At 47.7% G+C, this 72,089-nt stretch overlaps 2 pseudogenes across 2 annotated transcripts; one reads left to right on the top strand and one right to left on the bottom strand.

Moving 5' to 3' along the window:
* Positions 1-16,053: 16,053 nt before the first annotated feature.
* Positions 16,054-30,257, bottom strand: LOC310824018 (phosphatidylinositol 3,4,5-trisphosphate 3-phosphatase and dual-specificity protein phosphatase PTEN-like; annotated as a pseudogene). The gene is made up of 2 exons: positions 29,618-30,257; positions 16,054-16,079 (listed from the first exon to the last, which is right to left on the bottom strand). The product of its transcript is annotated as a phosphatidylinositol 3,4,5-trisphosphate 3-phosphatase and dual-specificity protein phosphatase PTEN-like (transcript).
* LOC310824313 (mitogen-activated protein kinase 8-like) lies at positions 20,697-48,116 on the top strand (annotated as a pseudogene). The gene is made up of 12 exons (XR_014555075.1): positions 20,697-20,823; positions 37,523-37,690; positions 38,144-38,273; positions 38,503-38,561; positions 38,815-38,953; positions 39,423-39,588; positions 44,543-44,614; positions 44,928-45,110; positions 45,229-45,353; positions 46,856-46,919; positions 47,615-47,704; positions 47,913-48,116. The product of XR_014555075.1 is annotated as a mitogen-activated protein kinase 8-like (transcript).
* Positions 48,117-72,089: the final 23,973 nt, after the last annotated feature.

Raw genomic sequence — 72,089 nt, 5'->3', positions numbered from 1 at the left:
GCTATTCAGCTCGTCCGGGAGAGAGCTAGCTACAGTAGCTGCGCAGCCCTTTGAAGTCTGAGATGGTGTATAGCCCTTGCCACATGCTGCGTGGGTTGTTGCTGCATAGTTGTGACTATCTTATTGCTGTATTCACGTTTGGCTACCTTGATCACTCTGCGGAGGTCGTAGTGGGCTTTCTTGTCGCTGGTGATGTCACCGGATTTGAAGGCTGTATCTCTCGTGGTGAGTGCAGCTCTGCTGCACCATTTATCCACGGTTTCTGATTTGGAAACAGCCGGACAGTCTTTGTGGGGACAACTTCCTGAATTCCATGTTGTATGAATCCCATGACTCCTTGCGCGTACCCATGTAGGTCGTCATTCATCTTGTGGTAGATTTCCCAGTCCACGTTGTCCAGGTAGTCTTGTAGGACAGCCTCTGTCTCCTTGGACCAAACCTGGATCGTTCTCACGGTGGGTGGAGCGAGTTTCAGCTTGTGTCTGTAGGCGGGCAGAAGCAGGATGGAGGAGTGGTCTGATCTGCCGAACGGAGGTCGAAGGAGGGGTTTGTAGGCATGATGGAAGGGGGTGTAGCAGTGATCAGTGCCATTCAACTTTGTAGATTTTTGTAAGTCTCCCCAGGCCTCAGGGTAGCATTCCTGAGCAGTTTTGTTCCTCTCCCTTTGCTCAGTTCGTAATGATAACCTGATCCACACAGTGTTAATTGATTCCTATGCAAATCAGAAAACCTATAAAAACCAATATCAATTCCAAAATCACATGAACTATTATCCTTGCATTAAGATGGACTTAATTCAACTTATTGAGTGATTTGTTGATGACATTTTTGCATTTGAGCACATTTTAACAGTGTCTTAGCAAAGTGTCTGAATACTTATGTAAATGAGCTATTTCTGTATTTCAATTTTAATACATTTGCAAACATTTCTAAAAACGTGTTTTTGCTTTGTCATTATGGTGTATTGTGTGTGGATTGATGGCAAAAAAATACATTTAATCCATTTTAAATTGAGTCTATAACACAACAAAATGTGGAAAAAGTGAAGGGGTCTGAATACTTTCCGAAGCCACTGTACATACAGTGCCCTCCATAAGTATTGAAAAGAGGAAGCATTTTGTCTTCTTTTGGCTCTATACTCCAACAGTTAATTACTATGAGGTTAAAGTAGAGACTCTCAACTTTAATTCAATGTTTTCTTTTTTCAGATTGGTTTCACCATTTAGAAATTACAATCCTTTTTATACATAGTCCCCCTACTTCAGGGCGCCAAAAGGAAAGGTATTGGAAAATGACTGTTTAGTCAGGTGTGTTTAGTCACATCATTTGTGCAGGCACAAGAGAGCTGTGTGTCTGTCAACAAGAAGAAATCAGAAAGAAACTATCATAAACATATCTAAATCTTTGGCTTGCCAACAACAGTTTGGAACATCCAAAAGAAAAACACTGGTGAGCACAGCAGTCGCAAAGGGGAAGACTTCGACAGTTCATGACCGAAGAATGCTCACCATAATTAAGAAAAAAACCAAAATGGCTGTCCCACAAATCATGAACACTAGGTGTGAATGTGTCAGAGACTACCATCTGCAGAAGACCCACCAGGAGAATTACAGAGGCTACATTTCAAGGTGTGGGTGCTGCCTAAAATGTTGTGACCCAGAGAAATGTTGCCTATCGCCTGTTAAACGAGCAATTCTGGTGACTTTTGATAGGAGAATAACAGTGGTCAGTGCGAGTCAAAAGCGTAGAATCCAACAGTGCTCACACAAAGCCTAGATGACACACACAGACTTCCACTTCATTCTGTAATCATTCTGTTTATTATCATTATTAAAGCCGGCTTGTGCTTATTCATGTTGGACTGCGCTAAAACATTTTCCCCTGTTTTTCTGCGCTGTGAGAGAATGCGTGATCTGCAATTCATGAGCTGCTATAATAAACTTGATTTTGCCAATCTATCTGATAAGGCAAACCATTCTCTTTTCAAACAGCCTGCAGAGTTTGGAAAAAGGTCTTGAAGATGAGACAAAGATTAACATGTACAGTTAGGTCTGGAAATATTTGGACAGTGACACAATTTTCATAATTTTGGTTCTGTATTGCCACCACAATTGTCACGCCTGAGGTTGCTGTTCTGGTGACTCTGGTGCCCTCCTCTGGCGGTCCGGTGCCAGTGCTGTCTCATCACTATTCATTCCGATCACCTGTGTTTTCCTGCCCTGTGTTGGGTACATATCGCCCTTTTGTTCCCCTGTGTCTTTGTCAGAGATTCTCCCTGTGCGATCGTAAGTGTATCCTGCCTGCCAGTCTGTTGTCTGTATTATCTAGTTGTTTACCCCGTTGCTTTGTACTTGGTGGCCTGTTATTATTATTTCTTTGTTCGCCGTTTACTCCACTTGTGAAGTGTGTACCTTAGTTCATGGAGACTGGTTTTCTCTACTTTTATTTTTACCCTTTTTTCAAGTATATGCCTTTGTATCCTGTGCAAATCCTCTCATGAAAGAGAATCTTTATTTTTGCTATATCTGTCATCCTGAGTTATCCATCCGCACTTGGGCACCCTACCAACACCACAACAGAATCTCTGACCATCATGGACCCAGCGGAGGTACTCCGAATGCGCAAAGGATTTCCGACCCAAGTGTGTGCTGGCCCAACACGAGCACGGGCTGCAACAGCTAACCAGCGCAGTTCGGTCCATGTCAGAGGCTCAGAAGACTACCACTGAACCAGTGATGACACCACCAGCTCCAGCTCCCCAGACCACAGCACAGGAGCCGTGCCTACCACCTCCTGAGCGTGGGAAGGGTCTATGTTCCCAAGGCCACGCATGCCTCCTCCCTCACTGGTCACCTGGGGGCCGCCAGGACTTCATTCGGAGGAGGTTATGGTGGCCCATGGCGGAGGGGGATACGCGCGCCTTCGTGGCGGCATGTGCTGTGTGCGTGCGCAGCAAGAGTTCCCGTCAGGCCCCAGCGGGACTCCTCCGGCCCCTCCCCATCTCCAAGCGCCCCTGGTCCCACATATCTTTGGATTTTATATCGGGTCTTCCCATCCTGGTAGTGGTGGACCAGTTTTCGAAAGCAGTCCATTTCATTCCCCTCCCCAAGCTGCCCTCGGCCCAGGAGACCGCGGACCTGATGGTGCAGCATGTCTTCAGGATGTGGTGTCAGATCGGGGTCCCCAGTTTGCCTCCAGGTTCTGGAAGGCGTTTGACGTGGAGGCGGGCAGCTGCATCGGAGCCCTCCTGGGGGTGATCGAATATAATCCGGAACTCCGCCTTGAAGCCCTCGTAGTTGGACGTCAAGGCAGAGTTGCTGCCCAGAGCAGCGACGTCCCACTTCAGCGCACGCCCGGTCAGAAGAGCGACGATGAAAGCCACCTTGTCCCCTCCGGATCGGAACCTGCTGGGCTGGTAAAGGAAGACGAGCTCGCATTGGGCCAAGAAGCCGCAGCATAGATCGAACTCGCCTCCGAAGGGACAAGGCGGCGCGAGGTGAGGTTCTCGGAAGCTGGGAGGAATTTGGGTACTGGGTCCGGGGGCTAAGCTCGCATCTGGAGACGGTGGTGCCGGTGCTGAGATTTGGGCTTGATTCGAGGTGTTGAGCCGTTCGTCTATGAGCCGGAAGGCAACGTCTAATTGGTCCGTGACCCGATTCAGGAGGGCGCCGTGGTGGTGAACAATGGCTAGTAGGGGATGGTCGAGGGCACCGGCCCCTGCCTCCTCCAGACCCGGGTTCCTAGAGCCGTCTGGTTCCGACATTTGGGGCCAGAACCTTCTGTTACACAGGAACGTCTGCGGAACCAAATGACGGCGCACAGAGAGGGTAGGGTTTAGCCCGAAGGCGTATTTATTATTATTATTAAAAATAATAATAATAATATAGGGAGAGGGGTGGTAGAGAGAAGGATAATCCGAGGGGGTCGTCGGGGTCTGGTCCGGGGTCGATAGCGGGAGGTCCAGTGTTTGGGAGAGGGGAAAGGCGCCGTGGGGAGTAGTCGGGGTTCGGTCCAGGGGTCGGTAGCAGGGAGGTCCAGTAGTGAAGAGGGGGTAGGGGCTAGGTCCGTGGATGGGTAGAGGAGGGGAATCCGAGGAAGACGAGGGTTCTGGAGGGACACAGGAGAACGAGGTGAGTCACAAGAGAAAAGACAAAACACAAGGAACAGCTAGGAACTCGGGAGGGCTAGAAGCGTCGTAGCGAAGATACAAAAAGATTACCGTGTGGTTACAGTACGTTCTGGCACTGGAGTGATGACGGGGCAGGGTTCTTATAGGTGGGTGATTGGGAATGGGTCGCAGGTGTGCTGATTGGGGATAGGTAACAGGTGCGCTGTCGACTGGGGGCTGGGCGCTCCAGCGATGATCGCCGTGGCCTTGAGGTGGTGCCAGAGGGTTGGTTAGGGGGAGGGACCGTAACAGATAAGATGAATATTATCATTTACCAGAGTGATTGCAAGAGGAAAGTTTGGAGAAAAAAGGATCTGCTCAAATTTCAGCATACCACCTCATCTGTGAAACATGGTGGAGGGGGTGTTAATGTTAGGGCATTGTCAAGTTATCTAGGTGTTACAATCAGTTCAGCTCTGCCCAAACTTGAAAACGGCTTGCTCAACACATGAAGGATGCAAAGGGACAATTCCTTTCTGGTGTTTTATTTTTCTTCCAGATGATTTTGATGGCATTGGTAATATGTTGAAACAGTTGAATTGTTGAATAGAGTAGATGAAATGAATTCAATGACACAGGATTAGGGACTAAGAAATAGGGAATAGGTTGATAACCTTAAAGATAAACAGAAAATAAACATGCATTACTTTACCTAATAAACAATGCATGACAAAGCAACAAAGCATGGCTTTGAATACAGTAAATGTTTAACCATCTCAATTCAATCTAGCACTTCAAGCAATTACTTCCACTGCTACATTATCTGCAGTCAGGAACTATTCAAAATAAAAGGAGTCACCACTCCAACTAGAATTAAACATGGAATTTGTGCTAAGCACTGAATGCAACATAATAAATCATTCCAAACATTTCATACCAGTTGCTTCTTTAGGGTTGAACAATGAGCTGTGTTTCTTGTTTGCAGGTTGAGGAATCCAAGCAAAAGGGTGGCAAAGCTAACTCCTAACATTTTATACCCATGCTTATCTGGCAGGTGCGCAGGTCAAAGCAGTCCCTCCAGCAACGCTGGCTAAATTGTTAGGTCCACCCATGCATTTGGGTTATTCTGCCCTCTTCGGGCCTGGAGTTCTTTCCAAGAAAAGCTGCCGTTCCTCATTTTTAGTGTGTTCTGTCTTTTGACGCAACAGGCATGTATAGCTGCCACTAGAACTGGCTTACTTGTCTTAATTGATGATGTAACTGCTGATGGCAGCAGCAGAATGTGTTCTGCAGTGTACGAAAACATATTGTCTACTCAAGTACAAACAAATGCCTCCAAATTCATTCATCGTACAGTAAGTTTTTCAGGGCCAAAAAGTTTAAAGTTCTTGATTGGCCAAGTCAATCTTCAGATTTATATCCAATTTAACATGCATTTCATTTCCTAATGATCAGATTTTAGGCAGAAATACCTCAAAACAAACAACTGAAGATGGCTGCAGTTCAGGCCTGGCAGAGCATCATCAGAGAAGACACCCAGCATTTGGAGTTATTGCATGCAAAGGATTGTCGACCAAATACTAAACATGAGTGCTTAATTTGGACATTTGATAAATCACTTTTGGGTACCCTTAAACAGGGGGACTATGCATAAAAAGTGTTGTAATTTCTGAATGTTGAAACCGATATGTACACAAATACCATCAAATAAAAGCTGATAATCTATACTTTATACCCCATAGTAATTGTTTGATTTCAGACTGTTGGGAGTGCAGAGCAAAAATAAGAAAAAATGATTCACTGTCCCATCACTTGCGCAGGGCACTGTGTCCTCAGAGGGTTATGTCCTTTTCTGCCTTTTCATTTTCTGCTGCATTATTCTGTAGTGGATACAGAACTTCACCAGAACTCTGTAACTTTCTGAACCACCTTCCACCATCGAAGTTTCTGTAGGACGTCCCTTAGAAGTGCACCTTGCAAAACAAGGCCAGTGGAGGTGAGGTGTGTTGGGACCAGCGGCGGAGATCACAGGGCAAGAGGCAGAGTTCACTCACTGCATTGTTAGAGGAATCCTCAGAGGGGGTGTCTTGTGATCACGTCACTCAGCCAGGCTGACCGAAGCTGTCTCTATCAAGTCTACTGTATATAGACCACAGTAATGTTACAGACCAGATTCAGAGCCCAGTCTCTCTCTCTCTACCCCCTCTGCATTCCTTGGCTCATTTGTCATCATGGCCTAATTATTTCAGCCTGCTTCTCTGACTCTCTCCAGACTGGTAACCTTCTTCTCTGCTGTTCCATTCTAGCCCAGGCCTGGCCTTTCCACATGGGCTCTCACTGGCTTTGTCACAACAAGCCTCAGCCAGGTCCTTATCAACTCTTTGACCCATTGTGTGTCTTTACTTAAACCAACTTAAACTGTATTTTTGTATCTGCCCAAGAGAGGAAAGTCGGAGAAACTTATTGTTTTTGTCTGACTCTGACCCCCCATTAGAATTCTCCTCTTTCACTAACATGCGTTTGTCTCATCATGCCTTTGTCGTCTCCGCGTTCTTGGCCCCTCCTTGACTAGAGAACGATTTCTTACTCTTTCAGATGTCAGACAGATTTTGTGTGAATTCCCTCAACTGATATCTGTACAGACAGACAGACACATAGTGTATCTGTCGGTAACATTCCCCCAGCAAGCTCTCTCTCCCCCTCCTTGGTGTTCAGTATGAAGGTGACGACACTGTCAGTCTCCAAGATTTCATACACCTCCCATGTCAACTCACGCCTGACACTTACCTGTGTCATCCTCACGTGTCATACTGTGAAGGGCTTTAACTCTACTCTAGATAGATGCTGCAAACACAAAGTTACAGTAACCTTATTGTTAGCAATGATCATGCAGTGGACCCAAGTGCGGAGAGATACTCAGACGACAGTGTAAAGTAAATCAAGGAGAGTTTTTAATGAGAGAACTGGGGCACGGCACACAAACAAACACTGGGGGGAAAAAGGGTAAAATAAAGGTGGAGAAAACCAAGCTCCGTTAACTAAGGTACGCGCTTAACAAGCGGAATAACTAGAACTAAAGAAATACGAAACTGGAACTAGGGCAATGGGGTAAACGACGAGGATTGCGGAACAGACGGGCAGACAGGGTACTCACAGACAAACAAGGAGAATCTCCGACAAAGACATGGGGAACACACAGGCTATATATAACAAACAGGAGACAGAATACACAGGTGAAACAAAGGCTGATAGATTGGGAGGCCACTGGCCCCGTACCGCCAGAGGAGGGCACCAGAGTCACCAGACAGCAACCTCAGGCGTGACAGTACCCCCCCCCCCCCCTCCGACGAACGGCACCAGCCGTTACTTGGATGCCCCAGGATGCAGGCGGCGGAAGTCAGTAATCAAGGTGGGGTCCAGTATACTCCGCCGGGGCACCCAAGTCCGTTCCTCTGGACCATATCCCTCCCAATCTACCAGGTACTGCAGACCCCTCCCCGCCCTTCTACAACCCAAAATCCGGTCCACGGTGTACGCCGGCTGTCCTCCGACGAGATGAGGTGGGGGAGCAGGGCGGGGAGGGGGGGACAGGGGGCAGGAGATAACGGGCTTGAGGAGGGAGACATGAAAGGTTGGGTGAACCCGCATGGAGGGGGGGAGTTGCAGCTTGTAGGAGACCGGGTTCACCCGCCTAATCACCCGAAAGGGACCCACGAAGCGGGGGGACAGCTTCCGGGACTCGACCCGGAGAGGAAGGTCCCGGGTCGAGAGCCACACCTTCTGGTTCGGGCGGAAGACCGGGGCCGGGCGACGCTTGCGATTGGCCTGAAGCTGGGACTTGGCCGAAGCCCTCTTGAGCGCCGCCCGCACCCGTCTCCAGGTCCTGCGACACCGACTGACTTGGGCCTGGACCGAAGGCACCTCTGCTTCCTCCTCTTGCTCAGTGAACAGGGGGGGGTTGGTAACCATACTGGCACTGGAAGGGGGACAGATCAGTGGAGGAGCAGAGGAGGGTGTTGTGGGCGTACTCAGCCCAGGCCAGTCGCCGGCTCCAGGTCGCAGAGTTCCCGGAGACGTAGCACCTCAGCACGCCCTCCAGGTTCTGGTTGATGCACTCTGTCTGCCCGTTAGATTGAGGGTGGAACCCGGACGAGAGGCTGACGGAGGCGCCGAGGCTGGTGGCGAACGCCTTCCAGAACCTGGAGGCAAACTGGGGACCTGGATCCAACACCACATCCTGGGGGAGACCGTGGATCCTGAAGACGTGCTGCACCATCAGGTCCGCGGTCTCCTGGGCCGAGGGCAGCTTGGGAAGGGGGATGAAGTGGGCCGCCTTGTAAAACCGGTCCACCACCACCAGGATAGATAGATAGATAGATAGATAGAAACTTTATTTATCCCAGGGGGAAATTCAGGTTCCAAGTAGCGTACAGACATAGGGGTATCACACATAACATACACATACAACATTAGCAGTATTGTATACAGGCGAGGTGCAGTTGTAAATGTCTTTGTAGTTAAGTAGTGCAGGATAGTGGTGAACCCGTCGGAGGGGGGAAGGCCCGATATAAAATCCAATGAGATGTGGGACCAGGGGCGCTTGGGAATGGGAAGGGGCCGGAGGAGACCCGCCGGGGCCAGACGGGGGCTCTTGCTGCGCGCGCACACCGCCACGAAGGCGCGCGTATCCCCCTCTGCCGTGGGCCACCAGAACCTCCTCCGGATGAATTCCAAGGTCCTGGCGGCCCCTGGGTGACCCGTGAGGGAGGATGCGTGCGCCCACAGGAGTAGCCGTGCGCGCGCAGCCTTGGGAACGTAGAGTCTCCCCGGCGGACCCCCCCCGGGGTCGGGCTCCCGCCTCAGGGCCGTCCTGACCACCCGCTCTATGCCCCAGGACACAGGGGCGAGGATGAGAGCCTCCGGAATGATGGGGTCGGAGGTCTCCACCAGGTCCACCGGGTCGAATTGACGGGAGAGAGTGTCAGGCTTGGTGTTCTTTGACCCTGGACGATAGGAAATGGTGAAGGTGAACCTGGTGAAGAACAGCGCCCACCTCGCCTGACGGGAGTTCAACCGCTTGGCCCCCCGGATGTACTCCAGATTCTTGTGATCCGTCCACACTTCAAACGGCTGGACGGCGCCCTCCAGCCAGCGCCTCCACTCCTCCAACGCCAGCTTAACCGCCAGCAGCTCACGGTTGCCCACGTCGTAGTTCCTCTCTGCTGGGGACAGCCGACGGGAGAAGAAGGCACAGGGATGGATCTTCCCGTCCTTAAGGCACCGCTGGGAGAGCATCGCCCCCAATGCCATGTCAGAGGCATCCACCTCCACCACGAAGGGCTGAGCAGGATCTGGATGCCCAAGGACCGGGGCGGAGGTGATGCGCCGCTTGAGTGTGGCAAAGACGTTCTCCGCCTCGGGGGACCAAGTGAATTGAGGGCGGCTGGACTGAGTGAGGGCGGTCAAGGGAGCGGCCAGGGCACTAAACCCGCGGATGAACCCCCTATAAAAATTGGCGAAACCCAGGAATCTCTGCAGCCGTTTTAGGGAGGAGGGCTGGGGCCAGTCCAACACTGCCTTGACCTTGGCAGGGTCCATACGCAGCTCCCCCCTGGAAACGATGAATCCCAGGAAGGAGACGGTCTCCTGATAAAAAACGCACTTCTCCGCCTTTACATAAAGCTGATGACGGAGAAGGCGTTGAAGAACCTGGCGAACATGCTGCCTATGTTGGGCCAGGTCCTTAGAAAAAATCTGAATGTCATCCAGGTAGATGAAGACAGATAGATCCAGAAGGTCACGAAGGACGTCGTTGACCAGCGCCTGGAAGACTGCCGGGGCGTTGGCGAACCCGAAGGGCATGACCCGGTACTCATAGTGGCCCCTCAGCGTGTTGAATGCCGTTTTCCACTCATGCCCCTCCCGGATCCTCACCAGGTTGTAGGCGTTGCGTAGATCCAGCTTGGCTGTCCCCTGTCCTTCTTGGCCATGAAGAAGAACCCTGCACCCGCCGGGGACGTAGAAGGTCGGATATGCCCCGCGGCGAGCGCTTCCTCGATGTACTCCTTCATGGCCAAGGTCTCTGGTCGGGACAGAGAGAACAAGCGACCCCTAGGAGGCATGGAACCTGGCAGGAGGTCGATAGCGCAGTCGTAGGACCTGTGGGGCGGCAGGCTCTTGGCCCGTAACTTACTAAAGACCTCCGCCATACTCCGGGGGAACACCGGTCAGGTCGGGAGCTGGGGAGGTAGGTGGCAGTGGGCGGGAAATGGGAGTAAGGGGACTGGATGGACATGCGTGGACGGTCGACCAGTGGCCCAGTTAATCTGGGGGTTGCTGGAAGCTAGCCAGGGGTGATCCAGGACAAGGGGGCAGTCAGGAACCTCAATGATGAAAAAATGAGTCTCCTCCCAAGGAGCCCCCTCGACCTGGAGGCGCACGGGGATAGTGCGCAGTGTTATCAGGCCAGCTCCCAGGGGCCGACCGTCCAGAGCCCGGACCGGAATGGCTGGATGAGCGGGACTCCCCATCCAGCCGCCAGGCTCGTGTCCATCAGGTTCCCCGCTGCTCCGGAGTCGACCAGGGCGAGGACCCTCTGCGGGTCGGAGCCCCACTGCACTGCGACCCAGAGAAAGGTCCGGGAATCTCCAGGAATGGAGGGTGGATCCCGCCCCGCCAGCACCCCCCCAGATACTAGCGGGACCCTCCCTATTTCTCGCTTATAGAGAGCAGTAAATTGCACCCGGAGAGGGCTAATCAAAATGCGAGGCTAAAGCCTGGAGATACAGAACTAGAATTAGAGGTTATCTGCTCAGATGAAAAATAAATAATACACTCGGAAAGGAAAATCATTACTTCCCTCAAAAGTCTTTGTCCTGCTAATGTGTGGCTGTGCCAGAACACTTGATGTTTAGTCAAGATTTGTGGGGAGATTGTGGAGTTGAGTGTAACAAATCCCACCCAGATCTAGACATGTTTTAATTTGATGTGCATGATTAGCAATCCTGAATGACAAGGATCTTTCTCTTCAATTAAGAGACATCAATCAAGGACTGGCTCAGTTCAAGCTTTAATTTGGCAATCACACTCTGCATTCACTCAAAGAAATGACAGCTCATTAAGATAATAACCAGTGTAAAAGTAACACTCTCACTGTGCTTGTTTAGAGCTTACAAGCCAGTGGGTACACACACGCATTCAGTAACACATGCAAATGTAACATACACACACACACACACACACACACACACACACAAACAGATGCATAGTGCCTGTCTTGATTAAGACAATACAGTGTTGTATTGTTGTGTTGGAGGGGGGGGGGGGGGGGGGTACAGGATTCAGCAATGTACAGAAGATGATATGAGTCTGGGTGTGTCTGCTTGCCTTATAAGGAGGTGACTGAGCCCTTTGACCTCTGCTCCCTGTCCCAGGTACTCCTTCCAGGACCAGGAGGACATGTTCATGGTGGTGAACCTGCTGCTGGGAGGAGACCTGTGCTACCACCTGCAGCAGAGTGTCCAGTTCAATGTGTCACGCCTGAGGGTTCTGTCTGGTGACTCTGGCGCCCCCCTCCGGCCACACGGGTCAGGGCCTCCCAATCTGCCGAGATCACCCTCATCCACTTCACCTGTGTGTTCTGTCCCCTGTTGCTATATAGCCTGTATGTTCCCTCTTGTCCCTGTCCGAGATTCTCTCCGTGTGCTCCCCGTTGTTTGTGAGTACCTGTCTGTTTGTCAGCTTCGTCAGTATCGCCTATCCCTGTATTCCCAGTCTAGATTATCTACCGCTTGTTAAGCGTGTACTTTTGTTACGGAGCTTGTTTTCTCCGCCTTTATTTTATCGTTGGTCCCAGTGTTTGTTTGTTCCCGTGTCCCTACCCGTTCTTATTAAAAATACCCGTTCAAGTACACTTCGCGTTGTGGTCTGAGTATCTCTCCGCTTTTGGGTCCACCACACTGCCTCTCACCCGTAACACAATGAGGACGCTGTCAAACTCTACCTGTGTGAAATGACCCTGGCACTGGACTATCTACAGAGCCAGCACATTATCCACAGGTACGAGTTACATTGGATTGACATCATCTACAGGTATGAGTTACATTACAGGTAGACATCATCAACAGGTACAGTACGAGTTACATTACAGATAGACATCCACAGGTATGAGCTACATTAGTTTAACAGGGTCCTAGACACGGGCGGACTCAGGGGGTATTTTAAGGGTAATTCCCGTTTATTAACACTTTTCATACGTTGGTTCTGGTCGACTTTTCCAGTCCTCCAAATCCCTCGTCGACCTCTCAGTCGATGCTCTCCAGCCTACTGAAAGCAGAGGCACACACATCTTAAACCATTCGTTAACGAGGCTTCATTCGCAACAGGTGTGCGACAAAGCCTCGCTTCCGCACCTTGGCCACGGTCCTGTAGCACCCTCTACAGGCCGAACGCTGCATGTCCCCCCACATACCCCCACCGCCCGACACAGGCCGGGGATACGACGGCCGACAGCCTACTCCCCCCCCCCCCCTGCACGGGAGAAAAAGTCTGCCACGACCATCTGCACCCCCGGTCTGTGCACGACCGAAAAGTTGAAGGGCTGCAACGCGAGATACCACCGGGTGATCCTCGCGTTCACATCCTTCATGCGGTGGAGCCACTGGAGGGGAGCATGGTCGGAATAGAGGGTGAAAGCGCGACCCAGCAGGCAGTAGCGGAGGGCGCCGACCGCCCACTTGATGGCGAGGCACTCCTTCTCCACGTGCTGTACCGGCCCTCCCTCTCCGACAGTTTGCGGCTCAGGTACAGCACCGGCCGGTCAGCCCCCTCCACCCGCTGGGTCAGCACTGCTCCCAGGCCTCTATCCGACGTGTCCGTCTGTAGGGAGAAAGGGAGGTTAAACTCAGGCGCATACAGGACCGTTTCTCCACAAAGAGCTCCCTTAAGGGCCTCGAACGACCCCTGGCAGTGGCCCAACCATTGGACCGGATCCCGGGGCACCCTTCCGGGTGAGGTCCGTCAAGGGACTGGCCAGCTCTGAAAACCCCGGCACGAACTGCCAGTAATAGCCAGCCAGCCCCAGGAACGCCCTCACCTCCTTCTTCGTCTTGGGCCGCGGACAGGCGGCGATGGCCGCAGTCTTTTCAACCTGCGGCTGCACCTCCCCTCGACCGAAGTGGTACCCCAGATACCGGATCTCCCTCTGCCCGATCACGCACTTTTTCGGGTTGGCCGTCAGCCCCGCCTGCCTCAGGGACCGCAGAACAGCAGCAACATGCTGCGCCCAGGTGTCACTGTAAATGACAATGTCATCCAGGTAGGCAGCAGCATAGGCAGAGTGCAGCCGCAGAATGCGGTCCATGAGGAGCTGGACAGTGGCTGGGGCTCCGAACAACCCGAAAGGGAGCACCGTGAACTGATACAACCCGAGCGTAGTGGAGAATGCAGTCTTCTCCCGGGATACCGGCGAGAGGGGAATCTGCCAGTATCCCTTCGTGCAATCCAATGTCGTAAAAAACTTGGCCATGCCAAGCCGGTCCAAGAGCTCGTCAACCCGGGGCATCGGGTAGGCATCGAATTTGGAGACCGCATTAACCGTTCTATAATCCACACAGAACCGTATAGACCCATCCGGCTTGTTGACAAGCACGATGGGGCTACACCAGTCACTGCGGGACTCCTCGACCACACCCAGCTCCAGCATGGCTTCCAATTCCTTGCACACAATGTCTCGTTTGTGTACCGGCAACCTATAGGGACGCGTGCGCACCGTTAAACCCGGCTGCGTTTCTATATGGTGGTCGATAAGCGTGGTCCGACCGGGCAGGGGAGAGAACACGCCAGCGAACCTAGCTTGCAAATCTGGCCTGGCTAGCAGAGAGATGGTTATCAATACCGACCGGAGTGCTAATTTTTGATTTTGGGACTTCTGGTCCGAACTCATCTCTCTCTGGAATTATTGTAGCCAGAGCAACAGTGACCACGTCGTTCCATTTTTTAAGGAGATTTACGTGATACACCTGCAAGCTATCCCCCCGGTCCGAGTGTACTACCTCATAATCCACGTCCCCCATGCGACGTGTGACCACAAACGGCCCTTGCCACTTCGCGCGTAATTTCGTGCTGGAGGTGGGTAACAGTACGAGCACCTTGTCTCCCGGTGCAAATTCTCGCAGGTTAGTTCCCTTGTCGTGGAGATGCTTTTGACGCTCCTGGGCTTGCTGCAAATGCTCGCGTGAGATAACCCCTAGGGCGTGGAGCTTTGTGCGCAAGTCCAGGACGTACTGAATCTAATTTTTACTGTCGCTAGACCCTTCCTCCCAATTTTCTTTAAGAAGGTCTAGGACACCCTGGAGCTTACGCCCGTTGAGTAATTCAAACGGGGAAAACCCGGTGGAAGCTTGGGGAACTTCCCGTACCGCAAACAGCAGGGGATCTAGCCATTTATGCCAATTCCGACTATCCTCGTGCACAAACTTCCGGATCATTGATTTCAAGGTCCGATTGAACCACTCACAAAGGCCATCCGTGGCCGGGTGGTAAACACTGGTTCGAATTACCTTGATGTTCAACAACCCGTACAGTTCCTTGAGGGTGCGTGACATAAAATTGGTGCCCTGGTCGGTGAGAATCTCTTTCGGGATTCCCACCCGGGAGATCACTTGAAACAATGCCTGCGCTAGACTCTGGCAGAAATATTGCGCAGCGGTATTGCCTCGGGGTTTTCGGTTGCGTAATCTATCAAGACCAACACAAATCGTACACTGATCAAATGGCCCGATAATATCCATGGCAATGCGGTCGAATGGGTTCTCGACCAATGGTAAGGGCCGCAACGGGGCCCGGGGAATGGCTGGGGGATTTACCAATTGACATTCGCGACATGAAGCGCACCACCTACGCACCTCTGCCCGAATTCCCGGCCAATAAAATCGAGCCATTATACGGTTCAGTGTCTTATTATAACCTAAATGGCCCGCCATGGGGTTGAAATGAGCCGCCTGGAAGACCATTTCCCGGCGGCTACGGGAAACCAACAACTGGGTTACTTCCTCCTGACTATGCGAGTCACGACTCACTTGGTATAACCTGTCGCTGATGATCGCAAAATAGGGGTGGGCACGCACTGTGTCTAGCCATACCAAAGTACCATCAATCGCTATCACTTGGTCATAGGCCGATCGTAGGGTCTCGTCACGAGACTGCTCGAGGGGGAAGTCACCTAGCAGCGGGTAGTTCGGCGGGGAAATCTCGGGTTAAGACCCCCCCGCCAGCTCCGGCTCCTCGGCAGTGTCGCGAGGCGCCGCCTCAGCACAGAGCACATTACCCGCCTCACACCTCCCTCTCTGTTGTGCACGCACCGCAGTAGCCCGCTTTACCGCTTGAGGAAACCCCTCCCAATCTACACCCAGAACAAGGGGATGCGTGACGCGCGGGCTAACCGCCGCCTGTACACTATGCTTTTTCCCCTCATAATGAATTTCGATAGCGACCACAGGGTATTCGTGAATGTCCCCATGCACACACTTCACCAACACCCTCGATGCCTTTAACAATGCCTCCGGTCGAACCAGGCGCTCCTGGATCATGGACTGCATGCAGCCCGAATCCAAGAACGCCTGGTGCGTATCGTGTTGTATCTTTACCGGAACACAATACGCCTCTCCTGGTCTGGGGGGAGGGCCCGGTATGTTGCCGATGCAGACGACCTGCCCCACCTCTATCACTGGGTTATTCGCCTGAACATGGCCCGGCCGTCTGCATCGCCAACACACCCCCCCTGCCGCTCGGGGTGCTTCCTGTGGGGCCAGGGCTGGTTCTCGACATGCCTGCCCCTGCCATCTCGTCCTCGGGGTGGGGCCCGGGGTTGGTCGCCGGGGCTCCCGCAGTGGGAGGGAGAGATGGTCCTCCGCCAAGGTCAGTCCTCCAAATCCCTCGTCGACCTCTCAGTCGATGCTCTCCAGCCCTCTTACTGAAAGCAGAGGCACACACATCTTAAACCATTCGTTAACGAGGCTTCATTCGCAACAGGTGTGCGACAAAGCCTCGCTTCCGCACCTTGGCCACGGTCCTGTAGCACCCTCTACAGGCCGAACGCTGCATGTCCCCCCACAATTAGATAGACATCATCCACAGTTTCATAATCCATTGTTTGGATGACTTATAAATACAATGATTTGTGCTTTGTGGGGTGGGACACTGCACTAAGATTAATACTAAAAGAAATGTATCTGTGTCCTCGTCACCTTGCAGTACGGTGAATGTATTATTTATTTTGGTGGATGGATACAGTATATTATGTTGTTGTTGTCAGTGTGTCTATTCTAAGTTGAATATTAATCTCAGGAGCAATAACGAATTTACCAAACCCTTTGGAAATATCAAATTTGCAATATTTTACTAAATCTACTGGTCAGCTAACATTTGACCTGCGGCTGTTGGCTGTTGACCTCAGAAATGGGCATCTCTGGCTCTGCACTCTCCTGGTTTGCATCCTACCTGGCCGATCGCTCTTACCAGGTGACCCCTCACCACTGGGGTCCCCCAGGGCTCTGTCCTAGGGCCCTTGCTGTTCTCCCTCCCTCTCTTGGCTCTGTAATTTCCTCACATGGTTTCTCCTACCACTGCTATGCATATGACACTCAACTCTATCTCTCTTTCCCCCCTTCTAACTCACACGTGTCTCTCCGTGTCTTGCAGACATTTCTGCTTGGATGTCAGCCCACCACCTCAAGCTCAACCTTAACAAGTCTGAGCTGCTCTTCCTCCCGGGGAAAGCCTGCCCTCTCCAAGAACTCTACTGTGACCTCCAGCACTCTCCAGATTTTTCCTCTACAACATCAGAAGGATACGTCTATTCCTCACCAGAGAAGCAGCACAACTTTTGGTCCAAACACTTGTGATCTTTCGCCTTGACTACTGCAACGCACTCTTGGCCGGTCTCCCCGCCTCCACCATCAGGCCTCTGCAGCTCATCCAGAATGCTGCCACCCGTCTGGTGTTCAATCTCCCCAAATTCTCCCATGTCACTCCCCTCCTCCGCACCCTTCACTGGCTCCTGGTAGCAGTTCGCATCAGATTCAAGACCCTGGTGCTCGTCTACCGGGCGGCAAAGGGAACAGCCCCTCCCTACTTGCAAGCAATGGTCAGCCCCCAAACCCCTGCCCGTTTACTCTGCTCTTCCACCTCGGCTGGCCGCCTGGCACCACCGCCTCTACGTGGATGCAGCAGCCGCACTACTCGGTCACGGCTTTTCACTGTCCTGGCGCCCCGCTGGTAAAACAAGCTTCCCACTGCTGTCATGACTGCAGTGTCACTACCTATCTTCCACCATAGATTGAAGACCCATCCATCTCAGTCTACATCTTAACTATCCCTCCGAAAGACCTCTTCATCCCCACTACCCCGCTGTGCAAGTTTCTCTCCTGTAAATACATTTTAAAAATAAATAAATTAAAAAAATCTTTCTTTCTTCTAGCATTGTGACTGCCAATAGCCCCTGGTCCTAGCATAAATTATTTTTTCTTATGATGACTGGATGGATAGATGATTCACTTACTTAGTCAAATGTATTTGTTGTTAGTCACTTTGGATAAAGGCGTCTACTAAATGCCATAAATGTAAATGTAATGTAAATGGCGCAAAGAATGCTCATGCTCCTGCTTTCCATCCGTTCCTGAATCACTGTCTCCTGCGCCTCCGGAGCTTCCTGCATCTACTGGGTTTTCTGTCTACTCACAGCCCTTGGTTTCTTCAGGCTCTGACACCGGACCTTTCCAGTGTTCCCCCCTGTTACCTCGATCTCAAGGAGGTATTTAATAAAAACCTGTGCTTCCTCTCTACCTCCTCATCGGTCACACGACTGCACTATTGATTTGCTCCCAGGGACAGAAATACATTCACTCTTCCCTTGCTGCTGGTATCATTCGCCCATCCTCTTCTCCTTCTGGGGCTGGTTTCTTCTTTGTGGATAAGAAGGATAAGACGCTTCATCCCTGCATTGACTATCGAGGCCTAAATGATATCACCATAAAGAACAGGTACCCCCCTGCCTCTTATCTCTTCCGCTTTTGAATTATTACAAGGGGCAAAGATCTTCACTAAGCTGGATCTATGCAATGCAGTGGTCATTATGAGTACCTAGTTATGCCGTTTGGACTCACTAATGCTCCAGCTGTTTTTCAGGTTTGAGTAAATGATGTTCTCCCGGACATGTTGAATTATTTTGTTTTTGTTTACCTGGATGATATCCTATTTTTTCCCCTGACAAGGAGATCCATGTCCAGCATGTCCACCAAGTTCTTCAGTGACTGCTCGATCACCTGCTCGAGAAATTCCAATGCCTCCACCGTTACTTTATTGGAGTTCATCATCTCAGAGGATAAGATTCAAATGGACCCGGCTAAGGTCGCTGAATGGCCCACTCCCATAAACTGAAAACTGGTGCAACGTTTTTTGGGTTTTGACAATTTTTACAGGCGGTTTATTCAGAATTTTAGCACTGTTGCCGCCCCGCTGCATGCCCTCACCTCCTCCTCTGTCAGATTTCAGTGGTCTCCCCAGGCGGAGCAGGCCTTCCGAAGGTGAAGGGAGTGCTTCACCTCGGCGCCCATCCTCACTCTTCCGGATCCCCGTCAGCAGTTTGTGGTGGAAGTGGATGCCTCGGATGTCGGTATTGGGGCGGTCCTCTCCCAGCGGTCCCAGAAGGATAACAAGCTCCATGTGTGTGCCTTCCTTTCCCAGAGACTTTCTCCCACCGAAAGGAATTATGACGAGGGAAACAGGGAGTTGTTGGCCATCAAGGTGGCTCTGGGGGACTGGCGTCACTGGTCGGAGGGAGCGGAGCATCCTTTCTTGGTATGGAGCGATCATAAAAACCTTGAGTACATCAGGTCCGCCAAACGTCCAGGCAGGCTCTATTTTTTAATATTGTCCTACCGGCCTGGTTAAAAAAATGGTAAGACTGATGCTCTGTCTCGCCTGTTTGACCCTGACTCTGCCCCAAGGGCTTCCACCAACATTCTGCCCTCTTGCTGTATGGTGGGGGCTGTTACATGGGGTATTGAGAAAGAGGTCAAACAGGCGAGTGTTGATGTCCCTGTTCCGGACGCCTGTCCTACGAACCGGTTGTTTGTCCCTATCTCCCAGCGTTCACAGGTGATCCACTGGGCTTACACCTCTCTCCTCTCTTGCCACCCTGGAATTCGACGGACTCTGTTTGTGATCAGGCAATGCTTCTGGTGGCCTTCCATGGAAAGGGAGGTGGGAGAGTACGTGGCTCATCGCCCCCTGGTCTGACATCTCTCTGGACTTTGTCACAGGGTTACCCCCCTCGGAAGGTAACACCACCATACTGATGGGTCCGCCTGGGACGTCAGGTGCCGTTCCTTGGGGGGGCGGGGGGGGGGGGTTTCGTCCATTGTCCATTAGTGTTGTTTGTCTTTGTTTGTGTTATTTATTTAATTCCTGTTTTACTCACGTTGTTTTTCATTTCTGTCACTTTGCTATCTGCCCTTGTGTATTTCCCACTTCATTGTCATTGTCTACCCCGCCCCGATTGATTTCACCTGTTCCTTACCATCATTTCCTGTGTATATAGTCTGTGTGTTCCTCTGTCTCGTTGCCAGTTCGTTTATTGTGCCTCCGTGTCAATACGTCCCAGCAATTACCATAGTGTCTAGTTTTTATGGTTTTTGATTTTGAGTGTTTTTGACTTTGCCTTTTTGCCTTCTCCCTGTTGGACTATCTGCCTGGATCTTGGAATTTGACTACCTGTGTACCGTACTCTGTTTTGCCTACCCTTTTTCTGGATATCCGCTACCTATTGACTGCTCACCTGTGTACCGAACCCTTTTGCGAGTAAAACTATTCTTTTGGATCAAGCCTGTGTCCTGAGTCGTGCAATTGAGTCCTCTGCCCTAGTACTCGTTATTATAGGTACAATCGTCTTTTAACTATGATACAGGTGATTGATCATGATAACTGCTAACTATTTTAATAATTACACCCCAAACCAATGAAAACGTTTATTGAAACATAAAAAGAACAACAACAGCGAATGTCGAAACGGTAAGCTATTTGTAGTGAGGGTCAATGGGGAAACTTGGAGAGGGGCGTGGCTTCAGATTTCCGGGATTTTAATGTTTCCGCCGTGAGTACCGATGTCATCTTCCCTGAGCTTACTAGGCCTACCTCTAGACTGCAACTGCTCTGCTTCCTGGCATAAAATGGGAGCTATCATTCTTCACGTTCATGCTTTCCAAATCATAGGTGCATGTATCGACCAAATGACTGTTGTTTGGCGAGATACGAGTGAATGACATGTAGGCCAACTGTTTGACAAGGAACTTGTACACCCACATGGGTGTGGGTGAGATGATAAGGCAACAAGGGGTAGGCCTATAAGATGAAAGATAAATTGAGAAGCTGGGTAGATGTTATAGACAGACAGACAGAGAGAGAGACGGACATGCATACAGAGGGAAAGATAGCTAGATAGAAATAGATACGTATCTTGTGACGTAGTGCGCATGTCTTCTGCAGTGCGAGTACGGCCTGTCAGTGGAGGGGAACGTTGTGATTTCGGTTGTTTTCAAGCCGAACAACGGAAGAGCAATTTTTGATTACAAGAATAATCAAATTCTTTGTTGTATCTTCCAGGAGGCCATATTTTTCATTGGACAGAGGAGACATAATTCGGTATTTTTTGGACCGAGGTAAGCGCAAACATTCAGCCTCTAGATTTGGTTATTGTTTAGCCGTGGGGGAGGGTCGTATGCGCGCAACACAGCCTCCATGCATTTATTATCAGTAGTGCTTATAACGTTACATTTGAGCCTAGTTGTAGCTTATCACGGCAATTCCACATGATATAAGGTTACAAGATAACAGTCCAAGATTGTAAAATGTGCATATAGCCTATACAGATAGCCACGGCGTGAAATATCGGCTATAATCCTGTGTTGTAATCAGAATCAGAATTCTTTTATTTGGCCATGTATATTTGCACATACAGGAAATTGACTTGGTGAGGTTGGAGCATGGACATAAAAAACAAATCGCAAATATTGACAAGAAATTTACAAAATAGCAAAATAATTAACAACAAAAAAAACGGTTCCTCTTGGTGGAAAGGATTTCACCGGGGGTCTTGGCATTAATATTCAACACGCCTCATATAGCTAATATTGGCCAGAGCCCTATAATAAACAATATTCTAAATATAAGTCTCTGATGTCAGCTATTTTGCTAGGGAATATATCTAATGGGTTAGCCAAATGTGTATGGCACATTTACACACAGATAGTGTGTGTGTATGTATGATCAATATAGCTAGCTAACATAACATATTTTATGATCTTTGTGTATATCCACTCATATAAATAGGCCATGTTCAATAGTCCAAACCTAAGCTACTGTTTATATCTTGCTTGGAAAGTGGAAATTATTATAATAGGCCATTTTACCTTACTCAGATTTTCCCCCACGTAAGGGATTTATTTATTTAAAATGTAAAGGTGTGTGAGTGAAGCCAGTGTTCATTCCACAAACCTTTATGTTCATGTAGACATACATGTGTAAAATGCCTTTAATGCGTGAACTGTATTTTCCACCACATAAATCGCCAGTTCCTAGGGTGGGGCTTTGTGTTGTTGACAGCCAGTGTTGAGGGATGTACTGTGTATCATTTGAAGAGTAAACACAGTATTCATCATCGATTAGATTGAAGTAGAGGCTGAAGTGGAGGGTCACCAGTGCTGTGAATTGCTGTGCTAGAGAGTTGGCCTATATTGCCAGCCTATAGTGCTAAGTGTATATAGGGAGCCACCTGTAAACAGGCCGGAGTCTGTTAGGCTACACAACCACACCTCCTCAACCCTCACCCTGAACACCGGCGTTCCACAAGGCTGTGTGCTGAGCCCCCTCCTTTACTCCCTCTTCACCTACGACTGCACACCTGTACATGGCTCAAACACCATTGTTAAGTTTGCAGACGACACAACGGTGATTGGTCTCATCAGCAACAACGATGAGTCGGCCTACAGGGAGGAGGTCCAGCACCTAACAGTGTGGTGCAACGACAACAACCTGGCTCTCAACACCAGGAAGACCAAAGAGCTCATTGTGGACTTCAGGAAGTCAAAAGCTGGCACACACACCCCCATCCTCATCAACGGGACTGAGGTGGAGCGAGTCACCAGCTTCAAGTTTCTGGGTGTCCACATCTCTGAGGATCTCTCCTGGAATCTCAACACCTCTACCCTGATCAAGAAGGCTCACCAGCGTCTCTTCTTCCTGAGGAGACTAAAGAAGGTCCATCTGTCTCCTCAGATCCTGGTGAACTTCTACCGCTGCACCATCGAGAGCATCCTCACCAACTGTGTCACAGTATGGTATGGCAACTGCTCGGCATCTGACCGGAAAGCACTGCAGAGGGTGGTGAAAACTGCCCAACGCATCACCGGTTCCTCACTCCCCTCCATTGAGGCTGTCCAGGGCAAACGATGCTTGCGTAAGGCACGCAGCATCGTCAAGGACATTTCTCACCCCAACCATAGACTGTTCACCCCACTCCCCTCCGGGAGGCGCTACAGGTCTCTCCTCACCCGAACCAGCAGGTTCAGAGGTAGCTTCTTCCCTGCGGCTGTCACCCTACTGAACTCGAACTCTGCACCTAGGTGACAACCTACCAACCCCTGCACCCCCCCCGCCGGACAATTGCACTACTCTTACAGTATTCCTATAAACTGCTCTTACTCCATACCACTGCTCCTCTGTACATATCTGTCTATACTGTTCATAATCTGTCTATACTGTTCATAATGCACATATCCCTATATTTTCTTTAATACTACTGTTAATACACTGCACATATCTGTACATACCTGTTTATACTGTATTCCATATTTATTCTGCTATTACCCTAATGTTACTGTTAATACATATATACTGCTAGACTGCATTGCCTATACAGCTCATATGCTGCTACACTGTTCATACTGCATCCTATTTATTCTGCTTATAATGCTACTGCTAATTCATATACTGCACTACTTATATTATACTGCACTACTATACTGCTCATATACTGCACTACCTGTATATACTGTTCACACTGCACTTTTCTGCTTTTTTGCACTTCTGGTTAGACGCTAACTGCATTTCGTTGTCTCTGTACTTGTACTCTGCACAATGACAATAAAGTTGAATCTAATCTAATCTAATTGAAGCACTGCAGTTATCACAGTCCTCCTTTGGTCTCTTTCACTGACTTTATGTGATTAACATTCACTGGACTGGATCGGTCGGTGCTGTGTGAACACACTTCAGTGGTCATCAAGTAGTAGGAATTCAAAGCCAGCCATGTACTGTAGCACTTTGTTTGAAGGGCTGCTTATAATCTACTTATTGTGTATGTATATCAGGTCTTATGATTTTACCTAACTAATAATCAACAGGCTACTACTGTATACATGTTATTAAACAGATCCTCAAATAAAGTGTTACTCAGAGCTGTTTCTAATGTCTCTGTATTCCAAATCCATTCATATGTTTGAATATGATCGACAGTTGAGCAGTGTTTATGTTTTGAGAGGGCCAGTTAACCTGCCTGACTTAAGGTCAGATGGTACACTTTGTTAAAATGTATTTTAATCCTGTGCCATTGATTGAACACTGAGCTGCCATGTGTTCCCATTGTGCTCGCAGACCTTCAAGGCCCTCCTTGCACCTACCAGTCCTCATAAATCCATCCACACATCGAGACATCCAGTCATCTTGGAATGATTGGATGGTCATTTATGATCACCTGATGGTCAATACAGGCACCCTCACAGTCATCACATTGAGTTCAGTTCAATTCAGTTAAGTGAATCTTTATTGTCACCGGAGGGCAATTTGAGTGCAACAAAACATCTTATGATGCATATAACATATAGTAGACACACACAACCACCGTCTCCCGGCAAAGTGGCCCAGTACAGGAGCCCTTTAGCCTAAAGGGTCTTACCCTAGTAGGAACTATAAATCTGCTTAGGCTAGTGGCGAATAGATTCACCCTTCTGTTAACTGTCTACTTCCTATAGTTTCCCCTGCTTCCTCTTTCAGCAATATTCCATAAGTGACCCACAATGGAACACAATGGAACACAGCATTAAAAGCCCCTATAGTTAACGACAGCTCTATTCTCATATGAGTGCCAGTTGGTGTGGTTGCAGGAATTTAATTCATCGATGAGGTCAATTCATCCAAAGGAGATATTGAAAAAGGAGGCTAGACTAACCATTAAGATCCTATGATGTAATATGCGCAATGAAATCTAACTTTTTACAATTAACAAGGACGATAATTCAACTTTAGGTGACAGTTTCATTTCTAACTAACCTTCTAACAAGAACATTTCTTATTTCTCTTTAAATACAGGTTTGTACTTTATTTAAACTTTAAGCGTTACGGCATGGCAATTTAAAATAAATAAAATATAAAAAACCTTACCCATGTCCCTACTCTATCTGACTTGATATAAATTTAGAGAGGCCCCATCCAGCATCAACATTTGCAATGGCCAAATACTCGGTTCCTCTATCAGCCCAGCTTGATGACTCAGACTCGCTTCCCCTTCCAAGTGAAGCGGTCACTCGGCTCGATGACTACGGAGTTGCACCATGCCCTCAGCCGAGGGACTTTGACGACTCATATTAAAATATGTTCAATACATTTCAACATTAATCAACCTTGAATCATTATGTTAGTTACACCTGATGTCATTTCATTAGTTACATTTGAATAGTTATATTTGATGTTATATCATTAGTTATTTCGTATATTTTATTGGTTATATTCGATTATATTTCAGAACATCATTACTCCACACAGACCCGCCTGGAAGAACCCAGGTGGCGTTGCAGGTCGAGAGAGGTCCATATTTTTCGACACCACACACATTCAATATACTTACATTAAATTAGTCGGAATATGCGGAAATCAAACCCTCAACTGTTGGTTGGCACCATGCACGGACAAACTCAGCCATCAGAAGTCCATGGCCTAATGATTGGCTTCCTTACTAATTTCTACAAAGGAATTGTGTGTTTATTTTGATGCTTTGAGGGAGATGTGTGTATGTAATGAGTCTGTGACACGTCAGAAAAACAGACAAGGGAGCTGAATCATTGTAGTAAATAAACTTAGATGAAGAAAGGAAGCTGCAGAGGTCCGGATGAGTCAGTTTAATCGTCTTTAATTAATCATAACTTCATCATTACATACCACGGCCAGATGTGGGGGGCTCCTGTCCAGTCCATAATGTCCCCCCCTATCTAGTCCAGCCGTTCAGTCTTTTATACAAAAACAGCCTGCTTTGTCTTCCAGATTTGGGCATGGAATTCCCAAGTCCATGTTACCCTAAACATTTTCAACCTATACGATGGTGATGTTTACAGTTTTCACCAAATAAGGGTGTGCCTTTTGGTGTGGTTCACATCTTTAACTAATTAAGACTACCCCCACCTCTATCTCTTCTTTGCCATCCCCCCAACCTACAGAGGTCAACTGCATGCTGCAACATTCCAAGGGCCTAACCCACTAGGCCTTCTTCTGGTCAGAGCAAAATATACTACATATTCCCCCCTTTGGGACTTATTAAAGTCCCAACACAGAGAAATTGTATAACTCGTACTCTAACCATACTGCATGCAGTTGTGTATAACATGGTTCAAAGGGATATAAAAATAACAAGTAAACCACAAAAATTATTGTGAACTTAAGCCGTGGAAATTATCAAATAACAGTTTCTAAACAATAGACAGTCTATTCAATGTCCTATTAAAAACCTACTCGTACATTAAGTCAAGCCTTGCTAATATGATTAAAATAAATTGCTACGGACATAAACATACATATGTATAGACTATTCTATGATACATACATAGTCCCATATACGTTCAACAAAGAATAATAAAGAGTGATAACAATACTTCAGAGTAATAAATGAATGACGAAAATACTTCTCTTCAGGTCTTCGTTGCTTGATTTACCTTTACCTGGGGGTCAGAGGTTACTAGCACATAACCCCCCATATGAGGACAGTCTTTACCACTGCCTCGTTTGTGTAACAGACAGAGAATAGAAAGATAGAGAAAGACAGAGATTTGCTGAACACGAAGCCTCTAACTTCGAACTTCACCTCATCCAAAATGAGGATTTGCCTTCGGATCGTTCAACTTAATCTTCAGAATCCCTTCCATCTTCCTCATCGCTGTCATCGTCATCCAGATACCCAGGTTTTGGATATAATTCAGGACTATAATAGTCATCAGGCATTCCTGAATCTTTACGGTCTTCTCTTCTTCCCTTCATAACTGCCATTTGAAGTGCCTGAGTATTCATTGCCTTGTCAATTCCTCGTGTGATTAGTCCTCTTATGATTGGAATGCAACAGCAGATTATGAGGGCTAAGACAATCACACAGCCTAGCATGATGGCTCCTATTCTGGCGAAATAGGCTCCCCATTGTCCCATCATGTTCTCCATCCAGGAGGTCCATTTGCTTCCAAATCCAGCATTCTCTTTAACTTCCTCCCTCAGGTGTTTGAGCTTCCTCATGGCTATAGAGAATTGTCCATCGGCTGCTGTGTTGTTAGGGATGAACGTGCAGCACTGTTCTCCAAACATGTGGCATACTCCTCCTTTTTCTGCCAATAGAAAATCCAGTGCTTGTCTGTTTTGCCAAGCCATTTCACTCGTTGCTGCAAGCTGCCTTCCTAGAGACCCTAAAGCATCATGCGTGTAGTTTATGAATCTTTGCTGGTTATAGTAGATGTAGTTTATCCAGTCAGTATTGACATTTATTCCAGCTGAAGGAAGAAAGAAAGATGTGAATCCCATTGCTACGGAATTTATAGCCTTGTATTCACTAGGTATACCTCTAGGAATTCCCAAACTGTCTAAGCGTCTGTCCTCCTTATATTCCCTCCGAGATCTCGTAGATTTAGATTGTTCTTGGACTTCCAAGTCCTTTGTTGGGATGACAATGATAGGCTGGATCGCCTGCACCCGAGCACATCTCCCATTCCATCCTATCTGCAGGGTGTTCAGTAGATGTTCTCCATCACAGAGCCAATATTGATCTGCTACAGCTTGAGTGGCATAGTGGTCTTCTGTCCTTCTTTATAGTGTTGTCATAGTATTCTCTGGATCCAAGGAACTGCAAGCACTCTGCTTCGCAGAGTGGGGCAAAGGCAATTGCTTGAAATGGCTTTATCCCCAATGTTGTTCCTGCAATATCAGAGCCCTTCACGCTCTTCAGCCAGTCTGCTTTTAGCTCCCCACAGTTTTTCCAATTGAATTTGGTATTCATGATTATTAACGAGCTTTCTTTTGCTTTGGAGCATATATAACAGTCTTTTTGCTATGATTCTCTCCAGTGTATTTCATCCATTGATACCAGAGGTTCCTTCTTGCTTGTATCATCAGTGGATCTCGAATGGAATTCTGTGCTATCCTTATTTTATTCTTATTTAATTACTCTCCATCTCTTCGACTTTCTTCATCGCCTCCAACTCCTTTCTCATCCATTCAAAATCCTTTTCTTTCTCCTTCTCACTCCTCTGCCCATTTCATCACCTCCATCCTCTCTTTCACTTGTTTCACGTCACATTCTTTCTCCTCCAGAACTTTCTCCTTCTCTCTCCTTTTTTCCATATCCTCCCTCGTTATCTGTTCATCAATTGTGAGGTTTTTCTCAATAGTGAGTTCTTGTGTTACATCTGACTCCATTGTGGTAGTTTCCATCATCTTCTGAGTTTTAATCTCCATCATCTGAGTTGATCCAATTTCATGTTCAACCATAAACATTGTAGGCTCATTCATGGTGGAAACAATTTCTTCTTGAACTAATGGGGTCACTATCTCAGCTTTGTCGACAGGCTCTGGCTCTGTCTTAGGACTCGTCAACTCTTCTTAATATTTTTCTGATCGTGTTTTATACGTTGTTAGCTCCATTGACATTTCCACTTCCGGTTAGCTTTGTTGTTGTCTCCAATTCCTCTATTTCCTCAGTAACTGTATCTGTGAGGAATTCTAGTACTGACTACCAAAGCGTTGTTTAATCCCTAACTTTTGAGTTGTTAAGTTTCACCGTCTTATCTACAAATTCTTTGCCATTGTCTGATGAAATTCGATCAGGAATTCCCCAGCGTGATATCACCTCACGGCATAAAAATTTAGCAACTGACTGGGCATCTTTTCTTTTGGTTGGGCATGCTTCTACCCATCTGCTAAATCTATCGACAACAAATCTATCGACAACAACAATATCTTTTGCCTCCTACAGGGCGAATCATATCCACGTAGTCGAGGACTAGTTCTTTCATTGGCCCACTTGGTGTTGGGATGTGTCCTGGAGGAGTTAATACCCCTCTTCTAATATTGTTTTTTAAACAGATTGTGCATCTACCTATGACATGGTCAATTTGTTCTAGTAGGTATGGTGCCCAAAATCCGTATTCTTTTGTAATTTTCCTTCTCACTTCCCCCCTCGCTACATGGGCAAGCCCATGAGCGTCATGTATCAACAGTCCTAGCTAGTTAGGAGGTGCAACTATCAAACCCTCATTGTTCCTCCAGAGGCCTGTAGCATCCTGACTCGCTCCTCTGACAAGCCACAAGTTCTTATCTAGTGTACTTGCTTCCTCTTGCAACATGTTCAAGTCTTTGGGAGTAATTGTCTCTTTTAACTCCACTTCGTGTGTCACCAAAAGAACTGCACCTGGTCTGTCTGCTCCAGTTGGCTGGGGGATGCTCAAAAATTGTTCCGTTCCCTCCTGATGTGGTATCTGAAGTTTTCAGGTGATGGGAATTCTCAAGTCTTGGTTCTGCCATCCTGGTAGATTGGTGATGGGCTGTTACCTTACCACATCTCAGTCGTGCTCCTGAGCGGAGTCAGTTAAAAGTGAATCAAAATATGTTTAGCTAAGTTTCGCAAAGTATCCTCCTTCTATGTCTCAAGATGAGCAACATATAGCTTACTTATAAAAGTTAGATTTAACTTTGAAACACTCACTATTGCAAAGTTCTGAATGGCAACACTTGTTACTCCTCAAATGATTCGTCAGAGCTATTGTAGCTAACTATCGTAAACTATTTCAGTGCTGCTAGCAATCGTCGCCTTTTCCAAGTTGGAACTTCATCGCCACAACAGTGTCCAGTGTGCTATGGATTGTCCAAAAATAAACTACACGTTCCTGGCAATATTGCAACTTCTTCTGAGAGGCTTTGTGTCCTTTTTCATCATCTTGTTCTGCTTGTGGAAGAACTCCACATTGATGTCTCCACAGACAGGCAGTGGCTGGGGGAACTCAAAGTACATATGCTTGTCCCCTCGCCTTGTGTGCACTGTGTTGGACGTATGGATCTTGATTTTTAGTTGATAAACCACAAACTGCGGATTCCAATACCAATTCCCTTTCTTGAAACTCTGAGGAATCGGGTCACTCCTGTTCTTAACAGTACTGTCCCTGCAGGTGCCTCCACTAAGCATGGGGAGCGTCTCAAACACCATTTTGTGGAAGAGCAGAGCGATGGGCTTGTATTCTAGCTGGTTCTTCAGAAAGTAGCTGTAGTAGTAGACATAGCGTCGCTGGCTTGGGATTGTGACTCCCTTCTTGTCTCTTGTCCGCACTTCCCCGTAGAAGTCGAGTGCTTCCTATGCCTCCAGGAACTTCCCTCGGTGGAGGAGATAAGTGCAGATCATGACACCGGTGAGGCCCTTCCCTGCCTTGCAGTGGATGGCCGCCACATGATGGTCATCCTCGCTTAGCCACTGGTCCAGGTCTTCACAGAATGGCTTGATTAGCTCCAGCTGAGGCTGGTTGTGGTCTTCAAAGGGGTACTGTGCAACTCTGCAGTTAAACTTTGCGGTGTCGTAATGTCGCTCAGTGCAAAGATTATATATCTTATAATGGTTTTTGTGTTTTGAATCCAGAAACCGTACTACATCGTCTATGTTGTTTCTGTAGACACTCTCAAGTCTTTCTGCAGGAAAGCCCATAGCAATTATATTCGGATAAATATAGGTCAAGTCCAAGTCAAACCCATCTTCCTGGTATCTCCTTTTGTTTCGGCTGACAATTTCCTTTATTATTGCAGCCATATCTGTGACAGGAGTCTTAAGAGAGAGTATTGTTGTCTTTGTACGAAACGCTGCCAATATGTTTCTCCCTCGCAATCCCGTTGGTGTCACCACTAGCTAATGCTAGCTAGCTCTCTTTGTGGTTGTCTGGGATCTCAGGGTCAGACGACTGGGTGATGGAGGTCATGATAGGTGTCGTCTTAACTTTATTGGAGTGTATAGCGTCTCTATGTCTTCAAAATATACTTAGTATAAAATCTGTGTAAAAGTTTTGTTTCTATCTAGCTATGTGTTTTTTCTTTGGCTGGTTTGCCTGTTACAGCTGAGAACTCAATCTACAGTTGAAATAAGATTGCAGGTTTAAGAGGACATTCAGTCTCTTCCTTTCTCGGTTGCAGACTTCTCTGTAGTTATAACTTTATTTTTTGGATCCTTCTTTGTCTGTTTAGACACTACCAGCTGACACCCCCCTTTCAGATTCTCTGGGCACCCCTAAAACCCCCGTTCCGGGCCCCTGTTCGGGTTCACCGGTCCCTGTGATTGTTGTTGCTGTGGCCATTGCATTCGTCCCTGGGATGTATTCATTGGAGTTGGGTATTGTCCCTTGTAGGCTTCTTCGCCGTAATCACGGGCTCTTTTCCAACATGTCCGGATCAGATGTCCTTTTTTCCCGCAATAGTGACACAGTCTTACTACTTGCTGGGGTTCTGGATTGTAACCTCCTTGTCCAGTATGTCCTTGACCCCCCTTTCTCCATTTCTGAGGTTGTGGGTATGGAGGCTGAGGAGCAGCCTGTATTACTGGTGTCAATTGAGGTTGTGTCTGTGGTTGAGGCAGGTTTTGCAGAACCACAGCCTGTGTTCTTTTCTTATTCTGTTTTCTCTTGCTCAACTGCACCTGATTAAGTTTTCTGAGCGTCTCTTGGTCTTGCTCTTTCAAAGTTTGTTCTTCTTTGCAATGTAACTCCACCTGATGGGCTACGTGGTCTATGTAGATGACAATCGTGGTTTTAGCTTCTCCTGTCTCGAGTATTTGTTTATCTTCATCTTCCATGAGGTATCTTCCTTCTGGGTTGAGGATTGGTAGTTGTGGATAGCTGCTGGTGGGCGTATCCCTTTCCTCATATGGTGGTGGAGCCACAGTTGGGGATTTGTGTGAGAAAGGAGTATTCGTCTCCTTCACTAATCTCCTGGTTTCCTCTTCCAGGCTCTTATCCACTGCTTTATCTCTTATTCCTTTTACCAATGGGTTGCTCTTTTCAACCTTTTGCACTGGAGTAGACGTCTTAGCTGAAGCCGCACCCATAATTGTTGTTCCTTCAACCGTTGACTTAGCTGAAGACACTTTTCCAGTAGGCACTTCCTTTGTTTACAGTTCAACTTCTTGGCTGAATGGTTGGTTACTTATTTTGTTGATTCTATATTAATGTCTTTAATCGACACATTCAGTCACCATACCAGTGTGAAACGTTCTTGCTCTGGCTATCTTCTTATCCAGAAGCTTACTCTCTAATCTCAACCCTAGTCTTCAGCATTTTGGCGGCGGGACAATTAAGCACTCCCTTGAGGGGACTCCACTGACCCAAGTAACTCAGGTTTGTGAAGGTGCGCCCGAGACAACTGCTCTAACCACCTCCGTGCCAAAAATAACAAATTAAAATAAAAAAGGTTCAGCAAAGACACCGAGATGCCTTTGTTGCTATGCCTGTCAGCAAGTCAGTTCCACACCCCACAATCATACACCTTTCAGACTCAGACGTCCCTCACAAGGATGTTTGTCCTGTTAATGCTAGCCAAATCAATCCTCCTGTAAATACTAAACAAACCACCAACCACGCTACAATTAGAATATTCAGTTTAAATTGTGATATGATTATATCGCAGTCATGCAAAAGCTTTATATCATTTCACAGGTGATGCACACATAGTATTGTTCAAGTCGAAGCACGCAAAAATTAGAAACAGATTAGATTGCCTGTGTTATACATGTTCCATCAATGTCAGCATGATTATTCTATGCACTATAATTCACTACCATTATCTGTTAATGGAAGTGACTGATCAATAAGAGAGAGAGAGAGAGAGGATCGCCTTATCTTAATTAAGCAACTAGCCAAACAATCACTCAATGGTTAATTATATTATTTTCACAATTAATAAATGTATTCATTGATTCATTACAAATCAATCACAAATAATCAATCACTAATTCAATTCAATTAACTAATCCTTGGTCACAATTAACAATGGTCAGTTATCTCCAATGGAGCAGCCAATTAACCAATGTAACCATATAATCAATTAACCATACAATCAAACAACTGATTGATCAATTAACCAATTACCCTAGTACCCAATTAACAAATCGACCACTCAATCAAATCAATCATCCAATTAAATCATCAATCAATCAACCAATCAATAATCAAATCAATCAAATCAGTAATTAATCAATAATCAATTAATCAAATCAGTAATCAACTAATAATCAATTAACCTTTTAACAGATCCCCAAATTAACCAACTAATCACCTAACCAATTAACCAAGAATCAATCGATCAATTAATCAGACAATCAAATGGTCAATCAACAAGTCTATATAGCGAACTTCAAACATCAACCAAATAATAACAGTCTTACTTTGACGTAGGCTATATGAGACGAGCTGTTCTGATGTCTCTCACAAATTGGTCTTTTTACTGCTATCTGGCGCTCTCTCTCTCAGGACCTCTGTCCCTCTCCTGTTTTGCTCGAAACAAAGCATTAATTTGATTAGTTCTCTTAAAATAATTAATCATTCAACACAAAACATACAGAAGATACTAGACTAAAATAAGATCAGAGATAAGAAAAATAAACTTCATAAAATGGAACGTTACTTTTTCCCAATGTTTGAACAGTTTCCAACATTTCAACGTGCACTTGAAATGTTGGGAACAGGCCCATAAAAACACATCGTATATTTCATTGACATGTACCGCCTGGCACCAAGAGCCACGTAAGCATGTCCATATAGGGCGTATAGTATCGGCTATACTCTACACTGTAGAGTCTACAGCATTAAGGCCGCACCCAACCGACCAATAAATTTACACTTATTTTTAACGAACAATGAATTTACACTTATTTTCAATGAACAATAAATTTACACTTTTTACAATATGCATATTCTATAGAGAAAGAACAGAGAGAAAGAGGGAATCTCAGAGAGGCACTATATGGTTTATGCTTCGTTTTCTGATCAGAAGCCGCTCAACCTCAAATCAGTCAGACGAACAAAAGGCCCTCGAGCGTTTGCGCGCTCGAAGTTCCCCGTCCGCTGAGACAAGAGGTCGAATTGCAACAGCCAGATCCCCGCACTCACGGAATAGAAATCCCCAATGAGAAAGAGAGAGAGAGAGAAAGAACAGAGAGGGAAGATCTTTTAGATGAGATATTTACAGCTTGCACTGTGCACACCCAATCATATTGTTCAATTCAAATTTCTCTCTCTCAAATTTAAGAACAAGGGTAAGATACTAATTTTATTTCGTACGTTCTCTGGAAGAAATTAGCTCAGATAGCCCAGAGCAGGGGACCCGCCCCTGTCAGGGATCTGTAACTTTTCAAGCAGGCATCCATTCTATTTTTAGAACAAGTGAGCAGAAAGGGAGCAGGGGAGACAGCAGTGTTAAAAGCTGTGCGCCTCCGCTCCAAGATGCAACTCAACCTGTTACCACAAAACTCAAATGTAGCCTGAAATCTAACTCTATTTATCTGCAGATACTTAAAAACTTAATAATAGCACTACTATATCCAATGTAGCCTATACCTCAAACTCGTAACAAATATATACAATTCGGATGTAGTCAACCTCAGACGAAATACTATCAGCGTCCCATATAGCACCCATCGAGTCACTACTCCTATTAGTGTCTTCCTAAATTTAAGTGATCACGACAACCAGTTGATCAGACCAGTTTCGGAATGTTAAGTGACGTAACTCCAAATGATTCAAACTAATTACCGAATTTTTTTAGGGTTACATTGAAGAGTCAAATCTCCAATAGTTAGGTCAACATATCATTCACAGACACTCTATACTTTGTTTAAATTTAGCAGACATGCAACCACTTTCAATTCATCTACTTGGTTCTTTTTAAATTTTGGTCGATAGCCCACAGTCAACTTGACATAATAGCCTGTACTTACTTTTTAGGCACGCACCCAGCTAACGGTCTGTTCTTCTGCACGGCTATCGGTTGGCCAAATCCTGTTCGTGACGCCAATTTGTAGTAAATAAACTTAGATGAAGAAAGGAAGCTGCAGAGGTCCGGATGAGTCAGTTTAATCGTCTTTAATTAATCATAACTTCATCATTACATACCACGGCCAGATGTGGGGGGCTCCTGTCCAGTCCATAATGTCCCCCCCTATCTAGTCCAGCCGTTCAGTCTTTTATACAAAAACAGCCTGCTTTGTCTTCCAGATTTGGGCATGGAATTCCCAAGTCCATGTTACCCTAAACATTTTCAACCTATACGATGGTGATGTTTACAGTTTTCACCAAATAAGGGTGTGCCTTTTGGTGTGGTTCACATCTTTAACTAATTAAGACTACCCCCACCTCTATCTCTTCTTTGCCATCCCCCCAACCTACAGAGGTCAACTGCATGCTGCAACATTCCAAGGGCCTAACCCACTAGGCCTTCTTCTGGTCAGAGCAAAATATACTACATCATTCTAGTCTCTAGCAATAATGTTTAGCTCATATGGACTATGGCGCGTGCATGTCTGTGTGTGTGTCTGTCTGTCTGTCTGTGTGTGGACAGCTTTTAAATATGGTACTGTCAGGCTATCTAGAAGCCTACAAGTAAGCACAATTAAGACTCCCAGTTTGACTGAGTGGTATTGGTTTAGATGTATTTGGTTGAATTATGTGATTGCCATATGATTGAGGCCCTTTGTAACTTGTGTCTTAGCTTGATTCTGCTCCTGGTTTCAAGAGATACTGACTGAAACGTGGACCATGAGCATGTGCCTGTCTCAGACCTGGTTCCAGAGCTCTGCTGGTGTCCTCGGCTTTGGTCCAATCCCACTGTGGTTTCGGCAGGAATCATCACCTTATAAAGAAAATAAAGGGCAGTAACAACTTCTGTGTTTAAGGAATCTTTTACTTTGTGTATCAGACAGCAGAGCAACATGCTCTAGGTCCAGCCATGTGGTCTGAGCCACAAACTGAGTTTTCCATCAGCTCTTGTAGTGTTTTACCCCTTGATCTATCACCCAGTCTGAAGCAGTATACAAAGCATTAACATTTTCATGTCATACCAACGTGTATGTCAATTGGTTTGATAGTCACACCGAACTTGATCACTCACCATCACTGGGTGTGGTGAAGAAAAGCAGTTCCAAATGGTTGGCCTGATTAGCCTGTTTCCCAAGAGTCTAAATCTTACAACCTGCATTGGTTTGTAGTGAGAGAGAGATATTCTGAGGTTCATATTTCGTACAGTATAATGGACCCCCTGTGGTTTACAGTTCAGTAGCTGGCTGCTGCTAATATTGTATCCTCCAACCATGTCCGTTTGTAGACTTGGTGTCATAAGTTAGGCAGGAAATACAGTGTCCTGTAGTGATGGCAGTGCGACACTGAAGCTTCGATACGTGCTTCAAACCCTGAACAACAATTCCATCGAACCACTGCTTCAAAGCTTGCTTTGGTGCGAAAAAAATCACGTGACATGACGTCCGAAGCAGCAACTGCTTCATTGCCTGAATGAATCACCTGACTGGTTCGCGGTCCGCGATCAGGTGATTCACTGGCACTGCCTCGTCTCGATTCTGACAGGTGACAGGTTGCGACAGTTTTGAATTTGAGCGCCTCAACACTTTATAACCGCTCTAAACAATGCACAATTTGTGGGTTGTGTAGTAGGTGCGTTGTTGCTGTTGTTGGTATTGCGTTTGTATTCTCTGAGTGTTCTTCTTGTAATCTTTCAGTGTTCCCCATCCCACATAATCACCCCCTGCCATAGTTACACAAGCACACCCAACCTATGCCCTTTTTTTCATCACTCTCTCCTCAATAACACAATACACACATTCATCAATCTTTATTTGTAAATAGAACATGATATTCAGTCTTAGTGTGTGTGTGCATCAAATAATTTTCAAAGCAAAGATACTTTAAATCCAAGGGTGATCAAAGCAAAGATGCTTCAGAACAAAAGATCTTTTCTACAAAAGTAAAGTAGTTTCTCCAACACTGCTCATTGAGGTGTGTGTGTGTGTGTGTGTGTGTGTGTGTGCAATTAAAAGCCTTCTGTCCACCAACTAGCCTGCCTAATTTGACTGCAGCCTTGCACTTCACCAGGAGAGGTCACTGTAACTGAAGCTTCGAGTAATGAACCCATTTTCGAAACAATTGGCTCAAGTGGTTCAGTGCTTCACAAAAGCTTCATTTGCCCATCACTAGTATATACTCACCTGGTTGTGATTGCAGTTCCTGGTTCACCGGCAAAAGGAGTCCTCAAGCCACAGGGACAGCCTATATAGTTCCGGAAGCTCCCATTGTTAATTGAACGGGGGGATGGGATTTGTGGCTGGAGAATATACTGTGTCCTTTACACTTACCATAGCCTAACAGTGATTGTTTGTTTTTACCTACCTGTGATACTTGGTTATGTGTGATTATGTGTAAAAATAGATGTTAGATTATGTAGTTGGGTTTGTGTACATTGTGGAGCTCCCCTCTTACTTGGTTTGTCCTGTGTTAATCATGTCACCTGGGAGGGTATTTAAGTGTGGGCTGTTGTGGCCATTGGGAGGAAGGTTGGTTTTTGGTGAGATTGGTACCAATAAAATGCCCCACAAAGGTTTTTTTTTGCAACATGTCTGCCTCTTCACTGAAACTCCATCTGTGCTAAAGCTTACACTGTCCCATCACTTTTGGGTACCCTGAAAAAGGGGGACTATGCATAAAAAGTGTTTCTGAAGTGTTAATTTCTGAATGGTGAAACCAATATGTGCACAAATACCATCAAATAAAAACTGAGAATCTCTACTTTAACCTTCTAGTAATTTCCAATCCAAACGTTTTGAAGTGTTGAGCCAAAAGAAGAAAAAAATGCTTCGCTGTCCCATTACTTACGCAGGGCACTGTATGTTAAAATCAAGAGTATCTTTACACTGAAACCTCTTCACCTCAGAATTTTTAGATGCTCTTATCCGGACTTACTGTACTGTAAGCTTGTGTATTGTGTATTCTAATGTGTTGTTCTCTCTGTGTGTTTTGGTCCAGACAGGCAACATTTTTGGATGCCCAGAAAGTAATCGTTCCAAGATTTCACCATGAACAAAAACAAGAAAGGACGGGAGTTCTACAGTTTAGACGTGGGGGATTCTACATTCACAGTTCTGAAGCACTACCAGAATCTCAGACCTATCGGCTCCGGAGCACAGGGAATAGTCTGGTAAACGTTAGAAATGTTTCTAACTTTATATACATGCTTATAACTTCATCTATATGCATATGTCATCATCTGTTTGAGGGAATGTGGAACATACTGTACAGTTAGACTACAGTGTTGTGCACTTATTCTTATGATTCAGGTTTATTATCTGAGGAACCATATTCTTTATTGACATATTTTTGTTGGCAAGGTTAAGTGAAAGTGCATGCAACGTGCTTGAAAGTGCAATATTAATCCATCTAATAAATGGGGTGCTGAATCTTTATGGCTTTGTCAAAATACATCCATGAATGTCACAATAACAGTGTAGTCCTGTTGTTTGTTTATGTTTCAAGGCTACATGCCCCATCTAAGAGGTTGAAAACACACGTCTGACATCCATTTGAATTCCTAGTATACCAGCCATTCTTGTGTTTTGTCTGTGTATTGCAACACATTTTTTTTGTCTTTCAGTTCAGCATATGACCACAACCTGGAACGAAATGTCGCTACTAAAAAGCTGAGTAGGCCATTTCAGAATCAGACCCATGCCAAAAGGGCATTTAGAGGACTTGTGCTTATGAAATGCGTCAATCACAAAAACGTGAGTCTGGTCTCTGAACTGCTCAATGACTGCCTGTTTTTACTGTACCTGTGCTAGGCTAGATGAACTCTAAATCTATACTTCTAGTTCAGTTATTTTGGTAATGTACTGGATTTTGTTCATTGTTCACATTGCTTGAAGAATTTTCGAATTAATAGTCTCCAATAAGCGATTTCCGTTATTGACCCCTCATGTATAATTCTGATGTATTCATGTTTTACATCTACAGATCATCGGCCTATTAAATGTATTTTCTCCACAAAAATCACTAGAAGATTTCGCAGATGTGTAAGTGTATTGATTTATGTTTAACAATGAAGGACCGTTTACTATGGGAAATTATTTAATAATATATATTCATAGTTTTTGGACAGAATGACTCAGCAGAGGATAAGATAGAATAACTGTGTGTGAGCTCTGTGCGGTCTTCACGCTCAGTCTGTCCATCACCCCTTTCCCACTGGATTCACAGTAATATGATGATGACGCGTGTGTGCGTGCGTGTGTTCATATCATATCCCTTACTCTCCCTACCCACCAGATACCTTGTGATGGAGCTGATGGATGCCAACCTATGCCAGGTGATTCAGATGGAGTTAGACCACGAGAGGCTGTCCTACCTACTCTACCAAATGTTATGTGGCATCAAGCATCTCCATGCAGCTGGCATCATACACAGGGTAAGGACTACCTGAAGGCATTTCCAATCGCTGCAGACTAATGCTAGGCCACTGACGTAAAACCTGCCCTGGCACTTGGCACATGAGTAGGGAGGGGTGTTAACCGTGCTATCTTGGATGAACTCTCAACCTGGCCCTGCATACAAGGAGGTAGTGTGCTTGCCCTGTATCTACAGTGTGTCTGATACAAACCCTACTCTGGCTTCACCCTCTCAATCACTGCACAATTTCCCCAAGCTTTAAATTGGCACATCTGACCTCCTTAACTAGTTGTTGTACTTGGGAATGATTGTGTTCTCACTCATCCTACCTGGTAAAACAATGGGAAAACTATGTTAACATCAACTGCCCAAACAACCTCAGAATGAGTCTCAAATGGGTAGCATTATGCAAACACCACACTACGGGACAAACAGCTTTTAATTGTTTCTTTTTTAAAGTAATACAGTATTTGCTTGTGTGTCTGTAGGACCTGAAGCCCAGCAACATTGTGGTGAAGTCAGACTGCACACTGAAGATCCTTGACTTTGGGCTTGCACGGACTGCGGCCACGGGCCTTCTGATGACGCCTTACGTGGTGACACGCTACTACAGAGCCCCGGAGGTCATTCTGGGTATGGGCTACCAGGCCAACGGTCAGTAGCTAGCAATCAATCTATCAGACAAAAAAAGTGTATATTGAAGCATGGAAATAACAGCAATGTTTTCTTGGCAGCTCACTGTTCACATTGAGCCCTGACTTCTGACTTGAGATCTGCACATGCATGTTCACACAAATCTTCTATTGACATTGATGCCTGATTAACACAAACCTGTATTTTATATGTGTGCATCTTTGGATTCAGCCCCAGTGAAAAAATAACTAACCCTAAACCTCTTCTAACCAGTGGCTATGCAATCCTTGTGCTTCTGGAGGCGGTTTAGAACATACAGTAGTAAACACTCACAGGAAAGGTTTTGCTTGTTCTAGAGTGTCCACGAGGGGCTAGGCGCTTAGTATATTATCTGATCTATAAATCACTGTAGCTTCCAAACAACTTGCCAGAAACAGATCCACATGGTGCAGAGATTAGAGAAACTGTGCAGCGCCTAGCTCAGGCTAGAACTACCAGGTTATCTAAAGCAGAGACACCTTGTCAAAGGTCACAAGATCTGATGGGTTTTGTTATTTAAGGTCGGCGAGGGCTGAGGACTGTGCCCTCCTCCGGGAGCTCATCGGGACCATCAAAGCGGGACCGGCGCCCGGGTCGCCACAAGGTCCCCCCAAGGTACACCTCCAGAAGATGGGGGACCTGGACGACCCGGAGGCGTTCCTGGCGGTGTTCGAGGGGACGGCGAGGATCTCGGGGTGGCCGGACGGCGAGTGGGCGTACCATCTGCTGCTCCTCCTGTCGGGCGAGGCGCAGCTCGCTGCCCACAGCCTGCCAACGGCCGCCCAGCGGGACTATCCCTCCCTCGCCCGGGCGATTCGAGACCGCCTGGGCCTTACCCCGGAGGAACACCGTCGCCGGTTCCGGGCCCTGACGATATAGGAGGAGAGCCAGCCCTTTGCCTACGTCCGGCGGCTGCGGGACAGCGCGCGGCGGTGGCTGGACCCAGGGAACAGCTCGGCGGAGGAGGTCAGGGACCGGGTGGTGTTGGAGCACTTCCTCACGGGGCTCCCGGCCCAGACCGCCACCTGGGTCCAGTACCACCGGCCCCAGGATCTCGCGGCCGCCGTTACCTTGGCGGAGGACCATCTCTCCCTCCCGCCGCAGGAACCCCGGCGACCAACCCCGGAAGGAGCCGTGCTGCTGGAGGAGGAGAGACCGGCGCCCGCCCAGAGGACGAGATGGCAGGGGCAGGCATGTCGAGAACCAGCCCTGGCCCCACGGGAAGCACCCCGAGCGGCAGGGGGGGTGTGTTGGCAATGCGGACGGCCGGGCCATGTGCAGGCGAATTGCCCAATGATGGAGGTGGGGCGGGTCGTCCGCATCGGCAACATACCGGGCCCACTCCCAGGACCAGGACAGGCGTATTGTGTTCCGGTAAGGATACAACACGATACGCACCAGGCGTTCTTGGATGCAGTCCATGATCCAGGAGCGCCTGGTTCGACCGGGGGCATTGTTAAAGGCATCGAGGGTGTTGGTGAAGTGTGTGCATGGGGACATTAACGAATATCCTGTGGTCGCGATCGAGATTCATTTTGAGGGAAAAAAGCATAGTGTACAGGCGGCGGTTAGCCCGCGCCTCACGCATCCCCTTATTCTGGGTGTAGATTGGGAGGGGTTTCCTCAAGCGGTAAATCGGGCTACCGGGGTGCGTGCACGACAGAGAGGGAGGTGTGAGGCGTGTAATGTGCTCTGTGCTGAGGCGGCGCCTCGCGACACTGCCGAGGAGCCGGAGCCGGCGGGGGGGTCTCAACCCGAGATTTCCCCGCCGAACTATCCGCTGCTAGGTGACTTCCCCCTCGAGCAGTCTCGTGACGAGACCCTACGATTGGCCTATGACCAAGTGATAGCGATTGATGGTACTTTGGTACGGCCAGACACAGTACGCGCCCACCCCTATTTCGCGATTATCAGCGACAGGTTGTACCGAGTAAGTCGTGACTCACATAGCCAGGAGGAAGTAACCCAGTTGTTGTTTCCCCGTAGCCGCCGGGAAATGGTCTTCCAGGCGGCTCATTTCAACCCCATGGCGGGCCATTTAGGTTATGATAAGACACTAAACCGTATAATGGCTCGATTCTATTGGCCGGGAATTCGGGCAGAGGTGCGTAGGTGGTGTGCTTCTTGTCGTGAATGTCAGTTGGTAAATCCCCCAGCCATTGGTCGAGAACCCATTCGACTGCATTGCCATGGATATTATCGGCCCATTTGATCGGTGTACACAGGGATATCGATTTGTGTTGGTCTTAATAGATTACGCAACCCGATACCCCGAGGCAATACCGCTGCGCAATATTTCTGCCAGGAGTGTAGCGCAGGCATTGTTTCAAGTTATCTCCCGCGTGGGAATCCCGAAAGAGATTCTCACCGACCAGGGCACTAATTTTATGTCACGCACCCTTAAGGAACTGTACAGGTTGTTGAACATCAAGACGGTTCGAACCAGTGTTTACCACCCAGCCACTGATGGCCTTTGTGAGCGGTTCAATCGGACCTTGAAATCAATGATCCGGAAGTTTGTACACGAGGATAGTCGGAATTGGCATAAATGGCTAGATCCCCTGCTGTTTGCGGTACGGGAAGTCCCCCAAGCTTCCACCGGGTTTTCCCCGTTTGAATTACTCTACGGGCGTAAGCCCCGGGGTGTCCTAGACCTTCTTAAAGAAAATTGGGAGGAAGGGTCTAGCGACAGTAAAAGTGAGATTCAATACGTCCTGGACTTGCGCACAAAGCTCCACGCCCTAGGGGTTATCTCACGCTAGCATTTGCTGTAAGCCCAGGAGCGTCAAAAGCGCCTGTACGACAGGGGAACAAACCTTCGAGAATTTACACCGGGAGACAAGGTGCTCGTACTGTTACCCACCTCCAGCACGAAATTACGCGCGAAGTGGCAAGGGCCGTTTGTGGTCACACGTCGCATGGGGGACGTGGATTATGAGGTAGTATGCTCGGACCGGGGGGATAGCTTGCCGGTGTATCACCTAAATCTCCTAAAAAAATGGAACGACGTGGTCACTGTTGCTCTGGCTACAATAATTCCAGAGAGAGATGAGTTCGGACCGGAAGTCCCAAAATCAAAAGTTAGCACTCCGGTCGGTATTGATAACCATCTCTCTGCTAGCCAGGCCACGGACGTTGCAGATTTCTCCCTTGCCCGGTCGGACTACGCTCATCGACCACCATATAGAAACGCAGCCAGGTTTAACGGTGCGCACGCGTCCCTATAGGTTACCGGTACACAAACGAGACATTGTGTGCAGGGAATTGGAAGCCATGCTGGAGCTGTTTGTGGTCGAGGAGTCCCGCAGTGACTGGTGTAGCCCCATCGTGCTTGTCAACAAGCCGGATGGGGCTTTACGGTTCTGTGTGGATTATAGACGGGTTAATGTGGTCTCCAAATTCGATGCCTACCCGATGCCCCGGGTTGACGAGCTCTTCGACCGGCTTGGCACGGCCAAATATTTCACGACATTGGATTGCACGAAGGGATACTGGCAGATTCCACTCTCGCCGGTATCCCGGGAGAAGACTGCATTCTCCACTCCGCTCGGGCTATACCAGTTCACGGTGCTCCCTTTCGGGTTGTTCGGAGCCCCAGCCACTTTTCAGCGCCTCATGGACCGCATTCTGCGGCCACACTCTTATGCTGCGGCCTACCTGGATGACATTGTCATTCACAGTGACACCTGGGCACGGCATGTGCAGAGTGTGGCTGCTGTTCTGCGGTCCCTGAGGCAGGCGGGGCTGATGGCCAACCCGAAGAAGTGCGTGATCGGGCGGAGGGAGATCCGGTATCTGGGGTACCACTTGGGTCGAGGGGAGGTGCGGCCGCAGATTGAAAAGACTGCGGCCATCGCTGCCTCTCCACGGCCCAAGACGAAGAAGGAGGTGAGGGCCTTCCTGGGGCTGGCTGGCTATTACCGGCAGTTCGTGCCGGGATTTTCAGAGCTGGCCAGTCCCTTGACGGACCTCACCCGGAAGGGTGCCCCGGATCCGGTCCAATGGTCGGGCCAGTGCCAGGGGTCGTTCGAGGCCCTTAAGGGCGCTCTTTGTGGAGAAACGGTCCTGTATGCGCCTGATTTTAACCTCCCTTTCTCCCTACAGACGGACGCGTCGGATAGAGGCCTGGGAGCAGTGCTGACCCAGCAGGTGGAGGGGGCTGACCGGCCGGTGCTGAGCCGCAAACTGTGGGAGAGGGAGGGCCGGTACAGCACGGTGGAGAAGGAGTGCCTGGCCATCAAGTGGGCGGTCGGCGCCCTCCGCTACTACCTGCTGGGTCGCGCTTTCACCCTCTACTCCGACCATGCTCCCCTCCAGTGGCTCCACCACATGAAGGATGTGAACGCGAGGATCACCCGGTGGTATCTCGCGTTGCAGCCCTTCAACTTTTCGGTCGTGCACAGACCGGGGGCGCAGATGGTCGTGGCAGACTTCCTCTCCCGTGCAGGGGGGGGGGGGGAGTAGGTTGTCGGCCGTCGTGTCTCCGGCCTGTGTCGGGGGTATGTGGGGGGACATGCAGCGTTCGGCCTGTAGAGGGAGCTACAGGACCGTGGCCAGGGTTACGGAGGCGAGGTTTTGTTGCGCACCTGTTGCGAATGAAGCCTCGCTAACGAAAGGGTTTAAGATGTGTGTGCCTCTGCTTTCAGGAGAGAAGACGGCAACTGAAAAGTTGCCGAGTGTTTGAAAGGCTGGAAAGCCAAAGAACTGAAAAGTCCATAGAAACTACAAAATAAACTGACAATTCCCTCATCCCAACACTGCGTCCGCCTCTGTGTACAACGGAACTTGTTACATTCATGCTGTCCATTTTTTCATTCTCCATGCCATTATTCTCCTCTAGTTTATTTCGCTCTATTCTTTCTTTCCTCTGCCTGTGTTCCTCTGTGTTGTTTTTGCATGTTAACTGTTGTGTCATCTCATCTCCCTCCTCCTCCAGTGGATGTCTGGTCAGTGGGCTGTATTGTGGCTGAGATGGTCAGAGGTAGTGTGTTGTTCCCTGGCTCAGATCGTATCCTTACCTTGTTCTGTGTTATTGTTCCATCTTGTGCGTGTTTTTTTCCCATTCTGTATTTCTCTTCATCACCCCTTCCCCATTCTTTGCCCCATTTCCCACCCAAGTTACAAACCCCACTGCCATCGTCCCGATCCCAAATCCACCCCAGCCTCTTTCAGAACACATGAATAGTTCTAGAACACAGAGATAGTTCTAGAACACAGGCATAGTGCTATGGCGGAGAGGTGATGTGAGACAGTTTTCCTCCACTCCCTGTGTATGTATGTGTTTGTTTGTGTCGTGTTTCCCTAACTTTAATGCTGCTTAGACATCGACCAGTGGAATAAGGTGATAGAGCAGCTGGGGACTCCATCTCAGGAGTTCTTGTTGAAGCTCAACCAGTAAGTCAGGACCTACGTAGAGAACAGACCGCTCTATGCAGGATACAGCTTTGAGAAACTCTTCCCTGACGTCCTCTTCCCCGCCGACTCAGAGCACAACAAACTGAAAGGTAGTAGTAGTGTGCGTGTGTGCGCATTTTTCCATCATATTTCCTTCTTGAGTATCAATAAGTACTATGTACTGTTCTCTGAACTCTCTAATCTCTCGAGTCCTGTTTCCCTTCCCAGCGAGCCAAGCAAGGGACCTCCTGTCTAAGATGCTGGTGATCGATTCATCAAAGCGTATCTCAGTAGATGAAGCCCTGCAACACCCCTATATCAACGTCTGGTATGACCCTGCAGAAGTGGAGGCGGTAAGTCTTTAGCAGGTAGTATGATCTGTCGGAGGGGAAGTTTAATCTTTTAATTTAGAAATATGTCTGTTGAATCCTTCACAAAACAGACGTTTTAAGAGTGTATAAATTACAGAGCCCTGCGTAAGTAATGGGACAGTGAAGCATTTTTTCTTCTTTTGGCTCTACAATCCAATCAAACAATTACTGTGAGGTTAAAGTAGAGATTCTCCATTCAGAAATTAAAACACTTTTTTATGCATATTTCAGCGTACCCAAAAATAATGGGACAATTGGCTTGACGGGTGTTTATGGTAAGTCAGGTGTGTTCCGTCACATCATTTGTGAAGGCATAAGAGAGCTATCAATGTCTAGTATTGATTCTAGGTTTTGTGTTTGCCTTTGGAGTCTGCTATTGGTGTCTGTCAACATGAGGACCAAAGCGGTGTCAATGAAAGCCAATGAAGTGTTTATTAGGCTGAAAAATCAGGGAAAAAACTACCAGAAACAAAATCAACAGTTGGGAACATCATTAAAAATAAAAAAAAACACTGGTGACCTCAGCAATTGCAAACGGGTAGGCCAAGGCAGACTTCTACAGTGGATGACTGAAGAATGCTCACCATAATTAAAAAAAAAACCCAAACAACTCAGGAACACTCTCCAGGAGGTAGGTGTGGATGTGTAGGTAGGTGTGGACTACCATCTGCAGAATTCGTCCCCAGCCAAACTACAGAGGATGGTCACTTACAGTTTGCTAAAAAACGTATCTAAAAAGCCTGCAGGGGTCTGGAAAAAGGTATTGTGGACAGATAATATTAATCTTATCATGTACCAGAGTGATTGCAAGTGGAAAGTTTGGAGAAAAAAGGATCTGCCCAAGCTTTACAGCAAACCACCTCATCTGTGAAACATGGTGAGGGTGGGGGGGGGGACTAGAACTGGCTAACTTATCTTAATTGATGATGTAACTGGTGACGGCAGCCTCCAAATACGTTGGATGGCGCTTCATCATACAGTAAGACTATGACCCAAGTCAATCTTCAGATTTAAATCCAATTTAACATGCATTTCATTTCCTGATGATAAGATTTTAGGCAAAAATACCTCAAAACCAACAACAACTGAAGATGGCTGCAGTACAGGCCCTGGCAGAGCATCACCAGAGAAGATCCACAGTGTGTGGTGAGGTCAATTGGTCGCAGACTTCAGCCAGTTATTGCATGTAAAGGATTGTCGACCAAATACTAAACATGAGTGCTAAATTTGGACATTTGATAAATCTGCCCCATCACTTTTGGGTACCCTGAAATAGGGGGACTATGCATAAAAAGTGTTAAGAATCTCACTTTAATTTCATAGTTTGATTTCAAATCCAAACTTTTGGTGTGTAGAGCAAAAAGAAGAAAACACGCTTCACTGTCCCATTACTTACACAGGACACTGTATATACTCAACTGATTGGAAAAGAGCAAATGGTTTTCAGTACAGTGCTAATGTCTTTTTCTCCTCCCTCCCCTCAGCCCCCTCCAAAGATCACAGAAAAGCAGCTGGAAGAGAGAGAGCACACAGTGGAGGAGTGGAAAAGTAAGAGAACCTTGTAGAACTAGCGCTCTTTACTAACGTTTCACTGTTTCCGTGTATTACTGTGAGGAAAGAGTAGAAAGGGTAGATAATCTACTAAGAACTACAACTAGAGGCTACTAGAATTCTTCACACTTAAAGTGAATAGTATGTTTGTCTTTCTATGAGGAAACCTAAAGCAGGGGGTGTGTGGTGCGAGGAGGCAAGGGAGGCAGTGCCCCCTCAACATTTTGATTAAAAATACAATATTTTTTTCATGTAAAAAGCAAGAATAAAACTGCTTAATTTGTCAAGAAATATGAGAGAATAATACATAGAACACTGAGATTTTAAGACGAATAGAAAAGTTTATAACAGCGACCCAGTAGCGTAGTGGTCAGAGACGGTATTGTATATTATAGTTATTATAATTAAAGGAGCTAGTACAACTATTTATTTTCACGAGAACCTTTCACTGTTCCCAATGCTAGCGTGGGAAACCTGATGCTACGGAGTGTAAATATCTTTCACTCAGGCCAGGTGATAACAACCCCTTAGTCGTCAACCCCACCAGGCAAATGTCAATGCTGGAAATGATACCTTGCTCGCTTGTGTGACACATTTTTTACACTCTCACCTTTTCCACCCATTTCTCTCTCCTCCACTGTCTCTCCTTCCTTTCCATCTCTCTCGGTTCCCTCTCTCCCTGTATTTTTCAGATCTGATCTGGAAGGAGGTGTATGACTATGATGAGTGGACGGAGTTTGGAGTGAAGATTGGAGTGATCCGAGGCCAGCCACCCCCTATAGGTTAGTGAAAACAGTTACTCCGGCTGTACAGAGAGAAAAATGGGGGCAGGCAGAGTTTGGAAGGAGAGAAGAGAAGAGAAGAGAAGAGAAGAGAGAGAGAGAGAGGTGTTATGGAATCTTTCTGCATCTTAAAGCACTGCTCGTGAGGACTGCCGTGCGTTTCTTAGCACAGGTGTATCAGTGATTCTGTGTCTTTCTCGCAGCACAGGTGCAGCAGTAATTGACAACTCCCCCCAGCCTGCTTCCTCCTCCTCTTCAGCCAATGATGTCTCCGACATGTCCACCGACCCCAGTGATCCTATCAGTGACCCCACCATGACCTTTGACACGGACAGCGGCCTGGACAGCCACACTACCGTGGGAGCACTGGGATGCTGCAGATAACACACACACACATACACACACACACACACACACACACACACCCCTTCATACTTGTATAGGGTTTAGGCCACTAATGTTTTCCTTCTGTTTTTTTTTTTTTAATATGCTTTCAATGTACAGCTTCTTTTGAATTACCTGATTGCTTATTTGATCCCATATTGCTTATATTATTTATCCTCTTTAAATTATTGTAGAAAAAAAAATAAAAATCCCGTAAAGTATATTCAGACCCCTTAACTTTTTCCACATTTTGTTATGTTACAGCCTTATTCTAAAATGGATTAAATTAAAATGTTTCCCTCATCAATCTACACACAATACCCCATAATGACAAAGCCAAAACAGGTTTTTAGAAATGTTTGCTAATTTATTAAAAATAAAACAATTAAATATCACATTCACAAATATTCAGACCCTTTGCTATGACACTCGAAATTGAGCTCAGGTGCATCCTGTTTCCATTGATCATCCTTGAGACGACTTGATTGGAGTCCACCTGTGGTAAATTCAATTGATTGGACATTTGAAACTGCACACATCTGTCTATATAAGGTCCCACAGTTGACAGTGCATGTCAGAGCAAAAACCAGGCCATGAGGTCGAAGGAATTGTCCATAGACCTCTGAGACAGGATTGTGTCGAGGCACAGATCTGGGGAAGGGTACAAAAAAAATTCAGCAGTATTGAAGGTCCCTAAGAACACAGTAGCTTCCATCATTCTTAAATGGAAGAAGTTTGGAACCACCAAGACTCTTCCTAGAGCTGGCTGCCCGGCCAAACTGAGAAGGGCCGTCGTCAGGGAGGTGACCAAGAACCCAATGGTCACTCTGACAGAGTTCCTCTGTGGAGATGGGAGAACCTTCCAGAAGGACAACCATCTCTGCAGCACTCCACCAATCAGGGCTTTATGGTAGAGTGGCCAGACGGAAGCCACTCCTCAGTAAAAAGCACATGACAGCCCGCTTGGAGTTTGCCAAAAGGCACCTAAAGGAGTCTCAGACCATGAGAAACAAGATTCTCTGGTCTGATGAAACCAAGATTGAACTCTTTGGCCTGAATGCCAAGTGTCACGTTGAGAATGTTTTCACTTTGCCATTATTGGGTATTGTGTGTAGATTGATGAGAGGAAAAATGAATTTAATCCATTTTAGAATAAGGCTGTAACATAACAAAATGTGGAAAAAGTGAAGGTTTCCGAATGCACTGTATGAGTTTTTAAGCTACTGCTATGAAGCGTTTTTTCCATGCTGTTGTAGCCATTACACGATTATTTTATGTTGAATATATTTTGCATCATCTTGTTTACTTTTTATTCATTGTTTTAAGTGTTTATACATTGAATCCTGCTCTGTTAAGCTGTGCCTTTAACACACTGCAGGTTGGATTTTAAAGCAAATGGATCTCTCCTTTTTCTTGTTCCCTTTCTTTCTTGTAGAAAATCTTGAACAAAAACATTGGACATATTTTGATAGCATCTTAGTCTGTCCACTCCTACCTGTTCTGTAGTCCTAACTACATTTATTTCTGTGCTACAGTATAACATCTGTTGTATTTATTTATGGTTTATTTATTTGTCTGTGTTCGGAAGTGACAGTCTGTGTGATATAGAGAGAACAGTGTGAATGTAAATGAAAACATGGATGTATGGGAAGGTACTGTAACTATGGGTCCCGTATAGTGCATTATGTTGCCCTGGTTAAAACATTATATAGGAAAACTGTCATTTGAGACGCAGACTCGCATACCTTTAAATGTTCCCCGCTTATTTTTTTTGTTTATTTATTTTTATTTGACTTAAGTGCTCTTACTGTTGCCAGTGATTTGAACCCCTCTCTGCAGTAGGTGCTTCTCTCTTTGTGTTGCAATCTCTGAGTACATGGTTTAGATTAACTACCTCACACTACATATGAGGTTCTGGAAATACATAACAGCCCATATTATCAGGTGTTAAAAAAAAAAAAAAAAAAAGAGATGTGAATAAAGACTTTTGTAGAATAGTAACCTATAGGTGTTGAGTGGTTGATCTGTACATTGTAGATGTTTGTATGTTTTCAAGGGTTAGAAAGAGGTTTTGTACTAGCCATGTTTTAATTTTTTTCTAGATAAAGATGTATTTGATGGCTCAATTCTAAACTGGCGCCATCCCTCCTTTCCCTCTCCCATCTGTTGGTTTAGGACTGGGCCCCATGCTGTACAGTAATAATAACCCTTCGTGTCAGCTGCCAGAATGCATCTGGGAAAAAAATCATGCTTGGCCTGACACTCGGCCGCATTTCAATAGTCTCATAAGTGGCTTTGTCTTCTTGTCTCCTTATCTGAAAATGCATGATACTTATTCACTGATCTGAAAACGCAGGATAGGTGAAAGCAATGGTGGATGCAGGGATTTACCTTTAGTAGACCACCTAGTGTATAGCCTATGAAAGAAGGAAGAGGAGGAGAGGAAGCCATTCAACACTATTGAGATGCTTCTGCAGTCTTAAGATGGTTTGTCCAAACACACACAATAAACAGGTGTGCTGGGTTAGTGGTGTTCTCGTAGGGCCAGTTGTGTACATTTTAACCATTGGATCTGAACATGGCCTCACTACAGACCAAGTGTATGCACTGGAAACGGACAATGTCAACCTGCAACTCCTGCAAATAAAGGGTTGAATTTGATTGTTTTGTCTTTTCTATTTTTATTCTCAATGCACAACTCTCACAAGAAGGACAGATGATTAATAATGACCCAAATGATGCAGGGACTCTTAGTGAAAGCAAAGAGATTTGTGGAGTGGTGAGAGCTGTCTGGTTCAGAAGAGCTGTAGTTTGGCACCAGCATGTGGTAGGTACTAGATAGCCTTGCTAGAAAGGACAAAAGGGTTGATACAGTCAGAACTTACAGTACAGCACATGAGCTATTTGGTCTTAAGGGGCTATTGAACTTTGGGTCTAGTTGGTCCGTGTCCCAGTGGTCAAGTCCTCGTGTGGAGAGCTCCTCGTCAGGCTAGTTAGGTGGAGTTCCCCTAGGCCAGGGCATAGACCGCTAGGGGTGGCTTTACAATTGGGTGTTGTTCTAGCTGGTCCGAGGTGTTCCTTTCGTTTGGTCCCCCAGCGTGGTAAAGAACTCCTCCATCTCCTTTTGGAGGATAAGATTAGATTAGATTAGATTAGATTCAACTTTATTGTCATTGTGCAGAGTACAGAGACAACAAAATGCAGTTAACGTTAACGATAACGTTGCAGTTCTCAGTGTCCTGCTGTGCCCGCTCTGAGTTCCTCGGTCGGATCTCTTCCTCTCTTGATCCAGTTCCTCCTCCAAGCAATCAGTTTGGACTTGGAAACGCAGAACTGTCTTTTGTTTTGTTTTGTTTTTTGCGACCTTTCTTCATGTAGTTCACTCATGTATTTTTGGCTAAACAAAAGGGTCAGTCTCACTGCAGCCAGCACTGCTCACACACAGGTCCAGAGTATCACAACTGTCACCTGTCTCAGATGGCTTCTCCTGACCTGACCCTGACACAATCCCAGTCACAGGGCACACTCAGACTGGAGGGGGTGACTGTAATGTTGTTATAGGCTGAGAGTCTGTGGGAGTGGGAAGTGTTTCTGTGAGAGTGGGAGGACCTTATATAGAGTGAGAAGAGCCATCAATAGTCCTTCTGAGAGTCTGTGAGTAAGTGACAGGTCTCTTTAAGGGAGAGGGAGGAGTCCTTGAGGAGAAGGGAGGACTCTTTTAGTCGTTCCCCGGATGAGGCGATGCTGTGGCTCGTAGGAATGACAAGCCATTCATCAGCCAGTTACCCTGCCAAGAGTGGACACATCCCCTGCCATTCCTCCATCCCCCCCAGTGTTAGGGTGGGTGGTAGTGTGGTGGACCCAAGTGCGGAGAGATACTCAGACAACAGTGTAAAGTTCTTAAGGCGGGGGTTTTAATATCAAAGGTAGGGAGTCGGGAACAAACAAACACAGGGACCAAACGGTAAAACAAAGGTGGAGAAAACAAGCTCCGTAAATAAAATACTCACTAACAAGTGGAATAGTAAAACGAACGGGAATCACTGGGACTGGCGATACAGGCAGACAGACAGGGTACTCAAACGATGGGGAGAATCTCAGACGAAGACATAGGGAACACACAGGCTATTTATACAAACAGGCGACAGAACACACAGGTGGTATGATTTAAGGTAGATTGGGAGGCACTGACCCGTATAGCCAGAGGGGTGCGCCAGAGTCACCAGAAAGCAACCTCAGGCGTGACAGTACCCCCCCCCCCCCCCCGACGAACGGCACCAGCCGTTACTTAGGTGCCCCAAGATGCAGGCGGCGGAAGTCAGTAATAAGAGCGGGGTCCAGTATACTCCGCCGGGGCACCCAAGTCCGTTCCTCCAGGCCATACCCCTCCCAATCTACCAGGTACTGCAGCCCCCTCCCCACCCGTCTACACCCCAAAATCCGGTCCACCGTGTAGGTGGGCTGTCCTCCGATGAGACGAGGTGGGGGAGCAGGGCGGGGAGGGGGGGCCAGGGGGCAGGAGATGACGGGCTTGAGGAGGGAGACATGGAAGGTCGGGCCTAATGATCTGGAAGGGGCCCACAAAGCGGGGGGACAGCTTCCGGGACTCGACCCGGAGGGGAAGGTCCCGGGTCGAGAGCCACACCTTCTGGCCCGGGCGGAAGACCGGGGCCGGGCGACGCTTGCGGTTGGCCTGGAGCTGGGACTTGGCCGAGGCCTTCTTGAGCGCCGCCCGCACCCGTCTCCAGGTCCTGCGACACCGACTGACCTGGGCCTGGACCAAAGGCACCTCCGCCTCCTCCTCTTGCTCAGGGAACAGGGGGGGTTGGTAACCGTACTGGCACTGGAAGGGGGACAGGCCAGTGGAGGAGCAAAGGAGGGTGTTGTGGGCGTACTCGGCCCAGGCCAGTCGCCGGCTCCAGGTTGCAGGGTTCCCGGAGACGTAGCACCTCAGCACGCCCTCCAGGTCCTGGTTGACGCGCTCCGTCTGCCCGTTGGACTGGGGATGGAATCCGGACGAGAGGCTGACGGAGGCACAGAGGCTGTTGGCGAACGCCTTCCAGAACCTGGAGGCAAACTGGGGACCCCGATCCGACACCACGTCCTGGGGGAGACCGTGGATCCTGAAGACATGCTGCACCATCAGGTCCGCGGTCTCCTGGGCCGAGGGCAGCTTGGGAAGGGGGATGAAGTGGGCCGCCTTGGAGAACCGGTCCACCACTACCAGGATAGTGGTGAACCCGTCGGAGGGGGGAAGGCCTGAAATGAAGTCCAGGGAGATGTGGGACCAGGGACGCTTGGGGATGGGAAGGGGCCGGAGGAGACTCGCCAGACGGGGGTTCTTGCTGCGCGCACACACCGCACACGCTGCCACGAAGGCGCGCGTATCCCCCTCTGCCGTGGGCCACCAGAACCTCCTCCGGATGAATTCCAAGGTCCTGGCGGCCCCTGGGTGACCCGTGAGGGAGGACGCGTGTGCCAAGAGAAGCAGCCGCGCACGCGCAGCCTTGGGAACGTAGAGGCTCCCGCCCCAGGGCCGCTCTGACCACCCTCTTGATGTCCCAGGACACAGGGGCGAGGATGGGCGCCTCCGGAACGAAGGGGTCGGGGGTCTCCACCAGGTCCACCGGGTCGAACTGACGGGAGAGGGCGTCCGGTTTGACGTTCTTCACCCCTGGGCGATATGAGATGGTGAAGGTGAACCTGGTGAAGAACAGCGCCCACCTCGCCTGACGGGAGTTCAACCGCTTGGCCCCCCGGATATACTCCAGATTCTTGTGGTCCGTCCACACTTCAAACGGCTGGACGGCGCCCTCCAGCCAGTGCCTCCACTCCTCCAACGCCAGCTTGACCGCCAGCAGCTCACGGTTGCCCACGTCGTAATTCCGCTCTGCTGGGGACAGCCGACGGGAGAAGAAGGCACAGGGATGGACCTTCCCATCCGTAAGGCACCGCTGGGAGAGCACCGCCCCCACTGTAATGTCGGAGGCATCCACCTCCACCACGAAGGGTCAGGCAGGATCCGGATGCCCAAGGACCGGGGCGGAGGTGAAGCGCCGCTTGAGTGTGGCGAACGCGTTCTCTGCCTCGGGGGACCAAGCGAATTGAGGGCGGCTGGACTGGGTGAGGGCAGTCAAGGGAGCAGCCAGGGCACTAAACCCCTGGATGAACCGCCTATAAAAATTGGCAAACCCCAGGAAGCGTTGTAGTTGTTTCAGGGAGGAGGGTTGGGGCCAGTCCAACACTGCCTTGACCTTGGCAGAGTCCATGCGCAGCTCCCCCCTGGAAACGATGAACCCCAGGAAGGAGACTGTCTCCTGGTGAAACACGCACTTCTCCGCCTTGACAAAAAGTTGATGGCGGAGAAGGCGTTGAAGGACCTGGCGAACGTGCAGCCTATGTTGGGCCAGGTCCTTAGAAAAAATGAGGATGTCATCCAGATAGACGAAGACAGAGTGGTCCAGGAGATCCCGAAGGACGTCGTTGACCAACGCCTGGAAGACCGCCGGGGCGTTGGCCAATCAGAAGGGCATGACCCGGTACTCATAGTGGCCCCTCGGTGTGTTGAACGCCGTCTTCCACTCATCCCCCTCCCGGATCCTCACCAGGTTGTACGCGTTGCGTAGGTCCAGCTTGGTGAAGACCCGGGCCTGCTGCAGGGATTCGAAGGCTGATGTCATCAGGGGGAGTGGGTAGTGGTTCTTCACGGAGATGGCGTTCAGGCCCCGGTAGTCGATGCAGGGCCGCTGTCCTCCGTCCTTCTTGGCCACGAAGAAGAACCCTGCACCCGCCGGGGACGTGGAAGGTTGGATGTGTCCCGCGGCGAGCGCCTCCCTGATGTACTCCTTCATGGCCAATGTCTCAGGTCGGGACAGGGAGAACAAGCGGCCCCCCCGAGGCTGGCGGGACTCCCCATCCAGCCGCCAGCCTCGTGTCCATCAGGTTCCCCGCTGCTCCAGAGTCGACCAGGGCGAGGAGCCTCTGTGGGCCGGAGTCCCACTGCACTGCGATCCGGAGAAAGGTCCGGGAATCTCCAGGCATGGAGGGTGGATCCCGTCCCGCTAGCGCCCCCCCAGATACTAGCGGGACTGCATTTCCCGACTCCTCCGGGCAGGCAGCGCAGCGGTGACCCGACCGGCCGCAGTACAGGCAGCGCCCCTCGCTCAGGCGGCGCTGTCTCTCCGCCTTCGGGAGGTGCGCTGCCCCCAACTGCATGGGCTCCTCCTGAGGGTCCTCCCCCGGGAGACGGGGAAAGGGTTCTGGGTAGGGAGGCTCAGGGGGAGCGCGTGTCAGCCGTCGCTCCCTTAATCTCACCCGGCGACGGTTGTCCACGCGTATGGAGAGGTCGATGAGGTCGTCCAATTGCTCCGGGAGCTCTCTGAAGGCGAGATCATCCTTCATCACCTCCGCGAGCCCCTGGGCGAAAAGGATGACCAGCGTGCTCTCCTCCCAAACTGCCTCCCTCGCCAGGGTCCTGAACTCCACGGCGTAGTCCGCCACTGAGTGCTCACCCTGCTGACAGGCCGTGAGGCGACGACCGGCCTCCTGCCCCGACGCCGCCCGGGAGGTGTCGAAAACCTTCCGTATCTCCCGGGTGAAGAGAGCGACGTCGGAGCATGCCGGCGTCTGACGCTCCCACTCGGCCATAGCCCAAGAGAGAGCCCGGCCTGTCAACAGGGTGATAATGAACGCCACCCTGGAGCGCTCCGTGGAGAAGGATGAGGGCTGCAGACTGAACACCAGGGAACATTGGGTGAGAAACTCTCTGCAGCCCTCCGGACGTCCGCCGTAGCACTCAGGCGGGGGTAGGCGCGGCTCCCGTGCTGGGGTCTGGGGAGCTGGAGCAGGCGGTGTCGGTGCGGGTGCAGCGGCGGCCTCCTGAGCCTCCGACATGGAGCGGACCATGAGGGTAAGTTGGTGGAGGCTCCCGGCCACCTGCTGCATCCCCTGCTCGTGCTGAGCTAACACTTCCCGCTGTGCTGCGGAATCCTCCCGCAGCCTGAGTATCTCCACTGGGTCCATGATGGTCCGAGATTCTGTTAGGGTGGGTGGTAGTGTGGTGGACCCAAGTGCGGAGAGATACTCAGACAACAGTGTAAAGTTCTTAAGGCGGGGGTTTTAATATCAAAGGTAGTGATGGCAGTTTGACACTGAAGCTTCGATACGTGCTTCAAACACTGACCAACAATTTTTATCGAAGCACTGCTTCGAAGCTTGCTTCGGACGTCATATATCACGTGACATATGACGTCCGAAGCAGCAACTGCTTCGTTGCCTGAATGAATCACCTGACTGGTTCGCGGTCCAATCAGGTGATTCACTGGCACTGCCTCGTCTCGATTCTGACAGGTGAAAGGTTGCGACAGTTTTGAATTTGAGTGCCTCAACACTTTATAACCGCTCTAAACAATGCACAATTTGTGGATTGTCGTAGTAGGTGCGTTGTTGCTGTTGAGTTGTTGGTATTGCGTTTGTATTCTCTGAGTGTTCTTCTTGTAATCTTTGAGTGTTCCCCATCCCACATAATCACCCCCTGCCATAGTTACACAAACACACCCAACCTATGCCATATTTTCCCCAGCACTCTCTCCTCAATAACACAATACACACATTCATCAATCTTTATTTGTAAATAGAACATGATATTCAGTCTTAGTGTGTGTGTGCATCAAAGAATTTCATCAAAGCAAAGATGCTGTAGCGAACGGCGTGGTAGAGCAGCTTGCCTTAAGCGGGTATCGAACTCGCAATCTTTCGCTTACAAACCGGCCGCGCTAGCCACAACACCAAGAGCGGTAACTCCCTTGGCGGAATTGCTAACGGGCCTTTCACAGGGTCGTTACAATACTTTAAATCCAAGGTTGATCAAAGCAAAGATGCTTCAGAACAAAAGATCTTTTCTACAAAAGTAAAGTAGTTTCTCCAACACTGCTCATTGAGGTGTGTGTGTGTTCGTGCGTGCGTGTAATTAAAAGCCTCCTGTCCACCAACTAGCCTGCCTAATTTGACTGCAGCCTTGCACTTCGCCAGGAGAGGTCACTGTAACTGAAGCTTCGAGTAATGAACCCATTTTCGAAACAATTGGCACAAGTGGTTCAGTGCTTCACAAAAGCTTCATTTGCCCATCACTAATCAAAGGTAGGGAGTCGGGAACAAACAAACACAGGGACCAAACGGTAAAACAAAGGTGGAGAAAACAAGCTCCGTAAATAAAGTACTCACTAACAAGTGGAATAGTAAAACGAACGGGAATCACTGGGACTGGCGATACAGGCAGACAGACAGGGTACTCACAAACAATGGGGAGAATCTCAGACGAAGACATAGGGAACACACAGGCTATTTATACAAACAGGGGACAGAACACACAGGTGGTATGATTTAAGGTAGATTGGGAGGCACTGACCCGTATAGCCAGAGGGGGGCGCCAGAGTCACCAGAAAGCAACCTCAGGCGTGACACCCCAGACCCAGACCCTGACCCACCCTTGAAAGAACTGAGGCTGAGGGCTGATCCACTCATACCCTTTCCCTCACTTTTTCCGTCTGCTTTTCCATCCATCTTTCCCTCTGTCTTTGCTTCACTCTTTGCTTAATTCTGGCCCTCCTCTTTCCCTTCTGTCCTTCCCTGGGGAGTGGGAGGGGGGTTAGTGTCCAGTGAGGAGGTGCTGCTGGCCAGAGGGTGTTGGAGGTCTTCTCTGGGGGGGTTGAGGCTGAGTCCTGGGGAGGGACAGGACTGGAGATCCACCCCACCATGCAATGCTGGGCTGCCCTCCGCTGTGTGTCTGTAGGAGTATGTGTCTTGGTCTCTGTTTCTACCTCCTCACCCTCATACAGACCAAAGTGTTCACTGCTCAGCACTGTCATCAAGTGCTGCACCTGGGAGCTACCTGTGGCCAGAGGCATGGATGAACACACAGACCAAGACACACACAACCTCACACAGGTGGACAGGACAGATATAAACACACATAATTCTCCTCCAACGACAAGGAAAAACGAAACCATGTCAGTCAATACCATCATCATGATGAAACATCATGATCATGAAGTTAAATTGAGTCATTCTAATGGTCATTGCCAATCCTAGTTCTGGAGAACCACAGGGTGCTGTGGCCATCAACAGGAAGGGCTCATGGCCAACACCAGAGTGATCCTTCTTTCCACTCCCTCCTGCAAACACATAAAATCTATATAATAATCGGAGTACAAGAGAAACAAATATTTAACAGCTACAACCAATGCTCGTGTGATCATTGACACAACTTAAATTCCTTTTCTTCAGGGCTAAAAAACACCTATTCCTCCATATAGACATACTGCACACACACAAAACTATTACTTCAGGACAAGCTTTGCTCAGTAAATATCATACCTATTTTGGACAGCCTCATTAACTTACACCCTCCTGTAAGGTTCAAACAGACATCCAGTCAGCTCCCATTCACCTCGGTGAACACAGCGAAGCAACAACCATGTGACATTTCAGAGTACCTAAATTTAGGTAAAATTCACTGAATGTCAGACTAAACATACAGCATCTGTGTTGTGTCAGGAGGAGTTGAATTTGTAATTATGTGAATGGTGAAAGCACATTAAAAAAAGTTAGGGCGAGAGAAGTGGGAGTTTCATTGTATTTCTACAACGCAACAATCTGAGCTCTGAGCAGATCTCCCCTCTCATGAATATCATTAAGCCCTGCCATTCTTTTTACGAACCATTAGATGCCAGTAAAGATGTTCTTCTCCCTCTGCCTTGGTACATGTGGCTGACAGTGTCACTGCCCCACCACCTCTTTCCCTCATCTCCGTCTCCATCTCATGTCTCTCTCTCTCTCTCTGCGGTGCACCCAGCCATGTTGGAGGCACAACACACAGTAGAGTTTGTCTTATAGAGAACGCTGTATTCTCTCTCGCTCTTGCTCGCTCTCTCTCAAAACACACTCGAAACATTTAAATCCTAGCATTCAGCACTCTCACACCCGCTGTTGCCTAGCGACCACGTAAGTGTTGACATTATTGACATTCTTGTATTTTAAAGGGGCAATGTTCCCTCAAATGTAATAAAAGTCTCCGGTGCGAAAACCTCATTGTACATTGAGAAATTCGAGGGGAAACACTGTGTTCACCGTAAACGGGCCGTACTTAAATAATGACAGTAAATGTCTTTTGCATCCAACATTTTCTTCCATTATGTGGCATGCCATTATGCCATACTATGTTTACATGTCCTTTGTTTTACATGTACTCTGATGTTGAACTAGTTAAATCAACTTGGCTATCAATAACATTTTACTTTTACATTATTTAGCTCCTTGCAGAGTAGTTTTGGGATACATGGGGTTACTGGTGGAAGTGGTTAACATACGACTCTACATGTCAACTATGTACTTCTGTGTTAATCTTCTTGTAAAACATAACTTTTTACATATTTATACCAGTTTGCCTTTTCTGATATTTTGTTCCTTCAATTTCAGAATTAAGGATACATGGTGTGTGGCCTCTTGGAAAAGTGGGCTCTTCTCTGGCTGGAACTCATCTGAGTTGGGTCACAGCAGTCTGATAGATTGCTGTGTAACATGTATTGAGCGGCCATAAGCCTAGCTTCAAGTATGATGTGCTATTGCAGCTCAAGTTTTCTCAAGGCTCTGCGGAACACTCTCCCACGAGATAACATTGGGGAGTACAGCTTCACTGGTGGACACTGGCAGCTGGCTTCGCACTCTCAGACAAAGAGACTGTGTTCTGTTCCCTATATTGTACCTTTCCTTCAAGGATCGTATTGCTTGGGGTGGGGTGGTGTTTTCATGGGAGTACATTAGGAGAGCTGCAACTCTCATTCTTTATGTATTCAACTGATGCATCTTGGGATAAAACAATTGGAACTCAGGGTTTTGGACTCTTTATTTGGTAAAAGGCTAACTTTTATCTTCTAAGAGTCTTAGTTTTATCAAGTCACACTGGCTCACTGCCTCAGTCATTGGTGTCGTGGTACTGTCTGGAAATAAGCTGTCTGTCACTGTAGGTCTGCGTGCTGCATCTGAAAAAGACACACCAAAAGCACAACAGAGTTACATTTTAACAGACTTAAATGAGGAAATTGATCATAACAATTGTAGTGTCAATGCTTATATTACAGTAGCACAAAGTCAATTGTCAATTTCAATTGTTAAATTAGTTGTCCACTAAAATTAAGTAGATCATGCATGTTTTGGAGAGTTAACCTTAAAACTTCCACTTTTCTGTCTGTGTGCCTGGGTCTGTGTGCAGCATCTGGAAAAATACACAGCAAATGCCCAACAGAGTTGCCTTTAAACAGACATAAATACAGTTAAAATTACAAACTAAGCAATAATAAATGTGCTTAAACCTTAGCCAAGTTAAATCTTTGTTCAATCAAAATCAATGTGAAATCAAAGAGATGATAATGTGAATGTTTTGTTTTGTACCATTTTTTGTTTTGTTGTAGGCTAGACTTTATTCTCATAAACTGATCCAAGTGCTTGTGGTTCCTGGATTTTGTTTTGATCCTGTTCATGAGACTGAAACCGCGTTCACATTCTGCACTTGATGCTTGGAACGCTTCCATGTATGTCCACAAATTGGGCCACATCTTCCAACTCCTCAGCATCACGGTGACCATCTCTGGAAATGTATTCAACACCCCCATTCTCATTTTCTATTTTCCAATAAACTTTTAATCAGTGTATTGCTGGCTGATGCTCTCCGGCTCTGACTGCAGTAGCACTGCGTGTTTCTGTGCCAGCGTGGTGATAGCAGCATTCCCAAACTCAAAATCCATGGATGCACTCAGAGGTTCAAGCCCAAATGCAGACCATTCCTTTAGCTCTCCCTTGGGAAACCGGGCTTCAAAGTGTTTGCACAACTTGCGGACAAACAGAATGGTTTGTCATATTGACCCCATTTGTTTCCATCACTTCTCTCACACGGTTGCTCCAGTGAACCTCCTCCCCTAAGTACTGAGCACGCAACTTCTAAATTTTTGCTCTGGCCAAGCAATGTCTTTCAATCACAGATAAATTACTTCTCTGCAAAGACACAGCAATTCCCCCAGCACATCTCCAAACACTGTAACAGCAGTTCTGTACATTGGATCGGTCAGTTTCTTGGTACAACGGGAGAGCCAATGCACCTCATTTAAGGGCCTGTATGAAAGGGCATCCACCTCCATCACCTCCGATAACTCATCAAATTTCCTTTTTTTCACAATTGATCTGCTGAACATGGAATAAACTGTTCTGAACAGAGTAGAGTGGTGCAAGAAATGAATTGATTGAAAAATATTGAAAAAATACAGTCCATTATTCTGGGGCAATACTATTTAATCAGGGTAATTAGGATATAAGAACAATTACAAACTATAAGGAAAAATCGGAAAAGTCTGATCTTAATAAAAAGAAGTAATCTTTATATAAGGTAAACGTAGTTAACAGAGCAAAACAATGACTGAACCCTGGCACTCTCTCTGTGGGCCCAATTTATACAGTATCATTCCTTGTTGACTCCAGCCATCTGCTAGGTATTGACAGCTAGCTTTTCATTTTCAGTCACAGCTCTTCTTTTCTCTTGGCACCCCAGTGGTGGAATGAGCTTCCCACCACTGTCAGTACAGTGGAGGCACTACCTATCTTCCGCCGTAGACTAAAGAGCCATGTCTTTAGTGTACACCTGGGCTCTTCATCCTCAGACCTCTAACAGACCGCCTAACACCCTACATTACCAGTAAAAAAAACTAAAAACACCCTACATTACCAGTAAAAAAATAAATAATCTTCTTTTCTCTAGCACTGTGACTGCCGATGGCACTTGTTCTTATCAAAAGTTTTACTTACGATGACTGTTGTATAGTTGATTCACTCACTTAGACAAATGTACTTATTGTAAAAAAGCATCTACTGAATGACTTAAATGTAAATATTTTAGGTGGGCATTGAAGTGAATAGATTTTCACACATGTTTATGAACGTTTCTACATGTTAACAGTTCTGTGGTTGTTAGCAATGGAGCATACATCATTGATGACACGAATAACAAAGATATAGAACACTGTTCTCTCTCTAATGACACTAACTTGACTTCGTTGTAGCCTAGCTACATGTTCCAGTGACCTCTGTCGCCAAAGTGCCTATTTCCAGGGTCGTTCCATGTCAAATCAACAAGCCATGAAACTCACCATTTCAGATTGTTTTGAAATGGTGTTCAGATAAGATAAGTATAAGTATTCCTTGAACATTACATTGTAGAGAAATACGACAATTGATTGTACCCAAATTGGTAATGGACATCTAGCTCATTGATCGAATAGGACATTAGACACATCTTCAATGACTAATATCTCTGGACAGGGGTAAATAATGTGACAATGAAACAGGCAATTGGTGGGGGGTCTTCAGGGCATTCTAAATAATGCATGTAATGTTTTTAGGATGACCTGGATACACTTCCTGTGAGAAGAATATACTCTCACAAGGGGTCACCAAATCAGAGGCAGCATCGAGATTAGGGATTTCAAGAACAACTCTGTATAATTTCATGCACAGGTACCAGCTGCAATTTTCAAAGTATTCATCTTTCACAGATGAACAACTTGACACTGTAATATCCCAGATTAAAGGAGCCCACCCACATGTTGGTGAGGTCATGTTAAATGGGCATCTGAGATCTAGGGGCATCATTGTTCAAAGACACAGATTGAGGCAGTCATTGGTTAGAGTGGACTCAGATGGTTTTGATCAAAGCAGACTGACAACAATTCACAGACAGCAGTATTCTGTGCCTTTCCCGAATAACATTTGGCACGTTGATGGCGATCATAGGTTCACAGACAGCAGTACAACCATCTGAGTAGAGTGGACTCAGATGGTTTTGATCAAAGCAGACTGACAACAATTCACAGACAGCAGTATTCTGTGCCTTTCCCGAATAACATTTGGCACGTTGATGGCGATCATAGGTTGACCAGGTGGAAGCATCGTGCCATTGATGGATACATCAGGATGGTCCTGTTCCTAAAGTGCTCAGACAATAGAGCTGAAACAGTGAAAGCAGAATACCTACTGGATACCTAGTGGAGGAGTTTGGCAGACCACTGAATGTAAGAACATATCTTGGGGGAGATTATTATGCCCCTATCTTCTTCAGTGGACCTTCCCCCGATATACCAAATGGCCATGAGCTCTCTGAAGTGTCAAACTGAATTCTCCGTGCAAAACAGCTCCTAATTTAAATACTTAAGTCTATATAACAGGGGCAAAGCAAAAAAATAAAATAATCTTTCCTGCGTCCTGTTGTGAGATTCTCATCATGTTGTGAGTAGCATTGTTTTGAATGACCTGTGGTCATCTCTATCTCTCTACTCTCTCTCTATTAGAATGTAACATTTCTCTATGAAGTATTCACCTTGTAATAGTTGTATATGTATACAGTATTATTAAAGCCTCATTTGATTCATTCTATTTGACCTTTCTTGCACTAAATCAGCACAGACTCAACAATTATTTGCACATAGTGATAATTACATTGGAGTCAGATGATCAATATTCAATATGCATTGCTATTAACAAAATATAGCTAAAAGTCTCTGCCAAACCTTTGTGTGGAAACTGATATTATTATAAAATGCTCTACAGTTTGTGGTGATCCTGACGTGATACTGGTTGAAAAATACTTTAAATCGATTCATTGATTTTGTGGTATTGGTTCTTGGCAAAGGTTTTATAAATGCATTGTTTGTAAGGAAAACTCTGCATTGAGTTATAAACTAGACCTATTGTGCATTGTGCGTTGATAGTTTAAGGTAATCATTCACCACGTGTAACAAATACAATGGCTAGAGATAAAGATGTGCATGACTTGATTGAGCTGTGTGCTTCGGTAACTGGTAAAGACACTGTGGCGCCCCGGTCACCTACCATGACGCCACTGAGCTGGAGAGGCACCAGCCCCATCATGGTGGGCGGTCATCACAGGCTGGGGTAGAGTGGGGCAGGGTCATTGAGGGACGATACCTGCCCAGCTCCATCCTGGCCGGTTTCAGGACCTCGGACAGCGCTGGTCACGGGGCGGTAATCTTTTTTTTAATTTTTTTTTTTACATTTATGGCATTTAGCAGACGCCTTTGTCCAAAGTGACATACAACAATACATTTGTTTAAGTAAGTGAATCATCTATCCAACAGTCATCATAAGACAAAGTAATCAATGCTCACACCAGGGGCCATTGGCAGTCGTAATGCCAGAAGGCTAATTATTATTATTATATTATTTTTTTAAATATATTTTATTAGCAGGAGAGAACTTGTACAGGGGGGTAGCAGGGGAGAAGAGGTCTCGGGGTAAGGGTTAGTATAGGGGGGGTAGTGAGGGTGAAGTGGTCTTTAGGAGGGACTGTTAAGATGTAGCTTGAAGAGATGGGTTTTCAATCTACGTCGGAAGATCGGAAGTGACTCTGCAGTCCAGACCGTTGTGGGAAGCTCATTCCACCAGCGGGGCGCCAGGACAGTGAAAAGCCGTGACCGAGTAGCGCGGCTACTGCATCCACGTAGAGGCGGCGTGCCAGGCGGGCAGCCAAGTTGGACGAGCGGAGTGATCTTGCAGGGGTTTGGGGGCTAACCATTGCTTGCAAGTAGGGAGGGGCTGTTCCCTTTGACGCCCGGTAGGCAAGCACCATGGTCTTGAATTTGATGCGAGCTGCTACCGGGAGCCAGTGGACGGTGCGGAGGAGGGGCGTGACATGGGAGAATTTGGGGAGATTGAACACCAGACGAGCGGCAGCGTTCTGGATGAGCTGCAGAGGCCTGATGGAGGAGTCCGGCCAAGAGTGCATTACAGTAGTCAAGGCGAGAGATTACAAGTGCTTGGACCAAAAGTTGTGCTGCTTCTCTGGTGAGGAATGGACGTATCCTTCTGATGTTGTAGAGGAAGAATCTACAGGAGCGTGCTGTCGCTGTGATGTTCGCCACACAGGATAAGCGGTTGTCAAGGATCACCCCAAGGTTCTTGGCTGTATGGGAGGAGGTCACAGTAGAGTTTTCTACTGTGATGGAGAAGTCTTGGAGAGGGCAGGCAAGGTTGAGATTTAGGTGGTGGGCTGACATCCAAGCAGAAATGTCTGCAAGACATGCCGAGACACGTGTTGCCACCTGTGAGATCTGTGGGGGGGGGAAGGAGAGAAAAAGTTGAGTGTCATCTGCATAGGTGTGGTAGGAGAAACCATGTGAAGAAATTACAGAGCCGAGAGATTTGGTATAGAGAGAGAACAGTAAAGGCCCAAGGACAGAGCCCTGGGGGACACCAGTGGTGAGGGCTCGTGGAGAGGACAGCGATCACCTGGTAGGAGCGATCGGCCAGGTAGGATGTAAACCAGGAGAGTGCAGAGCCAGAGATGCCCAATTCTGAGAGGGTGGAGAGAAGGATTGGGTGGTTTACTGTGTCAAATGCAGCAGACAGGTCCAGAAGAATGAGAACAGAGGAGAGGGAGGAAGCTCGAGCGGAGTGGAGAGCCTCCGTGACAGCGAGGAGAGCAGTTTCAGTAGACTGCCCAGCTTTAAAGCCGGATTGGTGAGGGTCAAGGAAGTTGTTTTGAAAAAGGTAGTTAGACAGTTGGTTAGAGACAGCACGTTCAAGGGTTTTAGATACGAAGGAGAGAAGGGATACCGGTCTGTAGTTATGTACAGCAGCCGGGTCAAGAGTTGGTTTCTTGAGAAGAGGCTTGACTCTGGCTGTCTTGAAGGCAGCTGGGACAGATCCTGTGGATAGAGAGGAATTGATTAAGGTGGTAAGGAACGGAAGGAGGTCTTTGGAGATGGATTGGAGAAAGGGGGAGGGGATAGGATCGAGGGGGCAGGTGGTTGCCCGCTTGGATGTGACCAGCTTTAGAACATCCTCAGGGGAGATGGGGGAGAAATCTGATAAACCAGGGACTGGGTGTTGCGCAGTGGGTTTGGGAGGAGAGGTAGCATTGTTGGTGAGAGGTAGAGGGAAGGAGCTGCTCATGTCATCAACCTTCTTTTCAAAGTAGGTGACAACGTCATCAGCAGACAGAGAGGAGGGAGGAGGGGGAGGAGGAGGGTTGAGGAGTAAGGAAAATGTGGAAAAAAGTTTCCTTGGGTCAGAGACAGAGGATTGAATTTTGGAATGGTAGTATAAGGCTTTAGCAGCTGATGCAGATGAGGTGTAGTTGAGGAGGAGAGAGAGATAAGGGTCTAGATCATCAGGAAGGCCAGATTTTCTCCATTTCCTCTCAGCTGCCCGGAGCCCTATTCTACAAGCTTGCAGGGTTTCAGACAGCCAGGGAGTGTGTGGAGTGGATGGTGCCGGCCGTGAGATCTGTGGACAGAGAGAGTCGAAGGATGAGGAAAGAGAGGACAGGAGGGTGGAGGAAGCTGCATCAGTGGATAGAAGAGAGAAGGATTTAACAGAGGGTAGGGCAGATAGGACAGAGGAAGAAAGAGTGGTGAGTGAGAGGGTGCACAGACTGCGACGAGAGGACACAGTGTGGGTAGAGACTGGTTGGGAGGGTGAGCATTTGAGAGGGAGGGAGAAGGATACAAAATGATGGTCCGAAACTGAAAGAGGGGTAACAGTGAGGTTTGAGGTATGGGAGGATTTTGTGAAGACAAGGTCAAGCTGATTGCCCGCCTTATGAGTGGGAGGAGAGTGGGACAGGGTAAGGCCGAAGGAGGATAGAAGGTCAAGCGTTCCAGACGAGTGAAGCTTCTCCGACTGGATGTTGAAGTCTCCCAGTAGTGTGAGCGGTGTGCCGTCCTCAGGGAAGGAGCTGAGAAGGAGCATCTCATCTAAGAAGTGTCCAAGCTGACCTGGAGGACGATAGACAACAACAATGTGAAGTTTGACAGGGGAGGTGATAGAAACAGCATGGAATTCAAAGGACTACATGGACAGGTGTGACAGGGGAAGGACATTATGTGACCACTTAGGCAAGATGAAGAGTCCTGTTCCTCCTCCTCGACCAGAGAGTCTAAGGGAATGAGAAAAGGAGTAGGCATCAGAGAGGGCTGCCGGAGTAGCTGTGTTATCCGGTGTAATCCATGTCTCTGTGAGAGCAAGGAAGTGGAGAGACATGAAGCAGACATAGGCTGAGATAGCCTCTGCTTTCCGGACCGCTGATTGGCAGTTCCAAAGTCCTCCCGTGACAGTGAGGTCATGGTCAGTTGAGCATGGTGGGTAGATTAGATTGGAAGGGTTGCAAGTGGAGGTGTAGCGTCGATGTGTCCTCCTAATGGAGGAAATAAAAGGAATGGGGAGAAAGCACATTGTGATTTTTTTGCCGGTGTAGAGGGAGAGGGTTAGTGCGAAAAGTATACACAATACACTCGGGGTAATAAAGAAATTGTCAAGATAGAATAAAAATACTTAGTAGTATGGCCTTCCTCTCAGGCCTTCCTCGATGGACTCCACAGATAGACTCCTATATCTTTGTGTCTGGAGTCTGACTCCACAGATTGTGTCTTGAGTCTTCGTCAGGAGGCTGTCGCAGAGGCTGTCGCTCTGCGCTTGTTACAAAATAAATGCAGATTCTGTGATTGCTGATGACTAGCAGGGTGGCTTCCCCTCCCACCTGACGCTCAGTTAACGACCAGACAGGTTTCACCACTCACTCAATCCCAAATGTATTAGTCGTGGTCCAGGGTAAATAGTGTTTAGGCCCTCCCACTGGAGATTGACAGCACTACACAGCTAATTGACTTCAAACAGATGGCTTCCAATAGAAACTACTTAAGGCAGGATAGACAAACAAACAACTCTAAATAGCACTCTGATTAGAGACAGATTAAACTGATTTACTCAGGCTGGAGAACAGGCTTCAGGCAGGATAGCTACTGGAAAAACAAACAACTCCTAATAGCACTGACTAGAAACAAGATTAAACTAACTTACTCAGACTGGAGAACAGGCTTCACCACTCACTCAATCCCAAATGTAATCAGCACCCCGGACAGTGCTGCCCTCAAGCAGCTGGGGAAATGCGCACCTGAGGCATATGAGACTAACGAGCTCCCAGGGCTTTATTAGCCGGGAGAAAACGCAGGAAGTGAGAGCCACCAACGCTGTCAACAGAGGTGGAGCGTGGCAGACAGACAGAGGGAGTGACGTTAGAGAATGGAGCCCATAATCAGGGAAACCCTAACGACCCTGGTGCAGACTCAGACGATCCTACAGGCTTCGATGGCCGAGCTGTGCACCAAGACCCGGGGAGCGGCTGGAGCTAGCCCTGCTACCTAGTCACCAAGCTCACTGCTGAGGACGACATCAAGGCATACCTCGAACTATTCGAGCACACCGCCATTCAAGACTGGGGAGGCCCAGAGGGTCTGCCGAGACCTGACCGCAGCTGAGGCTGCCAACTACGACACCCTGAAGGCCACCGTCCTCACCCAGTACGGACACAGCCTCCCGGCCCGAGCTCAACACTACCACCAGTGGACCAACAACACTGGCTTACCCGCCCAAGCACAGGTGGCAGCCCTGAGTCGGTTGACTCGCCGTTGGTTGACAGAGGGGGACGGGTGAACCTGAGCCCTCCCGGCCGAGGCCAAGGGGTACGTAGCCCAGCAGGGCCCCACGACCGTAGGAACCCTGATGGCCCTACTAGAGAGCCATCAAGTGACCCAGGAGATGCTGAGGACTGACCCGAGAGCATGAGGGCCGCGTCACCAGGACCCAGAGCAGACCGGGGATTCCTGAGGAGGAGAAGCGCCCCGGTGGAGGGCCCCCAGCCCGCGAGGTGGTGCTTTTCCTGTGGCAGAGGGGGGCACCTTGTTCAAGACTGCCCGGGTCGCAACGAGTCGATGGCGAAAACCACCCCCTCGGAACCCACCCCCCGCCCTGTGCGTACCTCACGACATGCTGAGCGCACGGCGAGATCAAGGTAGAGGGGCGGGACACCACGGCTGACCCCCCGAGGACAAGCCACAGTGAGGGTGGGCGTTGTCGAGCACCTCCCTGTCCCCGTCCTGATGGGCCGAGATTGCCCCCTTTTTCAACGCTACTGGAGGGAGGAGCCAGGCAGCGGTGAACGACCCGTGGAACCCTGCCCCCGGAGGGCACAGGCCCGGCGGACCAGAGTGCCAGGCTGACGGCCAATGACCGGACCCCAGAGGACGAGACCGAACGGGAAGTGCGAGGAACTCCGGCCCCACTCTGGGACCGCCACCTTCAGGCCCCCTCCACCCCTCGAGGAGATCGACCCTGAGGAGACCCTCTCTGAATTCGCCCGGCGGCAGGGAGACCCCGACCGGTTCTGTGAGCAGCAGCAGCGGGACCCCAATCCAGACACAGGTGTGGCGGCGAATGCGCCAGATCGACGGCTTTCTACAGGACGGGGTGAGGGAGACCACCAACCCCCATTTTATAGTACAGCGAGACTTACTGTACGGGTGCAACAAATTCGGGGGGAGGATGTGCTGGGGAACTAAGAACTGGTGAGGAACTAACAACTGCAAGTCCCCCAGGCCTACATTTCGAAGGTCCTGTACCTGGCCCACACCCACCTCCTGGGCGCCCACCTGGGTGGCATATGACCGTGTCATTGTGCGTTTCTACTGGCCGAGAGTGAAGAGGGCCATTGAGGACTACTGCCGACGCTGTGCTGCACAGCCCCAGAGTGGCCTACCGGAACCCCCTGATCCCCTTCCCTATCATCGAGGTCCCCTTCGAGCACATTGCGTTGGACATCGTGGGCCCCCTCCCCAAAACCAGCCGTGGCCACCGGTACATCCTCGTCATCATGGACTACGCAACCCAGTACCCAGAGGCCATCCCCCTCTGTACGGCCACCAGCAAGGCCGTGGCTAGGGAGTTGTTCTACGCGACCCGGTACCCGGCCCCGCAACACGTTGCTGAAATTTAACAAAAAAGACTAGAAGTATGTAACTGCTGATATATCTGGGAATTAAATCCTTGATTACTGGCAAACAATTGGCATTCGTAAAAGCAAGTCAGAGAAAAAACTGATTATTCACAGAATCTGACATTTGCTTCACAGAGTCCAACAAAACAATCTTGTGAGTGAGACATCAACAAACATTTGCATGAGGATCTCGTGAAAGTGTGAGAGGATCTTAAAATGATAAGCCTATTGATTACTGAGAAGGCCTCTATCAAAAATAATACTCTTGATGCGCTGAATGCATTACAGCTAAGTGAAAAAGTCCTATGAGGAGACGATTCAGGAATTACAACTTGATAACTTTGATCATGAAAAACTTAGTTGGGCAAAACAGCAGGACAAAGATGTGGAAATGATTGCTACATTGAGAGGTAATGTTAAGCGTTTGCTACAATACAGTGAGTCACTACAGAGTGATGCTTCCGACACTGAAAGTGGAATTAGTTCTGTCTGTACTTCAGAAGCGCACACTTCTGAAACTTTAAACACTACTGCGCATGTCTCTGCAATCACGACAGTGACAGGAGATGCAGGCAAGAGACGATTTTCTAAGGGCCATTCAACAGGTAGTCGTGAGTCACTCTCTCTAGTCAGTCCTCGGTAGATTCAATCAAAGCCAACGACCAACATAACTTTAGGCATTGTAGTTACTGTGGAAGACAGTGTGTACCACGAGGATAGTGGGAAAACACGTCATGACTCTCACACTCCATTCATATCTCTCATGGTAGCGAGTCACTGTGCCAGTGTTGTGTAAATACAGCAATGGATTTTATAGTTGAGTTGCTTCAAGTGTTACGTATTTAATAGCCTATTTTGGATGATGTTCAGTTTAATTGTTACATCCCTGTCCCAGTGGTTCCGTATCAATAAGTAGCCTACCTCTGAGACCAGCTCAAGCAAAGAGCTGTTACAAGTTGATGACAAGGCATGTCCTTTATCCCTTCTCTCAAATTTGATATGTGAGAGGGTTGAATGTTTAAAATTGATATTTTTTAAAATTGATATGCACGCCTTGTCAGCCTACGACTTACATATTCTTAATTGAAATTTTTCTTAGATTTTTTGCCTTAGACACAATGTTCATATGTGGTGTGTTCACAGTTTTGATTGTATGACTTGAGGTAAGCTGGATTGCTTACATTGTTTCTGGTCTAGATGAATCTCCTCAATTGATGATTATGCTTTTCTCATTTGTCTGAGAATGCAACAGATGACTCTGTTTGCTAGGATAATCTGCTAGAACTATGCTTTGAATACCTAATGACCCAGTTAAGCCTAGAAGTGACTTTATGATCACTTAGTTTGTGTTAAGTGGGGCATATTCTGTTTCCTGTTTGTTATATTGTTAAGCATATTACAGATGTTGACACCTGTTAAAGGGTGACCTGTTACGTGAGTTTCCATATTCATAAAGTTGACTCATCTTTATGTTGTTTGTATAACCTGCACAGACATTCAATTCTGTTGCAGCTTGTTATCTGTCTCTTCAGACAGACTAGTGGTGACCCTGTGTCACTGCAGCTACACTCACCGGCCACTTTATTAGGTACACCTTGCTAGTATCGGGTTGGACCCCCTTTTGCCTTCAGAACTGCTTAATTCTTTGTGGCATAGATTCAACAAGGTGCTGGAAACATTCCTCAAAGATTTTGGTCCATATTGACATGATAGCATCACGCAGTTGCTGCAGATTTGTCTGCGATGTGTACCCTCATATCTTGTCATGTGTAGCCCATGCCATGTGGGTTCATGAGGGTTCCATGTTACGCTTTATAGGCTAATAGAATTTTAAAGTCTGCTCGTGCTTTAATCGGAAGCCAGTGCAAAGACCTAAGTACTGGAGTAATGTGATCATACTTTTTGGTTCTCGTAAGGATTCTAGCAGCTGTGTTTTGTACTAATTGGAGATTTTTCAGCGAAGAATTTGGGCAGCCAGATAACAGCGCATTGCAGTAATCAAGTCGCAAGGATACAAACATGTGAATTAACTTTTCTGCATCACTAAATAATAGAAAATGCCTAATCTTAGAGATATTATGGAGATGAAGGAACGTAATTTTCGAGATGATT

The sequence above is a fragment of the Argentina silus genome (genome assembly GCF_951799395.1).
Source record: "Argentina silus genome assembly, chromosome: Y".
NCBI classification, from domain to species: domain Eukaryota; kingdom Metazoa; phylum Chordata; class Actinopteri; order Argentiniformes; family Argentinidae; genus Argentina; species Argentina silus.
The sequence above is the reverse complement of the archived record's forward strand: the minus strand, read 5'-3'. Positions and strand labels throughout refer to the sequence as shown.